At 37.0% G+C, this 72,089-nt stretch overlaps 1 protein-coding gene across 1 annotated transcript; it reads right to left on the bottom strand.

Annotated features, from left to right (window-relative positions):
• Positions 1–39,674: 39,674 nt before the first annotated feature.
• Positions 39,675–53,146, bottom strand: SPCS3 (signal peptidase complex subunit 3). The gene is made up of 6 exons (XM_037831050.1): positions 52,875–53,146; positions 51,208–51,281; positions 49,247–49,323; positions 44,949–45,064; positions 42,646–44,027; positions 39,675–41,627 (listed from the first exon to the last, which is right to left on the bottom strand). The coding sequence occupies exons 1-5, from the start codon at positions 53,015–53,017 to the stop codon at positions 43,895–43,897; spliced, it is 543 nt and encodes a 180-aa protein (XP_037686978.1). The 5' UTR covers positions 53,018–53,146; the 3' UTR covers positions 39,675–41,627; positions 42,646–43,894.
• Positions 53,147–72,089: the final 18,943 nt, after the last annotated feature.

Raw genomic sequence — 72,089 nt, 5'->3', positions numbered from 1 at the left:
GTTTCCAAATATTTTTTCCCATTGAGTAGGTTGTTTTATTTTCATGATAAAGTCCTTTGAGGCCAAAATGTTTAATTTTGAGAAGGTCCCATTTATCTATTTTGTTGCTGTCATTGCCTGTGCTTTGGGTGTAAAGTCTAAGAAACCATTACCTAACAAAAGGTCTTGAAAATGCTTCCCTATGTTTTCTTCTAGGAGTTTGATATTCTTGCTATTATATTCAGGTCTTTGATCCATGTTGAGTTGATTTTTGTCTAAGATCTGAGTTAGGGGTCTTCCTTTGGGTGGGCCATTATTTCCTGCTTCTTTGTTTGTCTTGTACTCTTTTATTGCACACTGTACATTTAAAATTTTAAAATGTAAAGTTTGGGATGTCCGTTTCTTGATTTTGTAACTAGCTGTTGATAAGAGATATGCGATTTTCTTGAGCTTCAGCCTTCCTATCAGGAAGGTCTGCCTAAAGCAAATGCAGTGTGCAGGGTTTTCCCTGTCTTTCTGGGCCTGTGTCTTGTCCAGGGCTTTTGCTTGTTAATTGTTTTGGAGTCCCTGTTTACAGTTTTGTTGTTCCATTTCCCATGAGACAGGTCTCTCTCTTCTGGGCATTTGAAGCTGGCCAGTCTTTACCCCAGATTGTCTGCCTCTATATTTCTTTCACTACTTTCATGGTCATGGTCTCAAGCTGCTTTTGCCTGGAGGGCAAATTCTGAGAAGAGGTGCACACTGGAAAGGACCTTCCCAAGTCAGTGTTAAAGTCAAAACACAGCCCAGCTACCCACAAAGGGGGCATGGACTGGCTCCAAAGTATCCTCGGAAGGGATAAGGAAGGGCTCCAAGATCTTCCATGGCTCCCCAAAGGTGATCTTTCTTGGCCTGCCCAGAAAATACAGTTCTTCAACTAACGTTCCCCTCGTGTCCTGAGGAAGTGTAGCACCTTTAAGCCTCTTCTGCCTCAGCCTTTGTCCAGGGTGGTTGAAACAATAGCCACCCTCAGAGCCTTCCCCACAGCGATCCAAAGTAGCTAATCAAAAGCTGCGATCAGTGACTGTTCTTGCCCTCCCTTGGTCTTGGGAAAGAGTATTTTTATATCCCTTTGTCATCAGTGAGCTAGCCAGGGACTGGATCCCATGGTTGCCTGGCACAAGTAGGGACTGGGCACCAGTTGCCACTGTGCAGAGAGAGCAATTTACTGTTTTTTATCATAACGTATCAGCCTCTTCCTTTCACTCTTCTCTGGGTGCTACAGACTGTTCTTCTGGCCTCTGAAGTTTCAAAATAGTTGTTTCAGACAGTTTCTGCCTGTTTAATAGTCTTTCTGGTGGGCTCACTGAGCCCTGGAGCTCCTTACTCTGCCATCTTCCCACAATCCTCTGAAGCACTGTTTTCAGTGTTAAAATATTGCAAAAAAAAAAAAAGATTTAGTTCATGTTGCTAATCCATATAATGGAATGTCATTAAAATTGATATAGAAAAATATTTAATAACATAATAAAATTTTCATGAGATAGTAAATGAAATAGAGGTTGAAAAATAGTAAACATAGAATATTTTTATTTTCATAAATATATTTATAATACATATTTATATAAAAGTTTATACTTATATTTTGTATAATGTAAACTATAATATGATATATATTATAAATGTATGTGCTTAAATATATGTATTCAAATGATAAAATCTTCCTACTCTTTGACAATCAATTTTGGGGGATAAGAGAGGATGCCTACTCAGGGTCAACCCCTTCACTACTGTTCTTCCAGGTTGCATGGGGGCTACCATTGTCTTTGTTTTTGGTCACAGCCTGGAACTCAGGAACTTTGGTTACTGTTGAAGCAATTATGCCACCTTCCCAAGAGCGTGAAAGAAGGTCTCATTTATCTTTAGAACCCAATCATACAATGCCTTGACAATACTGGATTAGAGTATCTATCAGTATGTGGGTACACTTACATGTACAATATTGGCCACAGTTTTAAATTTCAAACAATATAATCTACTCTGGTTTAAGCAGAAAAGGATTATAAAGGACTCCCCTGATAGCTTCCAGAATTGGCGGAAAAGCTGAAGAAACAGATTCTAGGCTTAGCTCACAAAAACAATTTGCTAAATGATACATAAACCTGGGCAGAGAATGAAGTTTCTGTCTCTACTATGATCAGGATGCACTGTTTTAGCAGTTACCTAGGCACAAGAAAGCAGAAATACATCTTAATATTCTGACATAATTTGTGTCATCAGAATGGGTCCCTCCACATTGCCTCTCTCCTTTTGTGATTCAGTTCTGAATCAGTCTCGGATATGTACATCTGACTGGTAGAACCTAAATCATGTGTGGAACACTAGTTGCAAGAGTCTGACAACTGTGATTTTATTTCTCCAGCCTCTACATAACAGAAAGCCTTTGTACAAAGAGTATTGACATAGTCAATCCATAGTTCTCTTGACAGTCCCTCACTTCAAGGCAACATCCATATACACCATTCTTCCAACATTTACATTTAGAAAAACATGTTTTTCCCTTACAGATTGAGACTAATTCCTCATTTTGACAAATATATGGTCACCCTGTCCCCAAAAAGAGACCCAAAGTCTCATCAGCTATTGCATTTATCATTCATCTTCCAATTTAGTTATATTCCCATTTTAATATTCTGAAAGTTATTACCTAAAAGAGTAAAATTAAACAAAAGCAACACAAGTAGTATAAAGGGAGAGAGGATAAAGGGAAGTTGGGTAAATATACACCTTACCATGAAAGGAGGAAAATATTAGTAGTGATTAAAGTCCTTAGGTCTCAGCTGGTCCTACCTGTGTGGATGGAGCTGCTATCTATACTCTTTTGTTATCATTTGACACCCAGTATAAAGCAGTACCAGGAGGAACCTCAAACAACTTCCTGATTTCCAGATGTATTCATTCCTGCTTCATTATGTATCCAAAACCATATTTCTCTTTGATGATTAAGAGAAAGAATATCCTCTTTATTGCTCATTTGTCCAGTAACAGAGGATTTCAAACAGCCAAGTTGCTATTTCAACTTCCCGTTCAAAGCAACCTTTTTTGTGTCTCTTAAGGGAAGCATTCCTCTCCTGGATGATAATAAGACCTGTAGACTAGCAGATCTCATGTCATAAGAACATAAAACAAAAACAAAAATGCCAGTGGATCATTAGTTACAAATATGAAAGATGATACTCCCTGTTCCACTCTTATTTCGTAGACTGCTAACTATGGCTATGAGAAAAAAGCATTGGTTGCTGGTTCTGAGTATAGACTGAATCCTTTAGAATAGCACTCCCAATTTGCATATCTTGATATTTCAGGTACCTCTGTAAATTAGTCTTCAAGAAGGCATTCCACCACTCTAAAAGGGCAGCTATTCTGGATGATGGGGAAAGACCAATTATGCCATAAAAATCAGCCTTTTTTGGTTTTTGTTTTTGTTTTTGTTTTTTTGCCATAAAACAATATCCGTGTTCAGAAACCATGTTGTATAGCATGAATTAGGAATTCAGAGAGTTCACAGTTGATATTGAAATACAAATCTATATTCAAAATTAAGGTCCAGTCCAGCGAGAACAAATCCTTGCTTTCTCCATATTAGAAGGGGTCCAATATAATCAGTCTATCAAAAGGTGACAGTATTACCCTTGCCCCACTCCCCCATCAGCATAGGACACTATGTTGGAGACCACCAGTTGGTCAACGCTGCTGGTAATTTGGATACTCAGCAGTGGCTGTGGTCACTTCTAATTTGGGAAGGGGGGAAATCTTTGTGCTTCAGCCCATGAAAAACTGCCATCTCTGATAAAAAGCCACATTGTCCATTAACCCATTGAAAAAGCACCAGAGTAGTTGAAGAAAGAAGCTAACATCCTTAGGGTAAATCATCTTTTTCACCTGGTTACTGAGATTCTCTTTTGTAATGGGAGTGCTCTGGTGAGCATGAGTCATGAATGTTCTCACATTCTGGGTCTATCCCTAGATATCCACTCATATACTCCATACCCAAACTTATTGTCTGCAATTCTCTGATTTTACTTCTTCCAAGTGACTGATCAACCTCCCAAACTAAAAGCATGTTCTTCAATTTAATGTTGGAAATCTGTAGTGATTTGAGGCTTAGAGGGTCAGACTAACTTATTTTATGAGGGGAAATATTAGGCTCTCTGTATGTTACTACAGTAAATTTTTTTTAAAAAATAGCCATAGGACTGTACATCATAAACATTGAGCCCTAATGTAAACTATGGACTATAGTTAATAGTACAATTATAATATCAGTCTTTTATCAATCGTAACAAATATACCACAATAATGCAAGATGTTGATTATGGCGGGTGGTAATATAGGAACTCTGTATTTTTTGCCCAGTTTTTCTGTAAACCTAAACTTCTCTAATAAAAAAATACATTAAAAAACTTATTTTATGATGGGTCTCAGTTTTCACGTTGCCTGGCATTTCAAAGCACAATATTAAGCCAATAACTATTTCTCAAAAGAATAGTTACTTCCTCAAGAGAGTAAGTCTTTTCTCCAAAACTCTAAGTGTATTCACTCTGATTCACCTCTCAGAGACACTTTAAACACTTCTGGGTCCACATAGCATACTAATCAGATAGAGAAACTTGAAACACCATTGGATCCACTAGAACTTTGGAGAATTGCTTGCACAGCAAATGCTGGACAAACTTCTCCTATTCAGGGTCACGTTCAGAGCTATCAGTCTATGGATTATTTAGTAAATGGGTTGGAGCAGTACATCAAAATATGGTACATGTTGCTTCCTAAATACAAGATACCCAAGAAGAAAGGTCACTTTCACAGTGGTAGTGGGCATAAGGGGCTGCCACTTGTCCTTCACATTAAACATGACATACTATCATGCTCTAGATTTCTGAACCTTCAGACACTTCACATTAATGACAGGTCCCTGATGTTTGTAGGAAAGAGTTTCTACCCTCTGATAAAAATGTTTATTTATAGACTATCCAGAATACTTCCTACTCACAAGATCCTTTAAGCATCATGTCACCAAAGCACTAGCTGTTTTACATCTTGTGAGATGGTGATATAATCATTTTCCCTGCTTATTATACTGTAGCAAAAAAATAAAACATTGATGTAGCCCTGAGGCAGGATAATAAGATTTAACTTCAGTGTAAAAGCAAACTTCTGGAATTCTCTGCTTATCAGGAGAGAGAAAATGCATTTAGCAGATCAGTATCTGCACCTAAGTTGCTAAGAGCTATGTGTTTGCTCTAGCAAATAGACGACATCTTGACTTCTGCATCTGACATCATACTAAACTGGATACTCTAAGAAGTCTTCCTGCTACAATACAGCCAGATAAAACATAACAAATGCAATTCCAGTACATTCCTAGCTCTTAAGAAAGTATAGAAAATATTCAAGGGAGGTGGGAAAGAATGTCAGTGACCTAAGACCCAAATGTGAGCAGTAACCAAAAAACAAAATCTAGGACTTTCCTGAAGGTAGAGATCCATATAGTGTCAGACTCAAGAGACTGAGCCTTGAATCACAGATAGGTGGGGAAGAGGGAGCCCATTTTAAGCCAAGGTCCTTGAAAAGACTTGAATAAGAAAGATCCCAAGTCAGTACAATAAACTGGGTCCAAACAGAAGGAATGCAAATCTTCTCTGAAGGAAAGTATCAGCAGTTTAAATCCTCAGCATTTATACAGGGTAAGACCAACCAGATATAGACTCACAATTTAAAAAAAAAACCACCAATACATAAAGAATAAATTACCATGAGTTGACAGTTAGAAGAAAGAAAAATGGCCTTCAGATATTTGGATTTTCAGACACAAAATGAAAAATGACAATCTATAAAATGTTTAAAAATGAAATATGGAATTAAATAAATAACCAAGAGACTTAAAAAAAAAAGGATGAGGAAAATTTTTAGAAGAACAAAGTGAATTTCAAGAAATACAAAAATAATAATTCCATGGGTGGGTTAAACAGCAGATTATACGCCACTAAAGAGAGAATAAGTCACCTGGAATACAGATCTGAAGGAAATGTTCAGAATGAACCCAGAGAGAACAAAAGAACAAAATACTAAAGAAATGTTGAGGATCATGAAAGATAAAGTGAGCTCTAATATACAGGTAATCAGAATCTTACAAGGAGAAAATAGAGAGAGTAGAAAAGAGACAGTCTTTGAAAAGATAGTGAGAATTTTCCATAATTCATAAAAGAATCCACAGATGTAGAAAATACAATTTATAACAAACAGGAAAGAAGAGAACTATGGTAGTTTGAAGCTATATGTATCCCAGAAAAAACTTGTTTTAATCCATACCCATGGGTGAGACCTTTTGATTAGGTTATTTCAGTTGAGGAGTGCCCCAAGGCGGGCCTTAACCTTCCTACCAGGGTCCTTTATAAGAGGATAAAAGACAGAAAAAAAGTTCAGAGAATCTCACAGTAAAAGATGGGGAAGCAGAAACTGAAGCAATGAAACCGGGGAGAGAAGGATGGGTCATGCCGCCATGTGCCTTCCCATGTGACAGAGGAGTCTGGATCGCCAGCAGCCTTTCTTCAGGGAGAAGGTCCTGTCCTGTTGATGCTTTAATTTGGACATTTTTTACAGCCTCGCAACTGTAAACTTGTAAGTTAATAAATCCACACTGTTAAAAGTCAGTCCATTTCTGGTATGGTGCATTTCATCAGCTTTAGCAAACAAAAACAAGAACTGAAAAGAAGTCAGAGAGAAAACAGAGATTAAGATAATGATTAGAGTAGATTATCAGAAGTAAAATATAAGCCAAAGATAGAGGAACAGTATCTTCAAAGTGTTGAGAGAAAATAACAGTCAACCTGATCATATACCCAGTAAAACTTTATCAACAGCACAGGCAAAATAACATATTTTTTATAAACAAAATGCAAGAGCATTACCACCACACTATCAGGTCTTCATCAAAGTCTGTCTAATAGATGGACTTCAGAAAGAAACAAAAAGCAAGAGATACTGGTGAGTCAAGAAAATGGTAAAATATATGTAAGTCTAAACAAACACTCATTGTAATAATGATGATTGTGTCAAATTTGTTATTAAATATAATAACTCAAATAATGTAGAACAATGTGTAAGTCATGAGGGGGTGATTAAAGTGTTCTAAGTCCCATGTATTACCTGGAACTCTTCTGGGTACTGGGAATACAGCAGTAAACATAAGACAAAAATCCCAGACTTTCGTAGAGCTTAAGTTTTTAATACTTTATATTCTTAAGCATTAATTTAAGAATTAGTAACTTAAGAATCTGTTACATATGCATGGTAACATTTCAAGGTTAACACCAAATTTATTTTAAAACCTAAAACGATGAGTTCAAAAAACGAAGAAAATTAAAACATACAAATACGCTCAAACAATTAAAAAAAAAAAAAAAGAGGAAAAAAGCTTAGAAATAGAAGGTAACACACAAAAAAAGAGGGTAGAAACAAATACAATTACACTGATAATGACTATAATTAAAAGATAGAGATCATCATATTGGATATTTAAAATCCAGCTATATGCTATTTAAAAGAGATAAAACTAAAACATACGGACATAGAAAGGTTGAAAGTAAAATGACGGAAAAATATACACCATAGGCCCATACCATCCACTACTGTCAACTAATCTGTAGTGATATTGCCCAGAAAAATACATCTTTTCTTATTGTTAGTGGTTTATTTTGATTTTAACCTGATTTTCATTGACCCTTTTAAATTTGTTTCAGTGAAAGAGGGTTTACTGGCAATGGACACCAAATGTGAGAAGCTTAATTTATTCCTGTTAGTTTCATTCTAAAGATTTTTTTTCCCCATGAAACTGGGTGTGCCAGTTTGAATGTATTATCTCCCCTGAAACGCCATTATCTTTGATGTAATCTTGTGTGGGCAGACCTATCAGTGTTAATTAGACTGTAATTCCTTGAGTGTTTCCATATAGATGCACCCCACCCAACTGTGGGTGATGACTCTGGTTGGATAATTTCCATGGAGGTGTTGGCCCACCCATTGGGTGGGTCTGAATTAAATTACTGGAGCACTATATAAGATCAGACAGAAGGAGCAAGCTGCTACAGCCAAGAGGGACATTTTGAAGAAAGCACAGGAGCTGCAGATGAAAGAGTTTGAAAATGACCGTTGAAAGCAGACTCTTGCTCTGGAGAAGCTAAGAGAGGACAAATATCCCAAGTGCAACTAAGAGGGACATTTTTGAGGTATTGTAGCCTAGAGAGGAACATCCTGGGAGAAAGCCATTTTGAAACCAGAACTTTGGAGCAGATGCCAGCCATGTGCCTTCCCAGCTAACAGAGGTTTTCCAGACACCATTTGCCATCCTCCAGTGAAGGCACCCAATTGCTGATGTGTTACCTTGGACACTTTATGGCCTTAAGACTGTAACTGTTTAACCAAATAAACCCCCTTTTATAAAAGCCAATCCATCTCTGGTATTTTGCATTCTGGCAGCATTAGCAAACTAGAACACTGGGTTTTGAGCTTAGTCTTGGCTTATGAGGTTAGATATTACTTTCTCTTACCTTAACTCTCTAAAAGCTTTTAGCAATTTTTAAGGAACTGAAAAATGCACAGTCTCATGGATAATTTTCCTTTACACTTTTTAGTGCTGTAAATTGTACACATTAGTTTCATAGCATGAAACTAGAGAACTATTATTTGTTTTCACCAGTTGTATCACCAGAGGGCACCAAAGCACCAGATACCAGTAAAAGATAAAATTTTGAGAAAACAAACAGCTTTTCACAACGTGGAATATGACTCCCAGGGAGGAATGTAGACCCGGCATCGTGGGATGGAGAACATCTTCTTGACCAAAAGGGGAATGTGAAAGGAAATGAAATAGCTTCAGTGGCAGAGAGATTCCAAAAGGAGCCGAGAGGTCACTCTGGTGGGCACTCTTACGCACAATATAGACAATCCTTTTTAGTTTCTAATGAATTGGAATAGCTAGCAGTAAATACCTGAAACTATCAAACTACAACCCAGAACCCATGAATCTTGAATACAATTGTATAAAAATGTAGCTTATGAGGGGTGACAACGTGATTGAGAAAGCCATGTGGACCACACTCCCCTTTGTCTAGTTTATGGATGGATGAGTAGAAAAATGGGGGAAGGAAACAAACAAAAAAGGCACCCAGTGTTCTTTTTCACTTTAATTGCTCTTTTTCACTTTAATTTTTATTCTTATTATTTTTGTGTGTGTGGTAATGAAAATGTCAAAAATTAATTTTGGTGATGAATGCACAACTATATAATGGTACTGTGAACAATTGAATGTACGCTTTGTTTTGTATGACTGCATGGTATGTGAAAATATCATGAAATACAAGATCATCAAGGAGTAGACCGTCTGCTCAGTGCCCTGCCAAAGGCTCTCTGTGAAATAGTTTGGCAATATAACTTTCTATTATAAAGAAATAGATTTTAAAATTAAGAAACTAGGAAAATTTTATTGCTAAAAATGACTTCCCTCTCTGGTGATTTTATGGATTATTTTCAATTAAAAATATTTCACCTACATAAAAAACCTTCTGTTATCTCAATAAATATTTCATTAATTGAAACAGTAATGAACCATGGAGAATGGATATATTTGCCTCTTCCTGTTATTAATCTTTGTAAAGCTTGAGTGTCCTTCTACTGACAAGTTCCTTCATTATGTGATTTCTAGCTAGGGCCACAGAGTCCTTTAGTTCACCAAGAAATGTGAACCATCAAACATTTAAAGGTTGAGACAGAATGGATAAAAACTCTTAACTCAGTGCATGACACATAGTAGGTAATCAATAATTAGTGCATGTTGTTGATTATTTGACTTGTAAGTCAGCTAGTTCTGTGTTTAAAAACATTGCCTGTAACTTGTCTGGGCTTGAGCTAAATTTTCTGAGCCTATTTTTTCTCATCTGTATCACACCTCCATCCTGTTCCTTAAGTGTTTTGAGAATTCTCTTGCCTCAGGGTCTTGCTCTTGCTAATTCCTATGCCTGTTTTCTCTTCTATCAGGTATCCACATGGCTCACTTCCTCATGTTTTTCAGGTATCACCTTATTAAAGAAGCCTTCCTTGACCACCTTATTTGAAATAGTACACCAATACTCCCTACCCCCTTCCCTGCTTACTTTTCTCCATAGCATTTCTAACACTCTGACACAAAATACATTTTATTTTCTCATGTATTTACTAGAAGTTCTCCCCACTAGCTTGTAAGTTCCCTGAGAGCAAACATTTCTTTTCTGCTCTGGTCACTGCTCTATCTCAAGCAACTAGAATAGTGCTTGGCAACTAGGGGCACAATAAACATTTGTTGAATGATGAATGAATTCCAAAAATGTTACAACCGATGATAATGTTTGCAAATCACCTAAGCACATAATAGGTACCCAGTAAAATGTAGCTGTTATTTTCATGAATTTTTGTTAGGCTTTTAATTTTCTTGATTCCTACTACTGTTTGAACTGACTTACCTTGAGTAGTGTTTCTTTTTCAAAACAAGAGTTCGTGAATTTGATTTTCTAGGTCATAACCACCAATTTTTTATGGAAGACAAGAAAAGTAAATGAGCATAGCCCTATCGTCCAGTTCAAATATTATTTTGTGAAACTCTAGTTGGAATTTTATGTGTTGTGTGTGTCAAAAAAGCATGAGACACTGATATAGATATGGTATCTTTTTTATATTCTGAAGATCTTTTAATTCCCACAAGATGTCTCCCTTGCTGGGAGGCAACTGACCAAAGAAGGAGGGCTTACGTTTGGAAGTCCTTCTAGCCTTGCTTAGCAATACCGACCAGGTAGTGCACCTCACCTGTTTCACTTCGCAAGAATTTTGCTTATGTCACCCAAGACTAGAAAACAATGCAGCTCAAACATGCTGCAGAGGAAATGTATAAGATCATCTGTTGGATAACATCATCTGTTAAAACTAGCAATGCTGCCAACAGCTGTATATTTTCCTTTGGAGTATGAGCAACTTACCAGGTGATGGGCCAGACAATGGTCAACACCATTCCACTAAAATCAGCTTCCCTAAACCTGAACACAGAACACAAGTTATTTAGGCAAGTAAAGTTCTTCATTGTTATCATCACTCGGGCAAGGATTCCTAGCCATTTAGAAATATAAACTTCCTAGCCCATTGCACCCATCAGAATACTGTATAGGTGGTTTAAAGTGACAAGTGACATGTTATACTCCCACTGAAAACCATTTTAATATATTTATTCTTTAATTAATAATCATTGCAATTACAATACTTTATTCCTGATTCTCTGTTACTGCACCCTACCCCAGGCTATATGCATGGTGTCTGGCCCATTAAAGATGTTGAACACTACATGCAAATGAGTAACAAAAACTGGTGAAATCTGGAAAAAGCCTATGGATTGTACCAGTGACAATGTTAAGGCTTTGATATTGAACTCAAGCTATGTGACTATGGCTATGTTACCACAGGGTAATTTTTGCAGCTATCAGTGAATCTACAATAATTTATTTTAAAGATTTTATTTTAAAGTACTTTACACAATATAGTCTTCCCATTCACCACCATTCTCAAATCTGAAATTGCTAAATCATGTACCAAAAAAAAAATGCTAATTAACATGGATGGGTAAACAAAGGAAAACATTCTAGAACCTGTCAGATCTTGTAGAAATATTTTATCAGAAAGAAATCAAGGATTGTTAAGTAGACAGATGACCAATGAAAAGAAATAATAATGTAATGCCCTGGTTTTAAAACAAAAATTTAGGACTTAATAAAAAAAGAGATGCTGAATAAATATTTGCTTATTGACTTTCTTGATTGCTGTGGTATAATTAAATGGAAAGAGCTACCAATCTTTAAGTTAAAAGTTATAAATCATTTGGCATAGAATTGCCTCGGGTGCCTCGCCTCTTTGGTGTGCTTAGTCTCCCAACCAGGTTTCTCACATATTACCCTGACCACTGTAATCCCCTGGATACCAACCCATGGCCTTGTTGTTATACTTGAGGAGCCTGCATTTTTCTTAGCTTCCTAATGGCAATGATAATGGTGAACTTTGAGTCCTGTGCTTCCAGAAAACAGTGATGGTTAAGAAACCCCCACACCCTTATGTTCCAAGATAGTTAACTTCAAGGGACTGCCCTCCCCTGGCATGTTCCATTAATTAAACCTCTGCCCTTCCTGATAATTCAGGTAAGACTATTTGCCCACCCTTCCTCATGACTCCCTTGTGTACTTGCCTCTATAAAAACCCTGTGTCCTTCCTTTTCTTTGGGATGTTTTGCAGAAATGAATGTTCTCTTCTACAACAGACAGAACAAATTGTCGGGTGCATTTTGTCTTTCACACCAACTTCCAGCCCTGTATCAATGCTTTTCTGTTTCTTGTCACACACAACCACCCCCCACCTTCCACCCCCCTGGCCCTTCTTATGTCAAATAGTTAAAATGAGGATAAACATTTTCCATATTTTTCACAATCATTAGTGAGTTAACCTATATGCTTAAGTTAAGAAAACTTTGATTGTGTTAAGAAATACAACTATTTCCATTCTTATCAGAAAAGCCAAGTATGCATGCTGTTGAGAGAATATCTTGTCTTCTAATTAATTTAAAGGCATTGGGGCAAGACTTGGTGTTCTGCATAAAGCAAAACAACTACACAATGTGTACTACAATTATTTGTAAAAGAAGTAGTCTAAGAGATTTTGAACTCTATCCTATTCAGTTCTTTTCCCTCAAATCCCTGCTTCATAAAAATAAAGGTTGTCATGTACCAGGAATACTAGAAAGTCCTTTTCACAAATTTCTCACAGCAATCCTGAAAGTTATGATCATTCCCATGTTTCTAAGGAAGCAGTACAGCCTGCATGGAGGAGTATTTAGGCTCTGGCACCAGATGCCAGGTTTTGAATGTTGGTTTTACCATTACCTACAAATCTGAGTGAGCATGGGGAAGTTACCCACCTGTCTTTATCTGTGTCCTCAACTGTAAAATGGGGATGATAATGGTACTTACTTCATAGAGTTATTGTGAGGATTTAAATGAGTTCAATAAATGCAAATCACAAAGAACAATCTCGGCACATATAGCTCATTTAATATCAGACATCAAGCTTAAGTTACTTTCTATTATGAAACAGACAATGTAACTTGGACAAATTTATATATCTAGAAAGTGGAATAACAAGCATCAAAACCTAGACATTTCTGATTTCAAAGCTGATAGTCTTTCTAGTACACAGTACAACAAAGCTGGGAAAACTAACCAATAACAGAAAAGACTGATATATTTGCTTATATTAAAAACGGATTTATCAAAAGACACATGAACAGAATGAAGGCGAGCTAAAGAGTATAATACATGTACTTAACAAAGAACGTGTATTCAGAATACATATAGAACTCCAACAAATCAATAAGACAGACAATAGAAAACGGGCAAGATTGGAACTCGCACTGTACAAAAGAAATCCAAATGGGCAATAAGCATATGGAAAGGAATCAAGGATTTTAGTCACCAAGGAAATGCAAATTAAAGCCAAAATAAGACACCACTAGACATCCACCAGCTTAGCAAAAATTAAAGCTGGCAAAAAACATGGAGGTCAGAGCCTGGAGCAAAGAGAACTCAAACATTACTGGTGGGTATGTAAACTGGAAAAAACTATTTTGGGACTCTGGCATTATGTAGTAAAGTTGGTGATATGCATTCTCCAACACTTAGAAATTTCCAATCAGGTATTTATGCTAGAGTTGTCATCTTCAGACAGTAGAACATGAAACTTTGTACACAGGAACAGACTGCTTTATGAAAATCAGCTCTCATATCTACTATCCTAAACTGATCTTGCTGGTAATATTCCCAGCTTTGAGTTTCTCTTTCACCTCCCATTTCATAGTCACCCTTTGCAAAAGAAAGGCATAGCTCATCCAGAATCTTACTATGGTGCTTTGACCCAAGGTATAAAACCTCTGGGCAAAAAACATTGACATTTCCTTTAATCAAAGCACCATAAATTATACCCCCCACATCACCAACTTCATAAGAGTTAAAATAATTCAGTGATTACTTACTGAATTTTCATATATATATATATATATATTTTTTTTTTTTTTTGATTAGTGGCATAATATTGACAATTATAGAAAAAAATACAGAATTACTCTTAAACACTTAGAATGTGGGGGTCACAGAAATTTTTAAAAAGATCGATTTCAATTTATGTAAATGATTTTATTGCAAAGAAATATGACAGTGTTATCAATAACTCTGAAAAGAGCTCCATTTGAACTATACCCATTAGGCTAAAATGTTACTGGGAAAGAGGAATGTGATTTTAAGGAGAAAAAAGTGATAAAATTTCTAACCATTAAAGAAGAATGTGTTCATGCATAGTCTTATGAAAATGAATGGTTGCATCAAATCACTGTAGTATTTATATTCCATTGGATACATTTTAAAAAGGAATATAATAGTTTGTACTTTAAAATGTTAATATTTACAGTATACCAGAATTTCACCCTTTATACTAAACAAGATGAAAAATTTAGATGTTAATTTAATAATGTGAAAGATATAATTTTTTTCCAAAAATTGTTTACGTGTATGCAAGCAAAAAAGGTTTGAAGATAACTTCTCTCTAGAGACTTTACTTAAACATATACACCAGGCTACATATTCAAGAATGTACATGTACAAGAATATTCACAGCAAATGTCCACCAATAGAATTCGAAAATAAATTGTGCTCTAGTCATACAATGGATTACTAATAATGATGAAAATGAACAAACTACAGCTACAAATAAAAACATAAAATAATCTCTTAAATGTAATGCTGAGTGAAAGCAGAAAGACACAAATACTTCTTGTGGTAAGATTGCATTTATTTAAGTTCATAACCAATCAAAACTGTATTTTTCAGGGATGTGTGATAAATTATATCATTGCTCCTAAGAATTCCCTTCCCTTCCCTTGTACAAAGATTATTACCCAGTTCCATGTGATTTGCACAGTCTTCCCATGAAATTTATATCCTCAACTATTTGATTTTCACCTTTGCCATGTGTGCCAGTTTGAAATTATTATGGGACCCAGAAGAGCCGTGATCTTTTAACCCAGTCTTGTTGGGAGGAATATTTTGTGTTTTCGTGGAGATATGACTCACCCAAATGTGGGTGACACCTTTGGGTTATTTCCATGGAGGTGTGGCTCCACCCATTCACAGTGGGTCTTGATTAGTTCATTGGAATATTTAAGAGAGAAGCTAAGAGCAGACACAGACCCAGATGTTTGCTGATGCCTGGAGATGCCTGGAGATGCAGACAGAAGGACATTTGGAGATGCTAAGCTAAGAGATGAAGCCTAGAGTTTCCCTGGAGAAGTTAAGAGAGGACCCCCAGAAGCTTAGAGAGAAACGTCCTGGAGAAAGAAGCAAGGGTGCAGAGGAGCTGAGAGAGAGAAGCTAAGACAGATACCCAGAAACATTTTGAAGAACACCATTTTGAAACACAAGCTGGGCAAAAAGGACCAGCAGACGCAGCCACGTGCCTTCCCAGCTGACAGAGGTGTTCTGAACACCATCAGCCATTCTTCAGCGAAGGCATCATCTTGCTGATGCCTTAATTTGGACACTTTTGTGGCCTTTGGACTGTAAATTTGTAACCAAATAAACCCCCTTTATAAAAGCCAGTCAATTTCTGGTATTTTGCATAATAGCATTAGCAAACCGGAACACCATGTGACATGCTTGGGCCAATTAACCCAGTAGACATGATGCTTGTCATATTCAATCAGATGCTATAAGAGGCATCAAGAGTTTAGTCAGCTCTACTGCTTTTGATGGCCCAAAAGGAGCTGCTCTTTCAACATGAATTCTGTAATAAAGAGAAAAGTGAAGTATATCCTAAGCTAACTATAAGCACTCACTGATGCAAGAAACACGTTTGTTTTTGTAAGCAGCTGCGAAGTTGCTATGGTTCATAATAGCAGCAATGCTAACTAATGGAATGTACATATCAGTGGTAAAACAAACAAGTAGCACAAAAGTGAGGACAGTGAAGAGGGAAGTGAGTGTGGTCCACAATATGGGAAGGAAGGCATTGTTATAATTGTTGATCTGACTAGTAATTACAAAAGTACATGATTTATAATTATTCATTAAACTGTATATGAACATCTTACACTTTTCTTTATGTATTTCATAATTCATAAGGAAGACATGGTTACCTTTTCATAACCCATGTGAAATATAAATAACTCCATACATCTATTCTTTTTATCATTTGAATATTAAACATTTTATCATCAAGAGATATTACCATGATGTAAACTTTCATGATTAATAACCAGTTAGTTGACCATTGGAAAATTTATCAGGAATGTTCTGAAATGCCATCTTATATCATATAAAACACCTGTGTAAATCAATATAAGTTAAATTTATTAATCACACTATTTTCTTGCTTTTCATTAATTCACTTAACCAACATGTATTAAATGCCCCATAGATAGCTATGAATAACAACAAACAAAATAAACAAAACTCTCATTACTGAGAAACTGAGTCAAAAAACATAATTAAGTATATCAAGAAGCAACAAGACTGTAAAAAATAACACTACAGAGTAAGAGGAAAAGGAATAACATGAGTGCAATTTCAAGAGAGTGGTCAGGAAATAAGGGAATGGGGGAGATCCTCATGCATATCTGAGAGAATAATGTTCCAGGAAAGGGAAACAACATGTGCTAAGACCCTACGGTGGGAATCTTCTTGGCAAGTTTGAGGAGTAGCAAGGAAGTCAATGGTGACTAATGTGTGTATGCATGTTATACAGTGGTGTGCTTTCACTGAGACAAATTTTGCTTATACTCATATCAAAGCTATAGGGTCCCGGAAGTTTGGCTGGGCCCTGAAATGTTCATAATGACATGAACATAACAGAGACCCTCTCTCATGTATATCTTCAAATCCAAATAGCATAGACAACTCAATGTTGGGCAGCTGAGTTAAGCAGCATTCACCAGAAGAGATCTTTTGCATATCTGAGTTGCAAGAAGTGATATAAATAGCAGCAACCAATAAAGAAACAAGATATAAACTAGGTGCCCCTCCATAGAAAGTTTAAAAACAAATATTAAAGTTCTGGATGGAGTACTAAGCTAGAAATGAAACATTTGACAAGTATCTCTCATGCCTCGACTGCTTCAAAACCTAACTCTTAAAATCTAATATGCTGCTCCTGATGACCAAGATGGTGGCATATGACAGGGTGCTGTTTCCCCCCAGAGATTTTGAACAACTAGCAAAATCTGACAGGCCATCTTCCACAAAACTCCAGAAAAGTGTTAAAGGGTTTCAGTTACTGGGCAACTTTTGAAAAAAGACAGTACAGCTTCAGAAATGTTAGGAGAGAACTTCTGGGAAAGACGGCAGAGTAGAGAGCTCCAGAACTCAGTCTGTCCTCCAGGGCAGCTTGTAAACAGCCAAAACTGTCTGAAACAACTATTCTGGGGCTTGAAAGGCTGAAAACTGTACAGCAACAAAGGAGGAGCAGGAGAAAAAGACCGATAAACTGCAGTGAAGAAATGTGAACAGCTCTTGCCATGCAGTCGCAGCCAGTGCCCATCCACCACTCTGATGGCAAAGCTGCCTCAGGATATGGTCCCTGGGAAGCTGCTCCTTTCAGGAAGGGACATAAAAGATAAAAGTATTCTTCATTGTGAATGGGGCAGGGTGGGGGTGGGGGAAGTGCAGCATGGCTGAAGACTGATCACCATTTTTCAATAGTGAATTCTGATCACTAGGTCCTAGCCCCGAGTAACGGTTTCAACCCACACCAAACAAAAGCAGCCAGCAGCCTGTTTCAACCCCGCACAACAGGTGTGGAATCAGGGGTGATTTAAAGACACAGTGTCTTCTAAGGGCTGTGGGGCTTGGTTTCCTGAAGGATGGCTCTTTTCCAACTTCCCCAAGAATGAGGGGGGGCAGGATTGAGGGGGAGGAACGCAACCAAGCACTTAACACACAGCTTTCAATTACCAAATTCAGATCCCTCGGTCCCAGTCCTGAGCAATGGTTTCAACCCTCCCCAAACAAAAGCAGCTGGCAGCTGATGTTTCAACCCTGCCCCCTATAGTGGTGGAGTCAGTGGAGACTTAAAGGCACAGAATCTCCTTTGAACTGCGGGAAACGGTTTGACGATGAGTGCCATCAGCTGGGCAGGCCACGAAAACACAGACTTGGGGACTCATCAAAGAGACATTTGGTGTCCTTCCTGATCTCCTCCCCTGGGTACTTGGGAACCAGTCTATGCCCCCTTTGTGGGTCTCTGGCCCTGTTTGACTGGGAATTAATGACTCAGGAAAGTCCTCTCCAGGGTGACTCTCTTAGAATTTGCCCTCCAGGCAAAAGCAGCTAGATACAACAAAAAGAGTGTTAAACTGTAGAGTTACAATAAAAAACAAACAGAACAGATCAACATTCTCGAAGAAGGATCAGAGGAAAGGAAGCTTTCTCTTGAGGTGAAACAACTGTACAAATCGTGTAATCTCAAAAATTGTACTGTATATCCAGGTCAAGAATCACCATGCAGAGGTGAAAAAATCTGATCAGTTAAACACGGGCTATTCTAAAGGTCTAGAATAAGTTGAAGCAAGTGTCAAAGACAAGCCTTAACACAAAGCCAGACAACAATAAAACAAGAGGCAACAGAGCAAAACAGACCTCCAGAGTAAACTCTATCAAGATAATGAGATGCCTAGACATCAGCAAAAAATTAGAAAACATACTAAGAAACAGGAAGATATGGTTCAGTCAAAGAACAAATCAAAACTTCAGAGGAGACACAGAAGTTGGAACAACAAATCAAAGATGCTCAAATCAATCTCCTAAGTCAATTCAAGGAGATGAAGGAAAATATGGCTAAAGAGATAAAGGATATTAAGAAGACACTGGGTGAGCATAAAGAAGAACTGAAAGTATAAAAAGAAACATAATAAAATGATATGAAAGCAAGACATAATAGGAGAGATTAAAAATTCACTAGAGGCATAAAACAGCAGATTTGAACAGGAAGAAGGAAGAATCAGTGAGCTAGAAGATGGGACAATAGAAATCTTACAGACAGAAGAAAAGATGGAGAACAGAATGAGAAGAATTGAGTAGGGTCTTGGGGAATTAAATGACAGCACAAAGCATACAAACACACATGCCATGGGTGTCCCAGAAGGAGAAGAGAAGGGAAAAGGGGCAGAAACAATATTTCAGGAAATAATGGCCAAAAATTACCCAATTCTTATGAAAGATATAAACATACAAGTTCAAGAAGTGCAACATACTCCAAACAGAATAAATCCTAATAGACTTACTCTAAGACACGTACTACTCAGAATGTCAAATGCAAAAGATAAGGAGGCAATACTGAAAGCAACCAGAGAAAAGCAATTGGTCTCACATAAAGGAAGCACAATAAGACTAGGTGCCAATTTCTCATCAGAAACCACGGAGGTGAGAAGGCAGTGGCATGATATATTTAAGGTACTCAAAGAGGAAAACAGGCAGCCAAGAATTCTTCATCCAGCAAAATTGTCCTTCAAAATGAAGGAGAGTTTAAAATATTTATGGATAAACATGATAAATGAACCAAACCTCAGAGACATACACAGAACAGTAAACCCCAAACAGGAGGATATACATTCTTCCCAAGTACGCATGGATCCTTCTCCAGAATAGACCACGTGTTGGGTCACAAAACAAGTTTCAATAAATTTAAAAAGACTGAAATTATACAAAGAACTTTCTCTGACCATAATGGAATGAACCTGGGAATCAGTAACTGGCAGAGAACTTGAAAATTCACCAATATATGGAAGTTAAACAATACACTCTTAAACAATCAGTGGGTCAAAGAAGAAATTGCAAGATAAATCAGCAAACATCTTAGAGATGATTGAAAATGAGAGCACATGTCAAAACATAGAATGCAGTGAAGCCAGTGTTGAGAGGGAAATTTATAGCCCTAACCGCCTACATTTAAAAAGAAGAAAGACCTAAAATCAAAGACCTACACACATGGAGGAACTAGAGAAAGAATAGCAAACTAATCCCAAAGCAAGATGAAGGAAAATAATGAAGATTAGAATAGAAATAAACGAAATTGAGAACAGAAAAACAACAGACAATTAACAAAACAAAAAGATGGTTCTTTGAGAAGATCAATAAAATTGACAAACCCTTAGCTTGACAAAGGAAAAAGAGAGAAGATACAAATAAAGGAAATTAGAAATGAGAGAAGGGGACATTACTAATGAGCCCTATTGAAACAAAAAGGATCATAAGAGGATATTATGAACAACTGTATTATAACAAATTTGACAACTTAGATGAAATGGACAAATTCCTAGAAACAAATGAACAGCCTACACTGACTCTAGAAGAAATAGAAAAACCCAACAAACCAACCACAAGTAAAAAGATTAAATCAGTCATCAAAAATCTCCCAACAAAAAAAAAGCCCAGGACCAGATGACTTGACAGGTAAATTTGACCAAGAATTCCAAGAAGAATTAATAAAATTCTACCCAAACTCTTCCATAAAATCAGAGGAGGGAACCCTACCTAATTCATTCTTTGATGCCAACATCACCCTAATACCAAAGCCAGCTAAAGATACGACAAGAAAAGAAAATTACAGACCAATTTCTCTAATACAGATGCAAAATTACAGACTAATTTCTCTAATATAGATGCAAAGATCCTTAATAAAATACCTGCAAATCAAATCCAACAGCAGATTAGAAGAATTATACATCGTGACCAATTAGATTTTATACCACCTATGCAAGGTGGTTCAATATAAGAAAATCAATGTAATACACCACATTAACAAACCAAAGGGCTATTGACACAAAAAAGGCATCTGACATAACCCAACATCCTTTGATAAAAACACTTCGAAAGATAGGAATAGAAGGAAACTTACTAAATATCATAAAGGGCATACATGAAAAACTCACAGCTAAGATTGTACTCAATGGTAAAAGACTGAAAGCTTTTCCACTAAGATCTGAAACAAGACAAGAATGCCCACTGTCACCACTATTATTCAACATTGTGCTGTAAGTTCTAGCGAAAGCAGTTAGGCAAGATAAAGAAATAAAAGGCATCCAAACTGGAAAGGCAGAAGATCAATTTTTACTATCTGCAGATGACATGATCCTATACATAGAAAGTCCCAAAAAACAACAAAAAAGCTATGAGCGCTTATAAGGAAGTTCAACAAAGGGTCGAGATACAAGATCAACACACAAAAATCAGCAGTGTTTCTATATGCTAGTAATGAGTAATCTGAAGAAGAAATCAAGAAAAAAATTACATTTACAATAGCAAATAAAGAATCAAATATCTTGGAATAAATTTAACCAAATTTAACAAAGGACTTGTACACAGAAACTACAAAACACTGCTAAAAGAAATCAAAGGGGATCTGTTCCAGTTTGACAATGCTGCTGTTATGCAAAATACCAGAAACGGATTGGCTTTTATAAAGGGGGTTTATTTGGTTACAAATTTACAGTCTGAAGGCTGTGAAAATGTCCAAATTGAGGCTTCAACACAAGCATACCTTCACCAAAAGAAGGCCAATGGTGTCTGGTAAACCTCTGTTAGCTGAGAAGTCACGTGGCTGGCATCTGCTGATCCCAAGTTGTGTTCCAGCTCCTCTCTCAGCCCCTGTGCATTCTTTAAAATGTTGCTCTTGGGACATTTGTCCTCTCTTAGCTTCTCCAGAGTGAAGTATCAGCAAAAGTCTGCTTTCAAAGGCCATCTCCAAAATTTCTCTCTAAGCTGCAGCAGTGAGCTCCTTCTGTCTGTAAGCTCTTTTATACGACTCTGGATATTAAATCAAGACCGATGCTGAATGAGTGGAGCCATATTTCCATGGAAACATTCAATCAAGGGTATTATCCACACTGGGTGGGTCAAATCTCCATGGAAAGAACATAATCCAAAGATTCCAACCTAATCAACACTAATACAACTGGCCCCACAAGACTGTATCAAAGAACATGGCATTTTGGGGGGCATAATACATCCAAACTCACATAGGATCTAAATAAATGGAAGGGCATTCCAAGTTCAGAGACTGGAAGACTAAATATCATTAAAATGTCAATTCTGCCCAAACTCATTTACAGATTCAATGTAATCCCAACCAAAATTCCAACAGCCTACTTTGCAGAAATGGAAAAGCCAATCATCAAATTTATTTGGAAGGTTAAGAGGCCCCAAGTAGCCAAAAACATCTTGGGAAAAAAAAAAAATGAAGCTAGAGGTCCCACACTTCCTGACTTCAAATCATATTACAAAGTTACTGTGATCAGAAGAGCATCATGCTGGCATAAGGATAGATGTACAGACCAATGGAATCAAACTGAGAATTCAGTAATAGACCCTTCATCTATGGTCAATTGATTTTTAAGACTGCCAAGTCCACTCAACTGGGAAAGAATCATGTCTTCAACAAATGGTGCTGGGAGAACTGGATATCCATATGCAAAAGAATGAAAGAGGATCCCTATCTCACACCATACAAAAAAATTAACTCAAAATAGATCAAAGACCTAAATATAAGAACCAGGGCTATAAGACTCCTAGAAGAAAATGTTGGGAAGCATCTTCAAGATTTTGTGGTAGGCAATGGTTTTATATACTTTATATCCAAAGCACAAGCAATGAAAGAAAAAATAAATGAATGGGACTTACTCAAAATTAAAAGCTTTTGTGCATCAAAGGATTTGGTCATGAAAGTGAAAAGGCAACCTATATATTGGGAGAAATTCTTTGTAAACCACATATCCAATAGCGTTTTCATATCCAGAATATATAAAGAAATCCTACAACTCAACAATAAAAGAACAAAAACTCAATTTAAAAATGGGAAAAAGACTTGAACAGACATTTCTCTTAAGAGGAAATACAAATGACTAAAGAGCACATGAAAAGATGCTCAACATCACTCGCTATTAGGGAAATGCAAATCAAACCACAATAAGGTATCATTTCACACCTATTAGAATGGCCACTATCAAAAATACAGAAACTACAAGTGTTGGAGAGGATGTGGAGAGAGAGGAACATTCATTCACTGTTGCTGGGAATGTAAAATGGTGCAGCTGTTGTGGAAGACAGTTTGGCAGTTTCTCAGGAAGCTAAGTATGTAATACCCCCAGGTTTCGGCAATCCCACTAAGTATATGGCCAGAAGAACTGAAAGCAAAGACTCTGACAGATATTTGAACACTGATGTTCAATTGCCAAAAGACGGAAGCAACCCAAGGGTCCACCTACCAGTGAATGAACAAAATGTGGCATATACACGTATTATTTAGTTAGTGCAAAAGGAATGAAGTCCTGATGCATGCAACAACATGGATGAATGTTGAGGACATTATGTTGAGTGAAACAAGACAGATACAAAAAGATAAATACTGCATGATTTCACTGTTATGAACCAATTATAACTGGCAAACTCATGGAGTTTATAGTCTAGAATATAGTTTACCAGGAGATACACTGGGGTTAGGGAATGGAAAGTTGATGCTTAACTTGTACAGATTTTCTATACAGGCTGATGGTAAAGGTTTGGAGATGGATGACTGTCATAATATTAGCATATTATTGTAAGTGTAGTCAAGAACACTGAACTGTATAGGTGAATGTAGTTAAAAGAGGAAACTTGAGGATGTATAGGTTACTACAGTAAGTGAAAGATCAGTGAACCCTATTATGGATGAAAGATTATAGTTAATAGTAACAGTATAAGAATGTTACAAATTATAACAAATACAGACACTAAAACAAGGTTTTAATAATTTGGAGATATATGGGAAAAATAAACCTAATGTAATCTATGGATGATAGTTAATACTATTTTAATAATCTTTCAACTGTAACAAATGTAACTACTATAAAAAATAGTACAATTATAAAAAATGCTATCAACAATTTAATAAATGTTCCACACCAATGCAAGGTGTTGGTGGTGAGATGGGGTATGGATATCCTGTATTTTATGCGTGACCATTCTGTAAACCACTTCTCTAATAAAAAAAAAAATGAAATAAAAAAGATAGGACAGCTTGTGGCACCTCTAACCACTCCATGGCATGATATGGAGCAAGCCTGTGCTCCTATTGTAGGTCCCTGGCCCTGCTCAGGAGGGAACAGAGAACTCTCTATGCACATACTGCAGTGTCAGTAAGTCAGTGCCAAAATACTGGGTGGCAGCCTGAAACTCTGAAGCAGGAAACTCCTCAAGTCTTACCCTAGAGGAAGAACCAGTTTGCAGACAACTGAAGCAATGTGAGAAAGAATTAAGTCAAAGCAGACTGAGCCTTTAAGAATCACAATAGAGCACCAGGGAGGGAGAGAAGAGTATATTTCATAGGGACTTCTTGAGGCATTTTAATTCCTGTGAATTAGGGGATTCTTAAGTCCACCAGCAAGCAAGAGCTCAGGAAAAGACACAATACAGAAAGGATCTTATGATTCATTTCTAGCTTGGGATGGTCTTCTTGATAGGAGGGCTAAACTCTGAAGAAGAATACTACCCTACCCAGAGTCAATTTGCAAAAACTGTGAAAGGTGTTTTTTGTGTTGGTTTGTTTGTTTAGGTAGATCCTGGTGCTCAAGGAAATCTCTGTCATATCATTAGATGGATATAAACTTAAGGAATCAATAGCTCAGGGACTAAATCCCAGAGATAACACTTAAAAATATTAACATATACAGCATACAACAAATGGCTATAAAACAAAGAAAAAAACAGGAAATGACAGCTGATCCAAAGGAACAAAATAAAAATCAAAATAATCAACAAAGAGGACAAGACTTTGGAACACTGGTCAAAGACTTTTAAAAAAATGATCCTAAATATGCTAAAGGAAAACATGGAAAAAGAACTAAAGGCTATCAGGAAAATGATGAACAAACAAGATGAAAATCTCAATAAAGGGACAGAAACTTTTAAAAGGAGCCAAAAGGAAATACTGGAGTTGAAAACCACAATAGCTAAATGGAAAATCCCCTAGATGGGATCAAAAGCAGATTATAGCTAGCAAAACAAAGAAACAGTGAACTCAAAGATAAGACAATTGAAACAATTCACACTGAGAATCAGAAAGAAAAAAGAATGAAAAAAAACTGAACAGAGGCTAAGAACCTATGGAACACCATCAAGCAGAGCAACACATGGGAGTCCCAGAAGGAGAAGAAAGACAGAGAAGAAATAATGGCAGAAAATATCCCAAATTTAACAAAAGACATGAATATGCAACACTCAGAAAGCCCAAGGAACACCAAACAGGATAAACTTGAAGACAACCACACCTAGACATAGCATCATCAAACTTTAGAATGCCAAAGAGAATGTTCTGAAAGCTGCAAGAGAAAAGTAACATGTTATGTACAAGGGAGTCCCAATAAGATTAAGTTCCAACTGGTACTTATGGTGTGAGTATTCACAATTTGCAACAGATGGAGGTAACCCAAAGGTACATCGACTGATGAACAGTGGGGTGAACTGTGGTGTATAGATATAATATTAGAATATGTTAGAATATAGAACAGCTGCAAGAAGGAATGAAGTTGTGAGGCATGCAACTAGTATAACTTGCGGACACTAGTTTTAAGAAATAAGCCAGAAAAGAAAAGGCAAATGTAACACCTCACTAATATGGACTAAACGTGCAAACTCTGAGAATTGAATTCAAGAGCATATGTTATCAGGGGAAGGCTTATTGTAAAGGTTACTAAATTGTAAGCTCTTACAGCAGTCACATCTATGTTTCAGAACATTCTCTTTGGCATTCTAAAGTTTGATGATGCTATGTCTAGGGGTGGTTGTCTTCAAGTTTATCCTGTTTGGTTATTTCTAAATTCTGAGATGCTGAGCTCTTTGTGTACAAACTAGTCATTCCCTGGAATTTCGGGTATCGGTGTGACACCTGAGACTCAGAGCTCAAGTCCTGCAACTATGAAAGCATCACCCCATACAGCAATTGTTTAAAAAGCTGAAAATGAGATCAGACTTCAATTAGATTTATGAATGAGGCTGATCTGGGTAGAAATAGCGTAAATCAGACTAAAGAGTAAAGGACAATATTGACTGTGTTTTAAAACCTCAATTCTGTGTGAGACCAAAGGAAGAGATGTTTATTTGTACAAAACTTATATTTTCTGTAGGCCACTATCTAATTGACCTTGTATGGTCAGTTGATTCAAACATCAAAATTACATGGAGCCTTGAATAGGGATTGAGATTTGTTGGTTTGTATAGATTAGTGTGATGTCCCAATACATCCCAGAGTAATCTGGGCAGAGAATTAAAAGGTATTTGCAAAGCCCCTTGAGAGACAGGGGGGAAATGTGGAAATAGCAAACTTCTCCACCTGGAGAATTCCTGCTATTCTCACAAGCACTGAAGACCACCAATTTATTAGGCCAAGCCCTTGATCTTGGGGCTTGCTCTTATGAACCTTATTCCTGCAAAGATGCTAAATCTACTTATAATTGTGCCTAAGAGTCACCCCCCAGAGAACCTCTTTTGTTGCTCAGATGTGGCCTCTCTCTCAAAGTCAGCTCTGCAGGTAAACTCAATGCCTTCCCCTCTATGTGGGACATGACTCACAGAGGTGTAAATCTCCCTGCCAATGTGGGACATGACTCGCACACATGAGCCTGGCCCTGGCATTGTGGGATTGAGAAAGCCATCTTGGACCAAAAGGGGGAAGAGAAATTAAACAAAATAAAGTTTCAGTGGCTGCAAGATTTCAAATAGAGTCGAGAGGACATTCTGGAGGTTATTCTTATGCATTATATAGATATCCCTTTTTAGTTTTTAGTGTATAGAATAGCTGGAAGGAAATACATTAAACTGTTGAACTGTAATCTAGTAGCCTTGATTCTTGATGATGATTGTGTAACTATATAGATCTTCCAGTGTGACTGTATAATTGTGAAAATCCCTTTATCCAGTGTATTGGCAGATGAGCAAGAAAATAAAGACCAAAAATAAATAAATAATGGGGGGAGGGGGCAGGGGTATGGGATGTTTTGGGTGTACTTTTTTATTTTCATTTTTATTCTTATTTTGGGGGGAGTAATGAAAATGTTTAAAAATTGATAGTGGTGAGAGGTGGGGCAAGATGGCGGACTGGTGAGCTGTATGTTTTAGTTACTCCTCCAGGAAACTAGGTAGAAAGCCAGAACTGCGTGGACTGGACACCACAGAGCAATCTGAATTTGGGCATACTTCATACAACACTCATGAAAACGTGGAACTGCTGAGATCAGCGAAATCTGTAAGTTTTTGTGGCCAGGGGACCCGCACCCTTCCCTGCCAGGCTCAGTCCCGTGGGAGGAGGGGCTGTCAGCTCCGGAAAGGAGAAGGGAGAACTGCAGTGGCAGCACTTATCGGAAACTCATTCTACTGATCCAAACTCCAACCATAGATAGACTGAGACCAGACACCAGAGAATCTGAGAGCAGCCAGCCCAGCAGAGAGGAGACAGGCATAGAAAAAACAACACGAAAAACTCCAAAATAAAAGCGGAGGATTTTTGGAATTCTGGTGAACATAGAAAGGGGAAGGGCAGAGCTCAGGCCCTGAGGCTCATATGCAAATCCCGAAGAAAAGCTGATCTCTCTGCCCTGTGGACCATTCCTTAATGGCCCTAATTGCTTTGTCTCTTAGCATTTCAATAGCCCATTAGATCTGTGAGGAGGGCCCTTTTTTTTTTTTTTTAATCCTTTTTTCTTTTTCTAAAACAATTACTCTAAGAAGCCCAATACAGAAAGCTTCAAAGACTTGCAATTTGGGCAGGTCAAGACAAGAGCAGAACTAAGAGAGCTCTGAGACAAAAGGCAATAATCCAGTGGCGGAGAAAATTCACTAAACACCACAACTTCCCAAGAAAAGGGGGGTGTCCGCTCACAGCCATCATCCTGGTGGACAGGAAACACTCCTGCCCATCGCCAGCCCCATAGCCCAGAGCTGCCCCAGACAACCCAGTGTGATGGAAGTGCTTCAAATAACAGGCACACACCACAAAACTGGGAGTGGACATTAGCCTTCCCTGCAACCTCAGCTGATTGTCCCAGAGTTGAGAAGGCGGAGCAGTGTAAATTAACAAAGCCCCATTCAGTCATCATTTCAGCAGACTGGGAGCCTCCCTACACAGTCTAGCAGCCCAGAACTGCCCTGAGGGGATGGCACTCACCTGTGACATAGTACAGTCATCCCTCAACAGAGGACCCGGGGTGCACAGCCTGGAAGAGGGGCCCACTTGCAAGTCTCAGGAGCCATATGCCAATACCAAGGACTTGTGGGTCAGTGGCAGAGACAAGCTGTGGCAGGACTGAACTGAAGAATTAGACTATTGCAGCAGCTTTAAAACTCTAGGATCACCAGGGAGATTTGATTGTTAGAGCCACCCCCCCTCCCTGACTGCCCAGAAACACGCCCCATATACAGGGCGGGCAACACCAACTACACACGCAAGCTTGGTACACCAATTGGAACCCACAAGACTCACTTCCCCACTCACCAAAAAGGCTAAGCAGGGGAGAACTGGCTTATCGAGAACAGGTGGCTCGTGGACGCCACCTGCTGGTTAGTTAGAGAAAGTGTACTCCACGAAGCTGTAGATCTGATAAATTAGAGATAAGGACTTCAATTGGTCTACAAATCCTAAAAGAACCCTATCAAGTTCAGCAAATGCCAAGAGGCCAAAAACAACAGAAAATTATAAAGCATATGAAAAAACCAGACGATATGGATAACCCAAGCCCAAGCACCCAAATCAAAAGATCAGAAGACACACAGCACCTAGAGCAGCTACTCAAAGAACTAAAGATGAACAATGAGACCATAGTACGGGATACAAAGGATATCAAGAAGACCCTAGAAGAGCATAAAGAAGACATTGCAAGACTAAATAAAAAAATGGATGATCTTATGGAAATTAAAGAAACTGTTGACCAAACTAAAAAGATTATGGACACTACTACAAGACTAGAGGAAGTTGAACAACGAATCAGTGACCTGGAAGATGACAGAATGGAAAATGAAAGCATAAAAGAAAGAATGGGGAAAAAAATTGAAAAAATCGAAATGGACCTCAGGGATATGATAGATAATATGAAACGTCTGAATATAAGACTCATTGGTGTTCCAGAAGGGGAAGAAAACGGTAAAGGTCTAGGAAGAGTATTAAAAGAAATTGTTGGGGAAAACTTCCCAAATCTTCTAAACAACATAAATACACAAATCATAAATGTTCAGCGAACTCCAAATAGAATAAATCCAAATAAACCCACTCCGAGACATATTCTGATCACACTGTCAAACACGGAAGAGAAGGAGCAAGTTCTGAAAGCAGCAAGAGAAAAGCAATTCACCACATACAAAGGAAACAGCATAAGACTAAGTAGTGACTACTCAGCAGCCACCATGGAGGCAAGAAGGCAGTGGCACGATATATTTAAAATTCTGAGTGAGAAAAATTTCCAGCCAAGAATACTTTATCCAGCAAAGCTCTCCTTCAAATTTGAGGGAGAGCTTAAATTTTTCACAGACAAACAAATGCTGAGAGAATTTGCTAACAAGAGACCTGCCCTACTGGAGATACTAAAGGGAGCCCTACAGACAGAGAAACAAAGAACGGACAGAGAGACTTGGAGAAAGGTTCAGTAGTAAAGAGATTCGGTATGGGTACAATAAAGGATATTAATAGACAGAGGGGAAAAATATGACAAACATAAAACAAAGGATAAGATGGCTGATTCAAGAAATGCCTTCACAGTTATAACATTGAATTTAAATGGATTAAACTCCCCAATTAAAAGATACAGATTCGCAAAATGGATCAAAAAAAATGAACCATCAATATGTTGCATACAAGAGACTCATCTTAGACATAGGGACACAAAGAAACTGAAAGTGAAAGGATGGAAAAAAATATTTCATGCAAGCTACAGCCAAAAGAAAGCAGGTGTAGTAATATTAATCTCAGATAAAATAGACTTTAAATGCAGGGATGTTTTGAGAGACAAAGAAGGCCACTACATACTAATAAAAGGGGCAATTCAACAAGAAGAAATAACAATCATAAATGTCTATGCACCCAATCAAGGTGCCACAAAATACATGAGAGAAACACTGGCAAAACTAAAGGAAGCAATTGATGTTTCCACAATAATTGTGGGAGACTTCAACACATCACTCTCTCCTACAGATAGTTCAACCAGACAGAAGACCAATAACGAAATTGAAAACCTAAACAATCTGATAAATGAATTAGGTTTAACAGACATATACAGGACATTACATCCCAAATCACCAGGATACACATACTTTTCTAGTGCTCATGGAACTTTCTCCAGAATAGATCATATGCTGGGACATAAAACAAGCCTCAATAAATTTAAAAAGACTGAAATTATTCAAAGCACATTCTCTGACCACAAAGGAATACAATTAGAAGTCAATAACCATCAGAGACTTAGAAAATTCACAAATACCTGGAGGTTAAACAACACACTCCTAAACAATCAGTGGGTTAAAGAAGAAATAGCAAGACAAATTGCTAAATAGATAGAGACGAATGAAAATGAGAACACAACATACCAAAACCTATGGGATGCAGCAAAAGCAGTGCTAAGGGGGAAATTTATAGCACTAAACGCATATATTAAAAAGGAAGAAAGAGCCAAAATCAAAGAACTAATGGATCAACTGAAGAAGCTAGAAAATGAACAGCAAACCAATCCTAAACCAAGTACAAGAAAAGAAATAACAAGGATTAAAGCAGAAATAAATGACATAGAGAACAAAAAAACAATAGAGAGCATAAATATCACCAAAAGTTGGTTCTTTGACAAGATCAACAAGATTGACAAGCCCCTAGCTAGACTGACAAAATCAAAAAGAGAGAAGACCCATATAAACAAAATAATGAATGAAAAAGATGACATAACTGCAGATCCTAAAGAAATTAAAAAAATTATAACAGGATATTATGAACAACTGTATGGCAACAAACTGGATAATGTAGAAGAAATGGACAATTTCCTGGAAACATATGAACAACCTAGACTGACCAGAGAGGAAATAGAAGACCTCAACCAACACATCACAAGCAAAGAGATCCAATCAGTCATCAAAAATCTTCCCACAAATAAATGCCCAGGGCCAGATGGCTTCACAGGGGAATTCTACCAAACTTTCCAGAAAGAACTGACACCAATCTTACTCAAACTCTTTCAAAACATTGAAGAAAATGGAACACTACCTAACTCATTTTATGAAGCTAACATCAATCTAATACCAAAACCAGGCAAAGATGCTACAAAAAGGAAAACTACCGGCCAATCTCCCTAATGAATATAGATGCAAAAATCCTCAACAAAATACTTGCAAATCGAATCCAAAGACACATTAAAAAAATCATACACCATGACCAAGTGGGGTTCATTCCAGGCATGCAAGGATGGTTCAACATAAGAAAATCAATCAATGTATTACAACACATTAACAAGTCAAAAGGGAAAAATCAATTGATCATCTCAATAGATGCTGAAAAAGCATTTGACAAAATCCAACATCTCTTTTTGATAAAAACACTTCAAAAGGTAGGAATTGAAGGAAACTTCCTCAACATGATAAAGAGCATATATGAAAAACCCACAGCCAGCATAGTACTCAATGGTGAGAGACTGAAAGCCTTCCCTCTAAGATCAGGAACAAGACAAGGATGCCCGCTGTCACCACTGTTATTCAACATTGTGCTGGAAGTGCTAGCCAGGGCAATCCGGCAAGACAAAGAAATAAAAGGCATCCAAATTGGAAAAGAAGAAGTAAAACTGTCATTGTTTGCAGATGATATGATCTTATATCTGGAAAACCCTGAGAAATCGACGATACAGCTGCTAGAGCTAACAAACAAATTTAGCAAAGTAGCGGGATACAAGATTATTGCACACAAGTCAGTAATGTTTCTATATGCTAGAAATGAACAAACTGAAGAGACACTCAAGAAAAAGATACCATTTTCAATAGCAACTAAAAAAATCAAGTACCTAGGAATAAACTTAACCAAAGATGTAAAAGACCTATACAAAGAAAACTACATAACTTTACTAAAAGAAATAGAAGGGGACCTTAAAAGATGGAAAAATATTCCATGTTCATGGATAGGAAGACTAAATGTCATTAAGATGTCAATTCTACCCAAACTCATCTACAGATTCAATGCAATCCCAAACAAAATTCCAACAACCTACTTTGCAGACTTGGAAAAGCTAGTTATCAAATTTATTTGGAAAGGGAAGATGCCTTGAATTGCTAAAGACACTCTAAAAAAGAAAAACGAAGTGGGAGGACTTACACTCCCTGACTTTGAAGCTTATTATAAAGCCACAGTTGCCAAAACAGCATGGTACTGGCACAAAGATAGACATATAGATCAATGGAATCGAATTGAGAATTCAGAGATAGACCCTCAGATCTATGGCCGACTGATCTTTGATAAGGCCCCCAAAGTCACTGAACTGAGTCATAATGGTCTTTTCAACAAATGGGGCTGGGAGAGTTGGATATCCATATCCAAAGAATGAAACAGGACCCCTATCTCACCCCCTACACAAAAATTAACTCGAAATGGACCAAAGATCTCAATATAAAAGAAAGTACCATAAAACTCCTAGAAGATAATGTAGGAAAACATCTTCAAGACCTTGTATTAGGCAGACACTTCCTAGACTTTACACCCAAAGCACAAGCAACAAAAGAAAAAATAGATAAATGGGAACTCCTCAAGCTTAGAAGTTTCTGCACCTCAAAGGAATTTCTCAAAAAGGTAAAGAGGCAGCCATCTCAATACGAAAAAATTTTTGGAAACCATGTATCTGACAAAAGACTGATATCTTGCATATATAAAGAAATCCTACAACTCAATGACAATAGTACAGACAGCCCAATTATAAAATGGGCAAAAGATATGAAAAGACAGTTCTCTGAAGAGGAAATACAAATGGCCAAGAAACACATGAAAAAATGTTCAGCTTCACTAGCTATTAGAGAGATGCAAATTAAGACCACAATGAGATACCATCTAACACCGGTTAGAATGGCTGCCATTAAACAAACAGGAAACTACAAATGCTGGAGGGGATGTGGAGAAATTGGAACTCTTACTCATTGTTGGTGGGACTGTATAATGGTTCAGCCACTCTGGAAGTCAGTCTGGCAGTTCCTTAGAAAACTAGATATAGAGTTACCATTCGATCCAGCAATTGCACTTCTCGGTATATACCCGGAACATCGGAAAGCAGTGACACGAACAGGTATCTGCAAGCCAATGTTCATAGCAGCATTATTCACAATTGCCAAGAGATGGAAACAACCCAAATGTCCTTCAACAGATGAGTGGATAAATAAAATGTGGTATATACACACGATGGAATACTACGCGGCAGTAAGAAGGAACGATCTCGTGAAACATATGACAACATGGATGAACCTTGAAGACATAATGCTGAGCGAAATAAGCCAGGCACAAAAAGAGAAATATTATATGCTACCACTAATGTGAACTTTGAAAAATGTAAAACAAATGGTTTATAATGTAGAATGTAGGGGAACTAGCAATAGAGAGCAATTAAGGAATGGGGAACAATAATCCAAGAAGAACAGATAAGCTATTTAACATTCTGGGGATGCCCAGGAATGACTATGGCCTGTTAATTTCTGATGGATATAGTAGGAACAAGCTCACAGAAATGTTGCTATATTAGGTAACTTTCTTGGGGTAAAGTAGGAACATGTTGGAAGTTAAGCAGTTATCTTAGGTTAGTTGTCTTTTTCTTACTCCCTTGTTATGGTCTCTTTGAAATGTTCTTTTATTGTATGTTTGTTTTCTTTTTAACTTTTTTTTCATACAGTTGATTTAAAAAAGAAGGGAAAGGTAAAAAAGAGAAGAAAAACAAGGAAAAAAAGATGTAGTGCCCCCTTGAGAAGCCTGTGGAGAATGCAGGGGTATTCGCCTACCCCACCTCCATGGTTGCTAACATGACCACAGACATAGGGGACTGGTGGTTTGATGGGTTAAGCCCTCTACCATAGGTTTTACCCTTGGGAAGACGGTTGCTGCAAAGGAGAGGCTAGGCCTCCCTATGGTTGTGCCTAAGAGCCTCCTCCCGAGTGCCTCTTTGTTGCTCAGATGTGGCCCTCTCTCTCTGGCTAAGCCAACTTGAAAGGTGAAATCACTGCCCTCCCCCCTACGTGGGACCAGACACCCAGGGGAGTGAATCTCCCTGGCAATGTGGAATATGACTCCCGGGGAGGAATGTAGACCTGGCATCGTGGGATGGAGAACATCTTCTTGACCAAAAGGGGGATGTGAAAGGAAATGAAATAAGCTTCAGTAGCAGAGAGATTCCAAAAGGAGCCGAGAGGTCACTATGGTGGGCACTCTTACGCACACTTTAGACAACCCTTTTTAGGTTCTGAAGAATTGGGGTAGCTAGTGGTGGATACCTGAAACTATCAAACTACAACCCAGAACCCATGAATCTCGAAGACAGTTGTATAAAAATGTAGCTTATGAGGGGTGACAATGGGATTGGGAAAGCCATAAGGACCACACTCCACTTTGTCTAGTTTATGGATGGATGAGTAGAAAAATAGGGGAAGGAAACAAACAGACAAAGGTACCCAGTGTTCTTTTTTACTTCAATTGCTTTTTTTCACTCTAATTATTATTCTTGTTATTTTTGTGTGTGTGCTAATGAAGGTGTCAGGGATTGATTTAGGTGATGAATGTACAACTATGTAATGGTACTGTGAACAATTGAAAGTACGATTTGTTTTGTATGACTGCGTGGTATGTGAATATATCTCAATAAAATGAAGATAAAAAAAAATGCTATCAAACAGCAGCACATGCTAAGGAGAAATCTTTCACGAAAGGGAAGAGTCAGTTGATGTGGCAAACTTCATTATTGCCTGATTTTAAGAAATTGCCAAAGGCACCCAACTTTCAGCAACTATCACCCTGATCAATCAGCAGCCATCAACAATGAGTCAAGGTTCAACAGCAAAAAGATTACAGCTTGCTGAAGGCTCAGATACAGATGATCACTGGCAACTTTTAGCAATAAAATACTTTGAAATTACAGTATGTACATTCTTTTTTTAGACATAATGCTGTTGCACACTTAATAGACTACAGTATAGTGTAAACATTACTTTTATATGCACTGGGAAACCAAAAAAAAATTGTGTGACATGTTTTGTTGTGATACTTGCTTTATTGTGGTGGTCTGGAACTGAACCCACAATATCTCCACAATGTGGCTGTAAGTGGATGATATTAAAGTTTACGTGCTTAAGTGGTTGATCATGACGTTAATAGTGAGGATTAATAAGTGCTGATAAAATGGTAAATTATAGCTATTTAAGAATATTACAGGCAAGTCACCAGAGAACCAGCAAACTATAAGGGAAAATTTTAGATTTTACATGAACTGTATATAAATAAAAGTACCTGAAGTCACTTATAGGTATTATTTATTATGTTTCTATTCTTTATTAAATACAATAATGAAATAGAAAAAAAAAAATTGATAGTGGTGATGAATGCATAACTATATGATGATACTGTGAACCACTGATTATACACTTTGGATGATTATCTGGTGTGTAGATATATCTCAATAAATTTGTATTAAAAAAACATTAAGTTCCGATTTCTCATCAGAAATCAGGGAGATAAGGCAGTGTGGGCAAAATATTTAAAGTACTGAAAGAGAGTGCTCAAACTCTTCCAAAAAATTGAAGAGGAGGAAACATTTCCAAACTCATTCTATAAGGCCAACATAACTCGAACAGCAAAGCCAGATAAAGATACCATAGGAAAAGGAAATTACAAATCAATAGCCCTTATAAAAACAAATGCAAAATTTTCAATAAAATACTAGCAAATTGAATCCAACAGCACATTAAAATGAATTATACACCAAGATCAGTAGGATTTATCCCAGGTATGCTAGGGTGGTACAACATAATAAAATCAATTAATGTAATATATAACACAAATAGAACAAAGAGAAAAAAAATCACACATCATCTCAATTAACAGAGAAAAGGTGTCCCACAAAATCCAGTACCCCTTCTTGAGAAAAACACTTAGAAAACTAGCAACAGCAGGAAACTTCATCAACGTAACAGATATATATGAAATACCAACAGCTTACATCATACTCAGTGGTGAAAGACTAAAAGTTTTCCCTCTAAAATCAGGAACAGAATAAGATATCCATTATCACCACTGTTAATCAACATTATACTAGATGTTCTAGTCAGGGCAATTAGGCAAGAAGAAGAAATAAAAGGCACCCATATTGAAAAAGAAGAGTAAAACTTTCCCTATTTGCAGGTGACATGATTCTACATATAAAAAATCCTGAAAACTCCACAACAGAGCTACCAGGGCTAACAAACAAATTTAGCTAAGTGGTGAGGTATAAGATGGACACTCATATATCAGCAGTGTTCCTACACACTAGTAAAGAACAATCTGAAGAGGAATTCAAGAAAAATTCCATTTATAATAGAGACTAAGAGAATCACATATATAGGAATAAATTTAACCAAGGATATCAAGAACTTAAACATGGCAAACTACAAAACCTTTCTGAAAGAATCAAAGAAGACCTAAATAATGGAAGGACAGTCCATGCTCATTGGATTGGAAGACTAAATACTGTTAAGAGGTCAATTCTACCCAATGCAATCTATATATTAAACACAATCCCAATCAAAATTCCAACATCCTTCTTTGCTGAAAAATTAAAAACTTTAGTACATCAAAGGAAAAAGACCACCTACAAAATGGGAGAAAATATTTAGAAACCACTTATCCAATAGAGTTTAATATCTAGAATGAAATCCTACAACTCAACAACAAAGACAACGCACTAAAAAATGGGCAGAAGGTTTAAACAGACATTTCTTCAAAGACATACAAATACCCACAAGCACATAAAAAGATACCCAACAGCATTAAACATCAGGGAAATGAAAATCAAAACCACAATGAGATACCACTTCACACCCATGGCTATACTAAAAAAAAAAAAGGAAAAAAAAAAAAGAAACAAGTGTTGGAGCGGATATGGAGTAAAAGACAGTGCAGCTGCTGTTGAATGAGTTTAGCAATGCCACAGAAAGTAAAGTAAAACCACCTGACCCAGAAATTCCACTTCTACTCACATACCAAAAAAACTGAAAGCAGGGTCTCAAACAGATATTTTCACTTCTATGTTCACAGAGGTATTAAACACAATTGCCAAGAGACTGGAGCAACCCAAGTGTTCATCAACTTATGAATGAATTGAAAAAACAAATATACATACAATGGAATATTATTCAGCTGTAAAAAGGAATGAAATTCTGACACCACGTGACAACAAGGATATAAACTTTGAAGACATCATGTTGGGTGAAATAATCCAGACACAAAAGGACAAATATTATGATCTCACTGATATGAAATAATTAGAATAAGCAAATTCACATTCAGAAAAAATACAATACAGGTTACCAGGGATTGGGGCAGAGGGAGGGAATAGGGAATTAAGTTTAACTGGTGCCGAGTTTTTGTTTGGGGTGATGGAAAAGTTTTGGTAACAGATGATGGTGATGATAGCACAGCACTGTGAATGCAATTAACTCCACCGTATTATATACTAGAATGTGATTAAAAGTGGAAATTTTAGGTTGTTTATATGTTACTGGAGTAAAATTTTACTGGATTAAAATTTAAAAAAAAACAAAACCATAGGACTGTACAACAAAAACAGTGAACCCAATGTAAACCGTGGACTACACTGGACTAATAATATCTTTATAATAATATTGTTCCATCAATTGTAACGAAGGTATCACACTAATGCAAAGTGTTAATAATAGGGAAAAATGCATGAGAGAGGGTATATGGGAACTCCGTATTTTCTGTGTAATTCTTCCATAAACCTACAACTTCTCTAGTAATTTTTTTAATCCATTATATTTACCCATAGAAAATCCTTAATACCTACATACTATATAATATATAGAAAAAATATATAAGAATGTTCACAATAATAGTCACATCCCGCTGGAATACACGAGGGCGCTTGGTCAGATAAAGATGGTGAGCATAAGCAAAGTGTCACAGATGGCTAGCTATGCAAGAAAAATCCATGCTCCCCACCCATAACATAGCTGTTGATGAGAAGTGACTGCCCAACTCAAGACTATATTTCCCAGATGCTCCTTGCATTTATGCGGTGCCACACAATTTGTTCTCAGTCTTAGAATATGAATTGGGGATGTGTGACATTTCTGGGCCAAGCTAATTAGGGAGGTGAGCCTTTTCCACTCTCCTCAGCTTGAAGTAGAGGAGTGTAGGATGGCACAGCTACCTGTGGGTGGCAGAGTAACAGAATGAAAGGCACCCAGGTCCTTCAGCCACATCATGTGGACAGGTGCCTGCATATCTACATTGGTTCCTCGCATAAGCAAGTAAAAAAAGAAACTTATTTTCTTAAGCTACTGAAATTCTGATGTTATCTATTGCAGCAATTTGTGTTATTTTGACTAATACAAAGAGTATTTAATTGGGCTCTCAAAGTTTGATCTGAGAGCAACAGTTGGGTAGCAATTAGACTGTCTTAATACAAAGGCATTTGCAAAGTTCTAACAAAATGTGAACAGAATTCACCCAATTTTGATTATTAGTAGTTCCTGGTTGTCTCTGCATGCCCACATTACAACAGTTAGTGGATTGTTAAAGCACCAGCAGAGACGGCAGCAGTAGACCAAGCCCCAGGCTTGGATAAATCTGGGAGATGCCCACACAACCTTTGGGAAGACATTTAACAGGATCCAATTTCTTCTATGTTCAAGATGATTTTATTTCAGATCCGTCAGAGCAAGTTAGAATCCTCCTCTTCCCCATTCACAGTCATTAGATTCTTTACCCCTTTGCACTCCTTCATTTACCAAGTTATAGCCATCTCAATCCCCTAACAAGCAAGGGGGTGGGGCTGAGGGGCAATGAAGTGGCAGTCTTTAGAAGAAAGGAGCAAAGGCTCCCTTTGTCTCAAATATATACTACTAATCAGATCATTTACTTTTTCAACTTGCACATGCCCATTTTCAAATATACTCAAGATATTCAAGTGGATTATGTATAAATTGAACACATGGAAGGGAAATTCCCCTTTGCTATTCTCAAGTGGGAAAGGCCCAGCTGAGAGCTACTTCTAGGCTGAGGTTTGCTGGGAAATACTGAAGTGGAATGTTTTCTTCCTGCAGGGATGACCCATTAATCAGGTAATGGTTTAATGAATTCAGAATTCTTGCTTTGACACTTTACTTGGAGACAGAGAAAAGGACAAAGGAATGCAAGGCAAAATATCTAAGGACTAAAGACAAAGTTCTGAAATAGCGGGTTTCCCAGTTTGGGAGAAAAAAATAAAAGCAAAATACAGTTGCCCCCTTATATCATCCCAGATAGAATAAATTTAGATTAAAAAAGCTTTACCCTTGAAACTTACTGTTTTTCTATTTTCTTTTTTTTTTTTTTTTTTTAGTTTTCTGTTGTTTCTGTAGTTTAAAGAATTCACAGGTAAGCACATCTTCTCAGGAAGTATATCTTTTTTGACATAAATGAGGAAAAGCAGAATTTCCATAACACAGTAAGTTCAGTGCTATCCAACAAGTCAAAAGTATAGTACCAGTAAGTCAAACCAGCTAACATGCCCAAGAGGCTGGTAGAGGCTCAGCAACACACCACTTTCAAGAGGAGTCACCTATTTATTTCTGACCCATTCCCAAATGAACAGATTAACAAGTATCTTGAAATCTATAATATTAGGTCTATTTTATGGTTGTAGTGTTTAGGGTGAAGGAATCTACATATCAGTCTTGTCAACTAGCCACCTATCACATGGATCTCTTATTTTCAAAAGCCTAGAGAACATAGATCCTAGACAAGTGGAATAAGAGCAGCATTTGCCATGACTGGGCAGACCCAATTCAGCTAGAAAGCAAAGAGGAAGAACATTCATCTGATGTTACCAGGAACTAAAGAGGCAGCACTTACTTAACAAAGGAGAAAAGTGTTAATTACAAACAGTCCCCATGGTTTGGTCACATTAGAAACACAACTTCATTCTTCAACATTTATTGGGTGCCTATTACATGCAAGTTCTATGCTAGGCACTGAGGAAGATGCAAAGATAAATCCAACAGACTGCCCTCAAACAGCTTACAGTCTAGTATAAGAGCATACAGTCTCTGGGGAAGCTATTTTAGGTGTAACTAACCTCCCTTCACCTACCCAACACCTCCCTCCACCCCCAAAAGAAAGAAGAAAAAATATTCTGAGGAAGTTTACTAGACTTAGTTTCTTCCATTTACTTTTAGTTCAGCAGCTCCACACAAAAAGCGTAAATCTCAGTCTTAAAATGCAAACTTTCACTCATAAACAAAATTTTCATTAGAAAAAATGCCGAATATTTATTGCAATTAAGAACATCAAACATATCTTCAATATTTTCATGAATTTTTCTTCATGATTCTGTATTTGTAAAGTAAACAATTTCCCAAATTGCATTAAAAACATGCAACAATTTTTTGAAATAGATCTCTTAACCACTGGCAGTCACATATAATGTACATATAGGATCTCTGCTAAAGTAAGAAAAGCTTTTGAAACAGATGGATGTTTGTTTACTACCAAAGCTCAGAGATTATGTTTTCCCCCATAAACCCATTTCATGTCAATGTCAAAAAAAATTCTGCCATTCAAAAATGTTAAATAAAATAACAGCTCTGTTAAACAATGTCAAAGTTCCAAAACTTTAGGTCTCTAAACTTTGACAGAAGACAACAGTGAAAAATGCTCATTAGAACCTTTAAGCCCACCTCAGTGCTACTAAGAAGCTGGCCATATCCACCAAAAATCTGTAATTACAGGAAAGCAAATTCTAAACAACTCACGTTCCTATCACTTTCTAGGAAATTTCTGAAGTTGACTGTTTTTTTCCTTAAGCATAAAGAAACCAAATTTAATCAACAGGGGAATAAAAAACACTGATATAGCTGCTTATCTATGTTAAACTGCTAGAGAAAAGGGTTATTTGAATACATTTAAAATTCATTCATTTTGAAGTGCAACTACTTTAGATTAGTGTCCTGCAATCCTTATTCTCTTTTTCCAGAATCATCTGTAGGTTCAGACAATTCTAATCATACTTAGGTGTTTACAACTCTGAAGCCTTGTTTCCTTGTGGAGACTTTATGAGACTTCTTTAAAACATTGCTATTAAGATAGATGATATGGTTACTAAACTAAACACAAGTCAATTTTTAAAAATGTATAATTATGGCAAACTAATAAAGCTATGCACACCCAAAATGAGTTCCTGAGATGCAGCTTTATTCCCATGTTGGAGCATTCTTATCCTGAGCAGTTTCTCTTAGCTAAATTTAAAAAAAAAAAAAAAAAAAAAAAGTGATTTCCCCACTGTGCTAGTTGGGCTTCTTTACTCTTCCTCATAAGAGTCCATAAGAATGTTTTTTTCAAATAAACAAGATAAATTGTAACTTAAGTAAATTTCAACACTCATATCTACCAAACTAACAGATCCACACATCATAGAGGTATAATGAACTATTAAGCCATTATCCAGGTCTGATTTACACTGCAGGCTTATTGTACATGCCTTTCTTACTGAGAACATAACCAATCTCTAAGCTTTGATGTCCACAGATTTTAAGTTTCCATATCTAATATCTGCACTAACTAAAGGTAAATTTTCTTGATGTATCATCTAACTGAAAGATCAGTATAAGTTATGTGTTAGTCTTTCAATCATCTTCCTATCTTCACATTAATAAGGTGCTTTTCTGTTCAATTTCTTTGCTGAACAGATACAACAAATTTTACAGAACTGTGTGATAACCATTTAAGTTATCTAGTCCAACTCAGTCATTTTACAGATAAAGAAACCCAAATGCGGAAAGGTTTAATGAAAAAGCTGGGAGGCAAACCCAGACTAACATTCATGATAATATACCACTGACTTTTCCACTGGCTTGAAAAGGTCATACACACAACACAATCTTTTACATGAACTACATGACTACATACAACTGCTGTTAAAATTAATGTTGTAATTAAATGTCGATGTATTTAAGATGAGGTAAATAAAACAAAATGTTAGCTATTAAACTGTTCTAACATAGTAGCCCTTTTTGGTTACTGCTGATTGTGTAACTACAGTGTTTGGTCTTGCATTTAAGGTTAACTGATTTGCAGTTGCTACCTTTGAGGATGCTTATCTGCCTACTGCAGAAAAAATTATGCTAACCAGGATCATATATTTAATCATGAATTATTATGTATTTAATCTCTAAATTATTTACTTTTAGATACATGTAGATTTTCTTACGCTTTCAATGTAAGTAAAATGAACTTATGCAGAGAATGAGATATTACCTCTATGTAAGTTGTTGGCAGCTTGACAATTAGTCACTTCCATACAGGATGAGAAACCTCTTCAAGGAGTGGCAGAAAAGTGTGTCCAGGGTAACAAAAAATAATAATGAAAATTATAAATGAAATCTGATTAGTCTATAATCTGAGGTATAGAAGAGAAGATAAGTTTAAAAAGTCAAAAGATATGAGTTCAAGTTTTATCTCCATTCCTGGCTAGCTCTACAACCTTGAGCAATTCACTAAACTTTTGGGTTTCAGCTTCTTCATCTGCAAATAGTGATAGTAACACTTGCACTACTTACCTCATTAGATTACTGAGGATCACATACAATAAAATAAATGAGAGTGCTTTGTAAATGGAAAAGCACAACACAAATACTGGTTACTATTAATACCCCAATAATTATTAAAATGTGAACCTACAGAAAGTTTTAAATAATTACCACTCCATGGCAACAGGCATGCTCACTAGAACAAACTTGACTCATGCGAACATTTTCAATTTTCAACGGCAATGTTAAAAAATTATACAGATATAACACAAAGGAATGTTTTAAGAGAAAGAACTGAAAGACAAACAATTGGTTGACTTAAGAGAATTAAAAATGAGTTTAAATGACTTACAGCACATAAAGAGGTATTCACTCTTTAAGTGAAGAATGTTGCTAGTATCAGTATGAAAAAGAATTATGGGCATTTCTAAGAGTAATGGAACAAAATTCTGTCACTTTTGGCTATTTTCAAAACAGGCTTTTAACAAATAACCTTAGTAATTTTTCCAGTAGTCAGATATACCCCAAAAGTGACAGAAGAGAATGTTTACTTTTAAATCACATCCAATCTAAACTTGCATGAATGGAAGGCATAAAATACAGAGTTCTTATGACTCTACAGGCACCTGAAAGTTTTAACTACCCTTCATGCTCACTTTATATTCTATAAAGAACAATGGAAATACAGGGAATACATCAAATATATATTTTTTACAAATCCTTATTATTATAAAGTTGTCTTATTCTATAATACTCCACTTTGGTGGCCTTCCTTTTTTGTTTTGTTTGTAAATTTAAGTTTAAATAGCTCATTAACCTTTCCCTTCAAATGCGCCTTTTGATGTAAGTTCTTATACCAAAAAAACTTCAAAAGCATAATAAAGTAACAACCAAAAGCAAATGAAAATGCAAGGGAAGAGATAAATGAGATACAATTCATTGAGTATAAAAATATGTTGCTTCAAATTCAGAATAATTTAATAGCTCTTCGTTATTTCATATGTATCTGGAAATGGGACAGATACATGTCCTGATCCTGTCACAAGAGGTAGAATTCCAGCATTTGGTACAACGTTCCAAGATAGAGTTAAGGTGACATTCCTGTTTCCCCTGTAAAAAGAGGTAATAAACAGAAGTCAGCAGAAACATTTGTAATTAAATAAAAACATTTTAATGCTAGCAATGAGATAGCGAATACTTTATAACCAGCTATTCCTAATAGGAATCTCATCTGCAAATGAAACTACTTTCTCATGTAATTAGAAATCTAAGAACAAGCAGATATCCCATAATGACCTACCTAAACTCACAATTATTAGAACTATTAGCAAAAAGCTTAAATGAGTAAAACACAGAAAATGTAAAAAGAGACTTGAGCTAAGAATCAAAAGACGAAAATGTGAAACTTAATCCTTTTGTTACCTAGATGGGCAAACTTGAACAAATCACAATCTCTCATTCTTTCAAATTTCTCTCAAATTGCAAAAACAGAGGTTTGATCAAGATGGCTCTCATGGGATGTAAGAGCTAAAAATGACCTGAGAGATAAATCATTCTAATTCTCTCATTTTGAATAAGAGGCAACCGAGGTTCAGAAAAGCTGAGCTAAGAAAACCAATATTAGAACCTCAGTATCAACTCCAAGGCCAATGAGCTACTTCCTCGTTATGGTTTCCCAGCCAAGTTCCTCCTAAATTCAGAAAAGAGCCCTTTATTTTGACAAGCACAGCCCTACTCCCATATGGGCAATCCTATGCTCCCCATACACTGAAGAGCAGAAGCTAAAGCTTTTATTAGTTTGACTACTACATTTCACATATTGCAAGAGACCTGAGCATTTATCTTAGATCCTACTTTGTGTAGCAGTCTTTCGAGCCAATCTTCCAGTTCAGATCTGTTATGAATCTTTTCTTCTCTCAAAATCTTCTTTTTATCCTCTAATAATTTTCTTTAAACTAAAAAATACATTGCATACTTTTCTCCCCCTCCACATCTCATTAAACGTAAAAAATGATGTAAAGAATCACTTACTTGAGACCATTTCCATCATCAAAGAAAAAATATTTTGTTTTCATATCTTTCAACAGCAGCTTCGGATTATCACCTCTCAGAACAATCTTGTCCCAAAGGACAACTTGGTTCAGAGCCTACAAAGAAATGAAAATTAATTAGATAACTCATCAGAAGTAGCATCTTATCACTTCAAATTAAAAGTCCTAGCAAGCATATAGTTGACTTCTTAGGGCTTCATAGCTTAACAAAAGCTTTTAGACCTATATGCTCTCGAAGTGAAGCCCTTGGAGAAACACAAGGATTAAAATCCCTGAGAGGTAAAGTATTCTTTTAATTCACTTTTCCCTGTAAAATTTCTGAGCCCTTCCAGCTCAGTGCTGACCCTAGAAAGTACCGGGAAAAAAAAGAGAACTAACTAATCCCTGTTCCATCACATTGTTAATATGCATCACTGTTGTCAGATTAGACCACGAAAATTCATGAATCTCTAAGGATTTAAAATTATAAAGGAATCACTAAGAAATGAATCCTTGTGAACATCTTTATCCCCTTTACATAAAATACAAAGGCACATCATTGTTTTAGTGTGGCAGAATTCTAGAGGTCTGACAATTCTTGTAAACCACTGTGCTGACATATTATATATGCGTTCCATTTATATTTTTTTAAAAAGACTACTCCTACTTATTTAATATTAAAGGAAAATTAGGGGCATGAAATGGAGAGAAAACACATTTTTAATCTATACTAAATTCCAAGAAATTTGTTCTTATTAGTTGGTGAGGCCAATTGCTCAGTGTACGGTTGACTGCATTAACTAAAAAGAAATATGGAACAGTTATTTCTAAAGGAGGGCTCAAGCCTATTCCTTAAAGCTTCTTTCTAACATTAAACAGAAACATCAAGATGGAAGAACACATAATCAAAGATAAGCCAAAACGAAATGACTTTTTATGAAGACTTTTATGTAGACCTATTCATTCACTAATGTGAAATTTCAGACTGCATTAACTTATTACTCATGCTGGAATAAACTAGAATTATGTATATAATTTAGATATGCCCACCACAAAGAAAGTGACAAATTTATCTGGATAATTTTTGAGACTTGTAGAATATATGTGTTACAGTTGTTACTTTTATCTTCAAGAATAGCCTTAGCTGCCTGTAAAGTTTTAACATTTTATTGATTCTCAAGGACAAAGATCAAAACTTATCATTACAGTACTACTAGTACCTAACAAAATACCTGATGCAAAATACATGCTCAAAATAAATGTATAATGAATTTAAGTGATAAAAATTCCAGCTAATGAATTAAACCATTAAATAGACAAAATTGATTAATTTGTTATCTCTTGAAAATGAATACAGTTCAAATAAAATGCAGAAAGTAGTCCCAACTTTAACTACAAACTACCTCCAGGCTACAGTAACGACAAACATAAAGGTGACTCAGGTAAAATCAACATTTAAGCACATTTTAATGCCATAGATTTTACTTTCATCTTTTGATTCACCGATGAGAACTATTCATATTATACTTTTAGTATCAATTAAGCATTTAGAATTTTAGTAATAAGGGTGTGGTATCACGTAAAGAGTAAAATACTATGTTTATGCTTCTTAAATATGTTTTAAAAAGTACTTTTATATTTGCCTCAAAGCCTTCCTAAGTTAGGCAAATTAGGTCACTTCATTTGTGTTAATTGTTTAATTTCTAGAGTATCTACATTCTAGAAAGTTATCTAAAATAAAATTATGATTTTCAGTATTTCCTATCCCAGTTCTAAGAAAGCAATTAATAACTCCATGGTGGAAAGCATCAATAAACACAAGACAATTAAATAATAAATAAAGAGGTAGGACCTAAAATTCCTATTTTAGTCATATTTGTATAAATAGCTCAACCACTACCCTATCTAAAACAAAAGCTCTAAATCAGACTGGACTAATAGCTTTTAATCATAAACTCAGAAGTTTTAATAGTGTTTTAATAGGTTTTTATCTAATATTTTAATAGTTTTTAATTACAAAACATAGTTCCAATCATAAAATATAACTTACAATTTTACAATACTGTAAATACTCAAATTGGCAAATCCCATACAACCTCATCACAAAGGAAAACATTTCTCAATAGACATTAATTAACTGTAGATATATGGCTTAATAGGACTACAAAAACCAGCTAACTCCATGTATTAAAATATACATAAATAGAAGTAGCATTGAGAAGGAATTTAAAAATATAAATAGTATTCAGAAAGAATTTAAAATAATCTCAAGAGATGATTCAAAACATAGTAACCTTTATAGGCTTTTGATTAAATATCTGGGTAATGAGTTCTAAACACAAGTCATATACTGCTCTAATCCTAGCTGTGGAGAAAGACTATTTTAGCATACAGTGTCCTATAGCTGAGCAGCAATACTACCCCCCATTTCCTAAGCAACTATGATGTTCAGCAACATCCTTTCTAATCTTACCATTGGAAGTGGTCTCTGAGGTTCGTCATTTTTTTTATCTTAATTTTTATTCTAGTAACATATACATGACCCAAAATTTCCTCTTTTAATATAATTCTGTACTGTTAATTACTCTCCCAATAATGTGTTACCGTCACCACCATCCAATTCCAGAACTTTACCATCAACTTAAATAGAAATTCTGAACAAATGAATCATCAGCTCCCCATTCTCTACCCCCATTCTATCCCTGGTTACCTGTATCCTAGATCCTAACTCTATGAGTTTGCATATAATAGAGATCATGCAATATTTGTCCCTTGGTGTCTGGCTTATTTCATTCAGCATGTCTTCAAGTTCATTCATGTTGTTGCATGTATCAGAATTTCATTCCTTTTTACAGCTGAATAATATTACATTGTATGTGTAGATCACATTTTGTTTATCAGTTAAACGGCTGATGGACATTTGGGTTGCTTCCTTCTTTTAGCAATTGTGAATAATGCCACTATGAACATCAGTGTGCAAATATCTTTTTCAGTCCCTCCTTTCAATTCGTGTGGGTATATGCTTAGTAGAGGGATTGCCAAGTCATATAATACTTCTATACTTAGCTTCCTGAGGAACTTCCAAACTGTCTTCCACAGCAGCTGCACCATTTTACATTGCCACCAGCAATGAATGAGTGTTCCTATTTCTCCACATTTTCTCCAACACTTGTAATTTTCCTGTTTTTTTTTTAATAGTAGCCATTCTAGTGGGTGTGAAATGGTATCTCCGTGTGACTCCGATTTACATTTCCCTAATAGCTAGTGATGTTGAACATCTTTTCATGTGTTTTTTGGCCATTTGTATATCCTCTTTGGGGAAAAGCCTGTTAAGTCTTTTGCCAATTTTTTAATTGAGTTGTTTGTCTTTTTACTGCTGAGGTTTCCGAGGATTTTTGAACATAAATTATTTTAAGAACAAGCTTCAAAATATTTGTCTTTATTTATAAATTACATAATGTTATATATTTATGTATCTAAGTATAATCATTAGTTAATATCATCAATGACAGTGAATATAAATTTGTATTTCAAATAGTCTTCTTGACTAATGTTGAATTTTCTCAGCCAACTTATTATATTTTTTTAGGTTGTCTTTTTGTTTTCCTAATCCTTTAATATGGCTGAACAGTTTGTAAGAGGAACAGAAGTGTCAGTTCTGCCATTTTCCTGTTGTGTGCACGTGCTTGAACTATTAGCTTTACCTTCAATCAGTAATTTCCTTGCAGGAATCTTCTGATGCCATCTCTCTGAAGAATAGCTTATTTAAAACTAGACCATATATTTCACTTAATACTGCAATACTTTGCAAAATGTTGCAAGTGAAGAAATGAATAAAGGTAAATAGATGATCAGTCTCTAGGCTTACAGAACTTCCCTTCTTCTCTAGAATATTTATATGTTGTAGGAGACATGTGAACATCTGTCATAGGGAATGAGCCCAAGCATTAATGTCAGTCTACAGAGCAAGTAATAATAAAGTTTAACTTTTTTCCCCTTTTATTTTAAACTGAAAAATCTATATACGAAAGTCTTAAGGTTTTTTCCTTATATGCCTATGGATTACCTTGCATGCACTCTATTCTGGAGGCCACAGTACTAGAGAACTACAGAACAGGTGGAAAAAAGAGAGAGACTACAAAAAGGAGATACTTTTCTTATTAGAGCAACTTCTCCATCGGCTGGTGATTTTCACCAGGCTTCTCAGACCCGATATTTTGAGTATAAAAAATTTACATTCTTTCATAAAGAATAAGGTTTTAAATAGCTACTAAAACACTTATAAACATGTATACTTACATTAGTTTTTGTTGAATATTCTGCTGATAAATAAAGAAACAACTGCTTAACATTCCAATCAAATATATCCTCTAGATGTAAACAAATTAAGGAACATATAAATCATAAAGCTGCAAACAACAACTTTAAACAGATCTTAGTTATCCTTGGGTTAGTTATCTATAGCAATACTAATACTAAAATAGAAAAAGGCGAGGCGGCCCCAAAACATACTAAGCTGCTTGTTGTATGTTAAGGGGAATAAACTAATTTAATAAAAATCTATAGAAGAAAATATATTGTAAGATACAAGCCATTCCAAATCCAAACAAGTATCAGCTTGAGATTATCAATATCCTCCTCTGCTCCTTCATGTGTTACTAGCTGAAATTCTTAGCATAAGAAAATGACAAAGAAAGCCAAAATTATATTTCCTGCAATATCAACTCTCTGAGTCTAAGAGAACTTAATATTTAAAACATGGGATTCCTCCTGGAGATTGATCATGACAATTTAAATTTACCAATATGCAAACCTAATCAAGACCTAAGTAATTAAACCAAGCATAATAAATTCTACATGCTGTTCTTGGTCACAAAAACATAGTTCAAAACGTTTCAATACATGAAGCGCTTTGCTAAGAACATTTAATTTCCCTGGGTGAAAAAAATCTCACCAGAATTAACTAGAAGAATGGTGCCAGTACTGGGAAATGAACTGAGTTAATGTTTGGCTTTTTAGCTTACATACAAATTGCTGTCATTTTATTATATGCATTTACTTACTGATAGCAACATTACAACCAACTTTTGGATAGCTGTAGGCACTAAGAATCACTGGTTTCAAATTTAGATGTGTAGACAGCTCTCTACAAGCATAGCTACAATTTCAAGTATAAGCAGTACCATTAAGATCTAAATAAACTATGAATGATGAGATTGAAAACATATATAAATACAGTAGACGAGATATCAGAAATTTCACAGTTCTCCAGGCATACAAAGTTACTATTTTCACACTAGATCCAAATTCCCTCTTACCTAGAGTAAGCTAAAAAAAAAAATGTTACATGACTTTTCTGATGGTACACTGTATTTCCTGAAAAACTGCTGATGGAACCAACTCCTAGTCTACTTCTAAATCCAGTAATTTATTTCTAAAAAATCAAGTTGAAGGTATCTCCATGGTAGCAGGGAGGTACATTGGGTAAACTCCTGGTACATGATCTGCTTCAAATGTTCAGACCTGATCCAGTCTCCTTAATGTATTTTGATACTGGGGTCTTAAAAAGGCAGGTGAGATCAGGCTAGAAGTAGAGATGGATACTGGCAAAACACTAATATAAGACCCTAACTGAAGATTAAAGTGGACAAAATGATCAGTTGTCAAAAGGCAGAAACTCATGATAAAGAAAAAATATTTAAATCATCCCTGTTTTGTAGTAATTATTTTAACTGCAAACATTTACCTGACCCATATTATACAAGTCCTTATAAAAAGAACTATAATAGCAAACTGCTACTATGGTTTGCCAATAATCATTTTGATAATGGCCTTCTGAAGCACAACAGAAGTAATTCACCTCTTTAACATATGTTTCTCTCTGCTACCATAAATAAGGATATGTTCATTGGAGGGTACATGAAATATTCTTTCTAGCAAGGCTGAACACTGGTACCAGTTTTCCATCTCTAATCCAAATGATCTAATTTTTTTTTTTCCTAAAACCCAAGTTCAAACTCTCGTAGTTCTGGACCTATTAATGTTTCTTCGAAAAGTGTAAATACTAACACATGAATCTATAAAGAAGGTATGAATGAAGAAACAGTAACATTATTTTACTGATAAAAACATAGGCACAGAAATATTCAAGGCTTGGTAGATTCAGTGGAATAGTCACACTCACTGTCCCCCAAATCACTAAACAACGGTCTCATTATAAAACTAGAGAAATGACAATGAAATATTTTCTTAAAGGATATCAACAGTTATATCAAATGTAATGAATCCCAGATCACTTCTTTCTCTAGGTCCAGTGAAGTCTTCTACATTTTTTCTAGAAGGAAAGATAAAAGTTTTACTACCTTTCAATTTAACAGAAAAATTTCACATCCCATAATTTCTTAAAGTGAAAGACAATATCTATTCGTGTGCACAAACAGCAATCCTATGAAGAAACACATAAAATCAAAGAAGCCTGTAAGAGTGAAAACAGGGTAAATATTCTAATCCAATATAAAAATAGGTGTTCAGCTATTTTCATACACTTTAAGAGAATCCCTTAAAAGAAAACCCGAGGGAGATAAAAACTGCTTTAAAAAAATAAAAATAAAAATAAAAATAAAAATAAAAATACTTGATGTAAAGCAATTTGGTTGGATGGGTATAAGAAAGTTCCATATGAAATCAAGGTGGTGTGGAAAACTAAAATAAAATGATTAACAACTGCTATATTTCAAGTACTTACTATGTGTCCGGCCCACTAAGAATTTTTCACAATTATCTCAAATAATCTTCATAACAAGCCTATGAGTTAGGTAGTACTTACATTTTAAACAAAATGAAATTAAGGACCAAAATGGTAAGAAACTTGCTCAAAATAACTATAGTTAACATTTGTTGAGTGTTCACTATGAGCCAAGCTCTTTTCTAAGTCCTCACAGAGCTGATGACAGTGTTGCTTTCCACCCTGGGAACAGCATCTAACGAACATCAATATAGGAAAAGAAGGGGAGGGTAGTTTTAAGATAATTGGCTTACTGATAATTCTGACAAAGAAATAAAGCAAGCCAAGGTTGAACGGGAGAGAACTTGTTAGAAGGTGAAACAGAAAAGAAGGAATGAGAAGCAGGAAAAAAAAAAAAAAAGCTATGTATCAAAGAAAAAAGCTGAAGAAAAAATTATCAAAAATTAAAAATAGGCAATAGCGAAATGACACTGTCATTACGAAATTCTGTTTTTTTGGCATTTTCACAAATTTATTCAAACCCTTGGGGGGGAAAAAACCCTCTATCGCTAAGATGTGTAATTCTCTCGGTGCATCTTAATAGCATCTCTTGCCAACTTCAAAGCAGCTCCGAGTATTTACAGCCTTTTGAAAGTAGAAAGACAAAAACTGTAATGGAAATGTCAAACAGGGCAAACTCTGGTTACTAATGACACAAAAGCAATTCCTTTCTTTAGCCTCAAACATTAAAACAGCTGCTGAGAAAACCCACCGCTGTCTAACGCAGACAGAGGGAGCAGCACCTACGCGGGCCTCGTGTGCGGACCCCCGACCAGCCCGGGCGCGGCGGCGGCAGCGCCGGCTTTGCTGTTGTGTTGCTCCCTCATTGGCTAGGCGTGGGCGGAGGGAAGTGAGGAACAAGAAGGAAGCGGAGGCAGTGACCTGAGTAACACTCTAAATTAACATTTAAGAGCAAGCCCGGGAATTTACGGTGAAGGAGTAAGCTCTCAGAGTTCCGAGGTCAAAAGCCGCGAGGTCCACCCCGGACGTCTGAGCTCCCGGCGGATGGCCGCTAAGGACGGAGGACACCGGGGCGGCGCGGACGCTCTGCCCCGCGGCCCCGGCACACCGGCCCGCCCTCGGCGCCCACCCCGGCCGGGTCAAGGTGCCCCTCCTCACTGGCCGGGCCTCGGCAGCACTCACAGCATGATCCGCGAGACGTGCAGCCGCACTGGGACGCTCCTATCTTTGAAGGCGGTGGTGATGAAGCAGCCGAAGGTGAGCGCCGCCATCACGCTCAACGAGAAAGCGAACAGTGAGTTCGCCCGTGACAGCACCGTGTTCATCGCGACCGTCTCCCGCGAGCCCTGTTTCAACTCGCACACCCCGGTTCCTGATCCGACTCGGACCCGGCTCCCGGCAATCCGTGCCCGCCGGCGGTGCGCGCGGTCCGAGAGCGCGCGCCGCCGCGGCCCCGCCTCCTTTTCGCTCCTCCGTCGTGAGCGCGCGCGCACCCGCCTCACGGGACACACCCACCTGGCGGGCGGGACAGCGTTAAAATGGAGAAACCAAGCTGCTGTCCCGCCTCTTCTTCCGCGGCCTCTCGCCACCGCCAATCAGCGATGAGCAACGGAGGGGCGGGGTCGGTCACGGAAGACCCGCCTCCTCCGGTCCTCGCTTACCCTCCACCCGCCCCTTGCCTCAGAGAAAAGAGTATTGGTCGCCCACGCCCTTGGTTGTCCTGTCAGGTGGTCTGAAATTGCGGCTTCCTGGTTATGTTCCATTAATCTCCAATTAAAACCGGCAGGAGAGCAAAGTAGTTTAGAGTCTGCCTCGATATGTTGTATGTGGAGGCATTACTTTACAAAACCGCATCTTTCCCTTTGTGAAACCTGGTTAAACTTACGACTTAATTTTTTGGGGGCATGGGGGTGTGGAGAGAGGGAGGAAAGGGGGACACTCAGGTCCCTATAAGCAATCGTGTGCACCAGCTTTAGGCCTTTAGTTTCCACCTCCAACGTTAGTCCCATTCCTTTAAACGCTTTGCCTCCAATGGGTAGCTAAAGCTGTTTTTTAAAATAAGGGCTGATGTTACCAATTCTAAATATTTGCATTTTTAACGGAGATTTCCGATTACCAGAAGAATAACCTCACTGGGTTCTTAAGATCAAGGGAGATAATGGCTATAGAATTCTGTACAGCACAGTGTATAAGAGAATATAAAGTCAACAACCCATCAATAAATAGTAGAATTAATTAGTAAATTCCCAATGCCCTGAGGGCTTTAGGATTCAGAGGGCACCAATCTGTGACTTTGAATATACCTCTGTCAACGTCTTTGTTCCTTTCACAGCTAGGAATTTTTTTAATTATAAAAATGGGATTCAGAGGGTCCAATAATCTGCTGAACTTATTTTGGTTAAATTTTGCATCCGGAAACCAAAAGAGGTTAAGAACACCTGGCCTAGAATATGATAGGTGCAAAACACAACATGATGATCACCCTGATGCTGACTTATGTTATCTATTGTTGAGCCCTTGCTTCTTTTCATCATCCATTATCATTCAGTTAATTTTCATACAGCCATATGGGTACGATTACAACTAAGTGCCTATGATGTGCCAGGTACAGTTCTAAACCTTGAGAATACAGCATTCATAAGGCCAAGTCCTTGTTGAAATGAGATAGAGCCAAGTAATGAAAAATGGGTAAACTACAAACCAAGGAGGGAATCTTCAGTTGAGTTTTAAACATGTTTTTATCTTCCAAGCAGCCACAGTTTATTCAGTTTATTCAATAAAACAAATATTTATTGGACATCTACTGTGCTGCAAGTGATACAGAGATGTGTTACTGATTACTTGCTATACTTATGAAGCTTGTAGTCTAGTAGAGTTCTTAAGATAAAAAACAAATCTGAAATGATAAATACCAAGGAAAGGTACAGAATGCCTTGGGCTTCAAAGGAACAGAGGCAATGCATGTAAAAGATTTAATGCAGTGTCTATACAACGCATATTAGCTATTATTCTTATAGGATAGCTTGGAAGAAGGGTGCTTGCTGTTACAGGTGGTGATATCCAGGAAGAGTATTGCAAAAGGCACTGAACTTCCAAGTACAGCTATGTCTAAGCAACACCCCGTAGTCTGGTCCAGCTAAAATGGTGTGCACTGGATTAGGCAAATAAGGCTGGAAAAGTAAGTCAGGGGCCTATTGTAGAAAACCAGACCAAGAAGTTAGGACTTTATATTACTGGATTTTACATATTAAACAAGAGTAGCATCACTAAACTGGCAGCCAAAGTTATATACGGAGGGCAGATGACCGCGGATAATGATGGGGATATGAAAAAGACTGATAGGAAGGACATTTCAGAGACACAGTCTAGACTTGGCAACTGCTTAGGTAGGGGTGGAATCTGCAAAATATAGCATGAAAGCAGATTCTTAAGGCACAAATGAAATTAATGTTATGGTTATAATACCATGGTTTAGAACTTGAGTGACTGGGAGTGACAAAAGCAAATGTAGATGTACAAAAAAGGCAGGTTAGAAATGGAATAGGGGTTTCTCTTATTCCACTGTACTTTTTTTTTTCCAATTGTTTATTTGGATTTTCCAGATATTTAATCATAACATCTACATTAGTGAAGCCTTTATCTTTTCCTTCCCAATTTCTTATACTTCTAATTATTTTGTCCAACACAATATTTAATATTAATGATGACAAATCGCATCCTTGTCTTGTTCCTGACTTTAGCGGGAAAGTTCCTTTCATTTCTCCATCAAGTAAGATGCTGGCTTTGGGATGGAGGGCTGTACATGTGTGTGTGTGTGTGCATGTGCATTTACATGTAGTTATATATCATTAGATAATATATATTTCAAACTGATATTTAGGAAATATCCTATTTTATTGAGAGTTTAAAAAAAAAATAAGTGTCTTGTTGAGTTATTTTCAAGTGCATTTTCTTTATCTTTGGAGGTGACCATATAATTTTTCTCCCTAGCTCTATTAATATGATGGAGTATGTGAATGAGTTTCCTAATCTCAAATCATTGTTCATTCCTGGAATAAACTTGACTTGGTCATGATGAATTATTTTTCAATAGGCTCTTTGAGTTCTCTTTTCTAATATTTTATTTAAGTCTTTGTCATCAAAATTCATAGTGAAATTGATCTGTGGTTTTTGTTTTTGGTGGTAATATTATACTCAAATTAGAGAATGAATTTGTTAAGTTTTCCTTATGTTTCTACGCACTGGAATATTTTAAGTAGCATTGGGATTATTGGATCTTTAAAAATTTGGTACTATTTTCCCTATTTTTATGTTTTGATGTTTATTATTTGTTAATTCTAATTATGTATATTTGTGCTTTTCCCTTTTTTCCTTTATTATTTTAATTAATGGTTTGTTTTTTATTGAAATTTTTTCAAAGAACTAGCTTTTGCATTTACTAATTCATTTTACTGTTTGTTTTCTAATTCATTTTTTTCTTTCAATATCATCAATTTTTGTCACTCCACTATTTTGATTTACTAGATTTTGAGATTGAATATTTGACATATTTTTATTTTCATTTCATTGATATGATAACTGCTTTAGCTGTATGCTGAAATTTCTGATAGATTGTGTTTAAATTTTGTATTTCTCCTTTGACTGAGGAGTTAATAGTAAATGTGTATGGGGCTGTGTGAGGGTGTTAATTTTCAGGGGGAAGGTGTTTTCTTTTTGATTGTTTAATATCTGGTTTTATTTCATGTAGGGAGAGATTGCTGTTTGTATTATTTCTATTCTTTGGATTATTGAGTTTTTTGTGGCCTAAAATATCACTTTTCATGAATATTCAATGTGCACCTGAATAAACAGGGAGTGGTCAATTGGGGAAGACATATATTGTTATGTTTCTGAAGGGTAGGAAGGACCCTAGGATTAGGAAGAAGTTTTGATCTTCTTATCTGAAAATAATTATGCTTCTGTAATATGCAAACCCAAAAAAGGAAAAGACTAGTAAACCATTTTATGAGGAAATACTTCAGCTAGCCCTGTGTGCATAGACAGTTGAGCTGCATAGAAAGGGAATAAACCTAAAGAGGCAGTCCCATCAAATATGTTGTTGCCAGAGATATCTAAAGTGTCCACGAAGCATGATGCTACCTAAGGAAGTTGCTACAATGGAGCATGTTATAGAAGTGGCACAATTTGAAAATATTTTTAAGAAAGCAACTATAAATGACACTGTCTATCGTGAAGGGTCAGGATCATGTCTTGTACATTTTCTGTCTCCTTTAGTGCCTAGAACAAAGCCTTGCATGTAGTAGATGCTCAGAAAATTCTTACTGAATTGAGATGCCCTGAATCCATAGACCATGATATTTTTGAAGAAATACATGTCATGCACAGATAACAAACATTTAAAGGGTAATAGAAGCAGTGGAGGTCTGTAACTGTGTGTACCCCAGAAAGTCATGTTCTTAAAGCTAATCTACTCCCGTGGGTGTAAACCTATTATAAATAGGACCTTTTGATAAGGTTACTTCAGTTAAGGCATGGCCCAGGGTGGCTTTTAATCCTCTTACTGGAGTCTTTATGAACAGGATAAATACAGAAGGAAAGAGAGAGAACCATCAAAGAAAATGGAAGCAACAAAACCCAGAAGAGAAGGAAGAGATCAATAGACAGTGCCTTGTGCCTTGCCATGTGGCAGAGTCGTCAAGGATCACTGCAGCCAGTCTTCAGGAAGAAAGCATTGCCCTGATGATGCCTTGATTTGGACATTTTTCTCAGCCTCAGAACTGTAAGCTAATAGATTCCCATTATTAAAAGCCAACTCATTTCATGATATCTGCTTTGAGCAGCCTAGCAAACTAAAACAGAAGCTAAATTGGATATGTAGGCCAAGGACAAATTGTAGAAGGCTTGAATGCCAGGCTAATAAGTTTGAACATCATTCAGAAGACAATAAGAAATCTTTGAGGATTTTAGATCAGTTGACTGTCATAACCACGTAGACTCTAAGTAGATAAATAAAATTTCTTAGCAAGGGATGAAACTGCCACCTGGGACAACGTGAGAGATCATTGCAGTAATTTAGATGTGGGATAATGAGTATGTGAATCAATGTCATAGCAGTGCAAATGAAGGTGAAGGAAAGGATAGATATATCTATGGGTTCACCATGATCTCATCCATATCCTCCTGTTCTTTCACTACACTGAGAGTATTTCTAAGAACTCATGTATTTTCCTGGTTTAACCAATCCATATCAAGTCATTAGCCTGGGGTCCAGTCCTGTCACTGGCTAATGGCATTTTATCTTTTCTGTTGTTATGACAAAAAAAATACTACAAAGAACATTCTTAGACACTTATCTTTAAGGATTTGTGCTAAAAATGTCTGTAGAATAGAGTTGGGGTGTGGGATGTGATTTTACCCTACTTGAAGCTAATACATTAGTCTGTTAATGTTTCATAGATGCAGGCAGACAATACGAAACTCCTCAGTAAGAGACAAAGGACTTCATTACTCATGGCACAGCAAGAAGCATAAACATTGTGTTTCCTTTGCATCCTAAGAACCACAGGGGTGAGGCAGAGAATCCAAATGAATACTGTGCACATAGTGAATTTGCTTTGCAGCTGAAGAAAGTGGAACTTGAAGATCCAACCATTCTTTTAGCAAGCTGTAAGCAAGACTGCTCTTTGTCCTGGAGGGAAATCTTACCTCATCCCACAAGGATACTCACTGCAAATACAACCCTAGGAAATAGGCTAGGTAAATAGCAGTCAGGGATTTGCATTCTTGGCATACCCAATAAGAAGCCTAATAGCACAAAAGGTCCAATGAGGACTGTCTATCCCAATGCATAGATTCCAGAAGTAGTGTGCATTTAAAATGGTGATAATCACCCCCACAAGGATTATACCTATTTATATTCCCAGGCAGTTGACAGTGAGGTGTTTTTTTGTTTTGTTTTGTTTTGTTTTCATTTATTCTGAACTGACTGCTAATTTACATTTCTAATCATAAGTGAGGCTGAGAATAAAATATGTTTATTGCCCACTTGTATATTCTGTGAATTGCCTATTGATATTCTTCAGTGCCATTTCTGTTATAAAATACTGTGTGCCACTTCCTTGCTTGATCTTTTAAGGCCTCAAATGCTCTAAATCCTCCCCACATACCCGAATTTGCTTCTCTAATACTTACTTTCTCCCCTAGCTAGCTTCATTGTCCCTTGGATCTGTCACATGCATTATGCCTTTATGCTTTCACTCAAGTTCCCTTCACTTAGAATGCCTTTCCCTTCCATTCTGCTTTCCTAATTCTTCCCAATTTTTATATTCAACTCAAACTCCCCACTCTTCCAAATAACCCTTAAAAAATTCTGCTTACTTGAATTTCACTCCTTTGAACTCTTACAGCAAAAATTTATTTTCATACTATAGAACCTTATTATTTAATTTTATATTATACTCCCTTGTATACATTGTCAGTGTCAGCCTTACCTTCCAGGATTCATTGACAGCAACTTGACAGCAAGAATTATGACTTATCCTTCTATATGCTATACAAAGCCTTGCAGAGTGAAAAAAAAAAAAAAAAAAAAAAAAAAAAAAAAAAAAAAAAACTTGCTTGGATAATTGAAAGATCTATAATTACTCAAGACTACTAAATAAACCATGCTGATGTTATAATTCCAGGAGTCCTGTTTTTGTAAATTCTTTTAAAGAGAGAAATCAGAAAAAATAGAGAAGGAAAGAAAGAACAGTTACTCAGAATAAAAAGCCCTTTCTGGACATTAGAGAGGCACAAAGTCTGTGTAGTTTAAAAACCTGGTATTTTCAGTTAATTTTATTTCTATATTGTAAGTTTTTTCCAAGCATGGTTCCTATGGCACATAAGGAAATTTAAAGATACATTCAAATTTTTGTTGTCAGTATATTTTCTTCATTTATTTTACTATTTATTTACATTAAAATTGTCTATTCAGCCCAGGGCCCTTTAAATGAAGCTAATTTATCCACTCAGTCATCCATGGGGAGCATATAAAAGCCCAATATCAGCCACAGGCATCTATCTAAAGTATTTCTCTTAGCAACTTCTGTTCCATACTTCTGTCCCCCCTTCACTGTCACACTTTTCAACATTCCCTTCTTAGGCCCTCCTTTATTGGACTTGCTTTTTGAACCTAGCCTTCAGCCACTGTCCTTGGTCCACTCACTCATATGCATTTGACTATTAGTTTGCCTGACAAGTTGGTTCATGCATTCACAGCTGCCTGCCCCACATACATATGTCAGACTAGTTTGTTGAGTATCATTGAGAGATGTATCAGAAATTATATCACATAACACTGGTTTCTGAGGATCCATACCTCACCCTCCCAGGGAAAATGGAAGACTAGAAGTCTTTCCATATTCTCAAGACAGTCAAGGACATCCAAAAATTGGGGGGGATTCTCTGGATAGTTTAGGCAGTTAACATCCAACTTCTTTGCTCAGATCATCTGGACAACTACCCTTTTCAGGAAACTGAGAGGATTTGTCTGACTCCTAGTGAAACTTCTGGCATTCTCTTCAGGAACTAATCAACTTTTCTCTCTTCCTGGCCTTCTCTGACTCACTTATCTCCTCACTGTTGGAACAGTATCTCTAATATGCAATGATGGATATTTGGCTACTGGAAAACCCAGGTTCTATTTTTATCACTGCACACACATTCCAAGGAAGCTAGTCCCAGCTGAGACAAGTGGGTCTATGATAGATCTATCAACATCAAGGCTGGCTACAGAGCCAGGCTACCTGGAGTTGAGCCAGCACTCTGTGATAAGGCACTCAGACCACCAAAGCACTAAAGCAGTTAATATCCAGAAATTCAGACTGGACCTGCTAAGGTGTATTATTCTTTTGCTCATTTAAATTCTGTATTGTAGAAAAAATATGGATACCCATTGATAAACCATGCCAACTTTGTATGGAAAGGAAATTAAAGGGGAAAATGGCTATGGGGACAGTGCAGAAAAGAGTTAACATAACAGAATTTAAAGGCCTACTTTCTGTCCTTAGAAATGCCTACTTCTTGGAGAACCTAAGATGGCAGCTAGGAGAGACAGGGCAAAAAAACACCTCCGTGAAAAATACTAGATAAAAGCCAGAAAGTGACCCAGAACACCAGTTCCAGTGATGCACCACCTGGACAAGGTCTGCTGAATCCACAGGGACCATGCATTTGATGAAACTGGGAGTCTGTGTTCTGAAATGAGTGAGTGAGCTGGGTGAAAGTCTGGCAGCCGTGCTGTGGTGTGGGGAAACCATGGATTGACATTTGGAGATGGACTAGTTCTTTTTTTTAAAAAAAAAAAAAACCTGGGAGCGGCTACAGACACGGCAGTGAGAACCACACAGTCAAGCGAGGCAGGAACAGGCCATGCCACCACCTCAATATCTGGTGTGGAAGATAGCCCTTCCCACACCTGCTGCTAATTGTCTCAGAGCCAGGAGGGCAGAGGGGAGCCAAAAGGAGAAAGAAACCGCACCCCTTGCAGCCATCTTCCCAGTGGTCTGGGGATGCTCCTGCCCAGGGCCAGAGACACAGCCCAGAGCCATGCCAAGGGTCCCAGTGTGATGGGGAGTGTTTCCTGCAGCACCATGCAGATGCCACAATATTGGCCGTGGACAGTGGCCTTTAGTGCACCCACAGCTAATTGTCCCAGAGCTGGGAAGGCAGAACTGTGTGAAAAGGGGGAAATTAACACGCCCCATTCAGCCATCTTTATAGCAGGCTGGGAATGCCCCTGCACGGCCCGGTGGCCCAGGACTTCCCTGGAGGGCTGGTGCGCAATTGTGATATGGCACAGCCTTCCCTCAGCAGAGGTCATGGAACAGCACAGCTGAGAAGGGGGACCCACTTGGAAATCTCTGGGACCCTATGCCAATACCAAGGACTTGTGGGTCAGCGACAGACACAATCTGTGGCAAGACTGAAATGAAGGCTTAGGCTCTTGCAAAAGCCTTAAATCTTCAGGAACATCTGGGAGGTTTGATTAATAAAGCTGCCGTGCCTCCCTAACCGCTCAGACACACATCCCTCATTCAGGGCAGACAGCACCAACGACATGCCCAAACTTGGTGCACCAATTGAACCCCACAAGAATCAGACCCCCACACACCACAAAGACAAAGTTGGGGAGAACTGACTTGAGGGGAATAGGTGACTCGAGGATTCCATCTATTGGTTAGTTAGAGAAAGTGTACGCCACCCAAGCTGTAGATCTGACAAATTAGAGATTGGTGTTTTTCATATTCTGAAAGAACCCTATCGAGTAAAGCAAATTCCAAGAGGCCAAAAACAACAGAAAATTTTAAAGCATATGATAAAACTAGATGATACGGAGAACCCAAACCCAAACACCCAAATCAAAAGATCAGAGGAGACAAAGTACTTGGAGCAATTAAAGAACTAAAGACAAACAACAAGAGCATGGCACAGGCTATGAAAGACATGAAGAAGACCCTAGAAGAGCATAAAGAAGAACTTGCAAGAGTAAATAAAAAAATAGATGATCTTATGGAAATAAAAGAAACTGTTGGCCAAATTAAAAAGAATCTGGATACTCATAGTACAAGACTAGAGGAAGCTGGACAATGAATCAGCATCCTTGAGGACCACAGAATGGAAAATGAAAGAATAAAAGGTGGAATGGGGAAAAAAAATTGAAGAAATAGAAATGGATCTCAGGGATACGATAGATAAAATAAAACATCCAAATATAAGACTCATTGGTGTCCCACAAGGGGAAGAGAAGGGTAAAGGTCTAGAAAGTGTATTCAAAGAAATTGTTGGGGAAAATTTCCCAAACCTTCTACACAATATAAATACACAAAGCATAAATGCCCAGCAAACTCCAAATAGAATAAATCCAAATAAACCCACTCCAAGACATATTCCGATCAGACTGTGAAATACTGAAGAGAAGGAGCAAGTTCTGAAAGCAGCAAGAGAAAAGCAATTCACCACATACAAAGGAAACAGCATAAGACTAAGTAGTGACTACTCAGTGGCCACCATGGAGGTGAGAAGGCAGTGGCATGACATATTTAAAATTCTGAGAGAGAAAAATTTCCAACAAAGAATACTTTATCTAGCAAAACTATCCTTGAGGGAGAGCTTAAATTTTTTACAGACAAACAAATGCTGAGAGATTTTGCTAATAAAATATCTGCCCTACTTCAGATACTAAAGGAAGCCCTACCAACAGAGAAACAAAGAAAGGAGAGAGAGATATAGAGAAACGTTCAATACTAAAGAGATTCAATATTGGTTCATTAAAGGACAATAAGAGAGAGAGAGAAAAATATATATCTGCAAATCTAAAGGAAGCAATGGATGGTTCCACGGTGATTGTGGGAGGCTTCAACACATCACTCTTTCCTATGGATGGATCAACCAGACAGAAGACCAATAAGGAAATTGAAAACCTAAACAATCTGAGAAAAGAATTGGATTTAACAGACATATATAGAATATTACATCCCAAATCACCAGCATACAGTCTTCTCTAGTGATCACAGAACTTTCTCCAGAATAGACCATATGCTGGGACATAAAACAAGCCTCAATAAATTTAAAAAAAAAAAATTGAAATTTTTCAAAGCATGTTCTCTGACCACAGTGGAATACAATTAGAAGTCAATAACCATCACAGACTTAGAAAATTCACAAACACCTGGAGGTTAAAAATGAGGGGTAGATGAAAACATTCCTGGATAATCAAAAGCTGAGGGACTTCATCACCAGTAGATCAGTCCTATAAGAAATGCTAAAGGGAATTGTGCAGGCTGAAAGGAAGGGACACTAAACAATTGACTGAAACCACATGAAGAAATAAAGATTTCCAGTAAAGATCACATGGTAAATATGAATACCACTACTACTGTATTTTTGATTTGTAACTCCACTATTTACTTCCTACAGGATCTAAAATACATAAACTGTAATGATAAATTAGTGGTTTTAGACTCAATGTCAAATATGTAATTTTTGACAAGAACTACCTAATGGTGGGGGAATGGAGGAATATAGGAACATAGTTTATGTGTCCTATTGAAGTTAAGTTGGTATCAAAGAAAACAAGATTTTATAGATTTAAGATGTTAAATTTAAGCCCCACAGTAAACACAAAGAAAGTATCAGAGAATATGACCATAGAGATGAAAAGTAGAGTATGGGTTACAAGAAATGGGGAAAGGGGCAATGGGGAGTTAAGAAATGAGTGTAGGGTTTCTGTCTGGGGTGAAGGGAAATTTCTAGTAATGGATGGTGGGAAGGTGATAGCATTGCAACATTCTAAATGTGATTAATCCCGCTAATGGAATGCTAGAGAGGGGTTGGAATGGGAAGGTTTAGGCTGTGTATATGTTTCCACAATTGAAAAAAAAAAAAGAGTCTAAATAGATGACAATTAAATGCCAAGGATGATCCTGGATGGGATCTGAGGATGGAGGAGAGGAGGCTCAAAGGGACACAGTTGGGGCATAAGAAAAAAAAAAGGAAATATAGAATGTGAGCTTTGTATCAATGTTGAATTTGTTGAACTTCTTAGCTGCGCTTAATGGGATTGCATAAAAGAATGTTCTTGTTCATGGGAAATGTATATGTGAATTATATTGTTTTTTCAAGGATGTGTGCAGCTTGCTCTCATATGTTCAGAAGACAGAGCAATAGATGATGGATGATAGGGAGGAACAGCGGGAGGGAGGGAAAGAAAGAAAGTAGTGTGACAGGATGTTAAAGGTGGTGGATCGGGGTATCGGGGGAGGGGGTCAGGGTATGCTGGAGTTCTGTGTATGGGATTTGTATTGTTTTTGCAACTGTTCCTGTAAGTTTGAATTTATTTCAAAATAAAATTAAAAAAAAAAAAAAAGAAAAAAGAAATGCCTACTTTCAGGGTTGACCCTTGGCTATCATCTGGGATCTTCACTGGTCAACAGCTCCCTGCACTGATATAAAACTTTCCCTAGATGATAAAGTGGCTCACTGTGCCTAAACTGTTTGTACAAACAATGTGGTTTATGCTGAACATCTGGTTTCTTTCTGGGAGTCTTGAATGTTGATACATGTCAGGCAGAGAATTCCTATATATTCACTGTAAGTGCTACAATAAATTCAAAAACTTCAAACACCTCCAACAGCAACTACAAATACTTCAGCCACCAGCTGCAATGCAATTTAATTCTGACTCTTACTACCTGGAGTTAGGCCAGACGCCACAGGTTAAGGGCAACACTCTTCAAGATTGCCCTTCAGGCACCAGTCACAAGTTTAGGGGCCCAGGCCACCTGTACTTCTGACCCACTGGCTACAGATTCGGGGTTTCCACTACCACCTTGGTTTCCATAATTCAATAAAACAGCTCACAGAACTCACTGAAAGTGCTATTATTATTGTTGCAGTTTTATTATAATAAAAAGATGCAAATAAGTAGAATCCAAAAGAAGAAACAGATGGAGGCATTCCATGTGGAATCAGGACACATCACCCTCCTGGATAGTGATGCACCTTCTCCAACATGGACGCTTGCCCAAGCTTTGAGTGTCCCGAGTTTAAGTGGGGTTTCATTACATAGGCATGCTTGATGAATCAGCATGGGGTTGAAGTCTATCTACAGCCCCCTCCCTTCCCAGAGGTGTGGGAGGTCAGTCTGACATGACTTGGCTCAAAGCCTCAACCCTCTAATCGCATGGTTGGTCTTTCTGATGTGGCCAGTACCCAGTCAAAAACTATAGATGCAGCTGGCCCGACCCTGTCATCTCACCTGCATGTGAAATACCAGGTGTGGTCCAGGGGCCACCATGAATAACAAAAACATTCCCATTATGGGGAAATGCCAAGGATGTGGAAGTTATGTTCACAGGAACTGGGGCAAAGACCAGCCAAGTTCTTATTAGGCTACATTCACCCTCCAATAAAAATCCTGGCCACTGAGTCTCTAATGAGTTTCTCTGGTAGGCAATACTTCACGTGTTTTTTCACAATCCACTGCTAAAGGGATTAAGCACTTCCTGTGTGACTCCACTGAGGGAGGACTCTTGGCAGCTTATGTCTGGTTTCTTCCAGACTCATCCCATGCACCTTTTCCCTTTACTGAGTTTCCTTTGTATCCTTTCACTGTAATAAATTTTCATTGTATGACTGTATGCTGAGTTTTGTGAATCCTTCTAGTGAATCACTGAAACTGAAGGTGTTCTTGGAGACCCCCAACACAAGGACAATTTCTCATATGGAAAATTTTCATATTCAGAATGTCTTCTGTCAGAGCCTAGGGAAACTTAGCCCCATTCTGTGCTGTAAGGGGAAGGGTGTGTGTGTGTGTGTGTGTGTGTGTGTGTGTGTGTGTGTGTGTGTGTGTGTGTGTGTTTTATCCTAAGTCCTATTAATGAACTCAATCTTTTGTTCAGTGTGCTGTACTGTTCACACATTTCACCTGTTATAGCTTGCTTTAATTCTGCTTGGCCCTTCAATTCCTTGCCTACTTCCCTTTAGTTCCCTTTGCCAGTGTCAGGCCCTACTTGTCACATTAATCCCTTTGGCTTCATTTCTCTAGATTCTTGCCCTGGAGTTACCCACTTGACCTTGATTTTAAGTCTTCTGCTTCTACGCATATTCATAGCACTGGATGGGAGATGTGTTCACTGCTGGTTCTTTACCATTGAGCCACTCAGTGGCTTTGTCAGCATCTGATCTCCCTACAAGGGGAATGAATCAGGCAAAACCCATTTTGATAATCAAGTATATTTTTTGTGTGAACCTACTACCATGTCTGTGCTCCTTATTTATGTATATAAAGCTGAAAAGAATCTAAAATCAATATGTAACAGAGAATGTTAGAACAGCCTATATATACTTTTTTATTACTGAGAATACCTAAAAAGAAAAAATCTATATGCAACTCTATTATTCCTCCTTGGTAACATAAAAAATGAATAAGGAAATACATGAATTTTTCATATCCTTATTTTGCAAGATCTATTCTGAAAAAAATTATTGCAAAGAATTTATTAGATTTTAGCTTCAGGATGCTGGAAAATGTACAAATTTTTTGTACTATTACATTTCCGTGAACCCTTATATTGGAAGGAAATAAAAAGTATAATTTAAGAGTTGTGAATACTACTAAAACTGAAATTGTTGAAGCACAAATTCTGCTTCTGTGGTTTAATCATATGTCATATTATATGAGTAAGTCCATAAAGCATATGATATTCGAGGAGCAGGTGGGGAAGAGAAGGATTGTGGCCTAACATAAGATTGTCATTGTCAATCGATGCTGAGAAACTGACTGTGCCATGCACACTGATTTTACAACATAGATAGGTAATACCCAGTGACCCAAGAGTTTTGCAAAGATAGTTGTGATTCAGGCAACAATCAGCAATAGGTCTGAGTTATACAAGAACTCTTCAGGCGTCCATCTACATTTATGTCACTCATTTGTATAAGACACACTTCACATTAAGGTATCACATTTATCAGATAGTAATTTTTGTGACAAATCTGCTGGGTGACATCCCAAGTGAACCGTGACACCAACTTATTACACAAAAATTCCTAGAAGAAAACAGTCAATAGATAATTTCTTCCTTATTTTTTCAAACAAAGATAAGGAAGTGGCAAACCTTTAGTCAGTCCACAAACTGTATTTCTTCATTTTGTATTCTTATTGAGCCTTTGGATATAGATGTGATGTTGATAGAGAGAGACATACATGACCCTTACACTTCCCTTTGGTTCAACAGCTTAAGGTGAACTTACATTTTTTATTTAACCAAGCCTAGAATCAATCTTTTAAGGTAAGAATTATTTCTTATGTGTGTAATGTAAGTTAAAAGTCATTTAAAGACATGGGAGAGTGTTGCTAGAGTAAACCATATAGATGATGAATATCTGAGGATATTTTTAACCATTTATATTAATTCTTACAGAAATAATTCTTGGAAAAAACTTTTCTGAAAAGTCCATTTCCTAGGAACATAGCCTTAACATATTTCATATACTTACTGAGATTGCTTTTCCAATTATAAGAGAAGAACCCACTATTGGAGAACTTCAGATACAGGCTGTATTCAGGCATTGGCAAGTGAAGGGTAATAAAGCAAGGTGTGTCCATGCAGGCTAAAGGATATGAGCGAGTATCAAGGGCAAGACTCCCTGGATTCTAATTTGTATAATCAGGCTGAACTTAGAGGTGGGAACCATGGTAGACTCTCAATCCTATTCAAGATGAGGGAAAGGTATGGCAAGAGCATGGAAAAGGAAAATTGCAATTTGATGCTGTTACAGAATTCAGCCTATAGGTAATAGGGAAGAGGAAGAGTCAAGGAGCTTAAACATGAAAACTCGGGAAACAGGAACAGAGGGAAAAGAAATGAGGGAGGAGTGGTAGGAGGCCTGGCATTAAATGCCTACATTTATTTCCATTTTAAAACAAAATATTCATGATTATGTGAGATGAGTAAATGAAATCTCAAAAGTAGTTTTATTTATAGAAGGATATTTGCAAATCTAAAAATTACTCATTTACAAATAAAAGAAATGAGTAGTTTCTAACTCTTCCAATTATTCTGTGGACTCTATCAAAATTTTTAATTCTGTTTTCAATCTATTTTCATGCATGATATTTAAGTTACTCTATAATCATTTGATGAGTACTATCTGAATGCAAGTGCTAATTCAGAAAAATTTCAAATAATTACCACTTTTAATTGTTAAAATTCTTTAACAATTTCTTATAATTGAACCGTTCCAACTAATCATTCTGTACAACATAGAGCAGCCTATAGTATAGATCATTGCTCAATGATTAAATGCATTTTGCTGCTTGCATTATGTAAATTACATATAATAACACTTAGAAGACAGTAGGCACTCAATAACTGGTACCTATAAGTATCATCATGACCAAAAGTCAAACAATTTTACCTAAACAAGTGTTTTGAAAAGAAATATCTATAAATGTTATTAATGTCATGGTTACACTTTTTTTCCCAAGCATCTCGTACAGTAATTAATCACATTTATATAGAACAGAGCATTGAGATAAATATTAATCAAAAATTAATACCATAGGTAATATGAAGAAATAATAAATATATGAAACAGAAAGAAGATTATAGAGGACATTTCAGAGTGGAAAAGACCTAAGAGATTTCCTGTAGATATGTTTTAAGTTAATTATTTAAATTATTTTCTATTACCTAAAGTAAAAGAATGTCAGACAGATTTGGGGTGGGGCGGGTAGAAAAAAGAAAAACATCCAAAAACACACACCTACAGAAAAAAACTTTATCTATAGTTATCTAAAAGCTAAATGTGAATAGGATTGCCATTGGCAGGTCAGAAGACAAAAATCTCTGGTGTTTGAGAAGGCATTGCTTCCACATGGTACTCTGACAGAAGAAACTGCTACAACTACCCTCAACCCCATTTAAGCACCAATGCAGATTGAATCATGTACCCCACAAAAGACATGTTCAAGTCTTAATCTGCATTTCTGTGGTTGTGAACCCATTCCTAACTAGTATCTTTGAATATGTTTAGGTGAGACAGGGTATGGACTTATTTGTGAATAGGAACTTCAAAGATCCTATTTAGGTGTGGCCAAACTGATTCAGGGTGGACCTTAATCCCTATGACTGGAGGCCTTATAAAAAGAGAGAATTTGGATGCAGTCAATGGAAGCCAGAATTTGAAGAAGCCAGAGAGGAGAGAGATCATCATCTGACAGAGGATTGCCTTTACCACAACACTACCAACCAAGAACAAAACATGGCCTTCTGACATCTTGTTTTTGAACAAGTGCAAACTAACATACACACTCGCCACTCCTGTGATACACATGAGAAAACAACAGCACAATCACTGAAGCCACTGCTGTGACTGTTGTCTGTGCTCTCAGCTCTGAAGTCCCTCCTTTTCAAACCAAGCTATAGCTGTAACTAGCACAATATTCAAATTTGAGGTCACACCAAAGATATATAACAGATGTCTGATATAGTTGAAATAATAAAAAGTATATGACAAAAACCTGAGGAATAAACAAGAGAATGACTCTCCTAATTGCTCTCCCCTATTACTCCATGTGGCTCAAACTCTACCTTAAGGAGAAGTGATCTGTTTGAATGAATAAGGCTTATTAATCATCATGTTTATAATAGCTAGAATTTTTTTACTTAAAAGCTTATTGTGTATCAGGCATTGTACTAGGTATTCCATTACATTCATTGGACATACAATAATGAATAAAGCCGATCTAGTCCCAAATCTCATGATTTATGGACTAGAGGAGAAGATAGACTTTAAACACTCAAAATTGTAGTAAATACTGTAAAGGGAAAAAAAAAGATTACTAGGAGAGATTCTAACAAAGACGACCAACTTCAGAATGAGTGTTAAGGGAGGCCTATTAGAAATTCACATGATGCTTTCAGCTACAAAAAAAACATATACTCTGAATGAAAATGGCTTAAACAATAAGGGATTCTCTTCTCTCGCATAATAGGTAGTCTAGAGGTAGAGCAGGCTTCAGAATTGGTGGATTCAGTGGCTCAATTGGTCATCAGGAACTGGGATTTTTTAGTTTGCTCTGCTGTCCACAGCATCAGTTTCCTTTTAAGTCTGAATTTTTTTGGTTATAAGATATTTCAAATAAAATATAAGTTTATTTCTCTTTCACTTAATGAAAGATAATTACAACTAGAATTGCTTGCATTCTTGTTCACAGCCAGCAGGGGATAAGTGCTTCCCTTCAGTCTAATTGGGGCACTGTGACAGCAAGACTGCTACATGTCCACTATTTTCATTTCCTAGCTGCTAAAATGAATACCATACTGTGTGTTGGCTTAACAACGGTAATTTATTGGCTCCTGGTTTTGAGGCTAGAAATGTCCAAAATCCAGGCATTAGCAAGGCAATACTTTTCTCCCTGAAGCCTGTGGCAATCCTTGGGTCCTTGGCCTTTCCCTCACATGGCAAAACACATGGCAGCATCTTCTCTTTTCTCTTTCAGGTTCTGTTGACTTCCAGCTTCTTTGTCTGTGGCTTTTTCCCTGTGGCCTCCTCTATAAGGCCTCTAGTAATAGGATTAAGACCCAGCCTGATTCAGTTGGCCACACTTTCACTAAAAATAACACCTTCATAAGGTCCTATTGACAAGGGTTCACACCCAGAGAATTGGATTAAGATTAAGAACATGTTTTTCAGGGGTAGATAACATTGAGGATATATCTTATCCTCAATTTTAGCTAGCCATAGGGAATGAGCTTGTTCAGTCTTGTGACTAAGGTTTAGCAATGGGATGTAAGTAGAAGCAATTTCTATACTTTCTGAGATATATCCTTAAAGGGATGAGTATGTCTTTTTTGTTCCTTTTGCTTTCCTGCTGCTGGAGTGCAAACATGATGGATAAAGCTCTGCAGCAACATACCAGAGATGAAAAAGCAACACGGATCACAGTGCCTGAGACCTGTAACACCATACCAGCCCTTGACCATCTCCCTCTTATTTTAAATGAGAAAGAAATAAATTTATATTTTGTTCAAACCACTAGTTGGGGGTATTTTCTGCCAAATGCAGTGCCTAACTAATAGTCTCTCTTTAAGGCATTGCCCAGACACAGAAATGCTACGTATTGATTGATTGATTCCAGTCAGTGTTCTTCCCTGGACTAAGAACATGGTCAGATTCCTCAAGCTGCACAAGTTGTGTGAGGGACGGCTGGAAAAATCAAGGTATAAGTAGGAAGTTCTGAAGAAGAGGGGAAAGGATGCTGAGAAAAAGGACCAGGAGTGACCACTACAGATTATCAGTTAGCTAGGCAAAGACAAAGAGCAGAATAAGCCAGAATGAAGGTATATGTTGAGTTTCTAAACAAGGATAAGCTTGGAGGTGGGCATGTCCAAAGAACTGAAAAAGGTCAGTATGATAAATAACAGAAAAGAATGACATAAAACACAGGTCAGATTACACAGAACTTTATTGCAAAGGCAACCATACATCCACGTTTCCCCAGAACTGTTCTAGCTTAACCATGCTGTTCTGGAAAACTCATAATAATACCACCTTTCACTGTCAGAACTGTCCTGCTGTGGATGATAGTCTATGGTTATCCTACAAATAGGAATTTGGACTTTATTTTGAATGTAATAGGAAAGTTTTTCTCTTATTTTTGTCTTAATACAGGCATGAGGCTTTTACAGTTGTCTTGAACATTATCTTCTAGATACTCCCTTGTTTCTTTTCATAGACAAATCTAGAAAATTCTTCCTGAAATGACTCCCAAAGTTATTTAGCCTCAGAGGAATGGAAAAAAAGCCTAGCTCTACTTCTTCTGAGCCAACTGATTTTCTCTACAAGATT

This window comes from Choloepus didactylus, chromosome 3, assembly GCF_015220235.1.
Source record: "Choloepus didactylus isolate mChoDid1 chromosome 3, mChoDid1.pri, whole genome shotgun sequence".
NCBI lineage: Eukaryota > Metazoa > Chordata > Mammalia > Pilosa > Megalonychidae > Choloepus > Choloepus didactylus.
Note: the sequence above shows the minus strand (reverse complement) of the source record. Positions and strands in the feature narration are given on the sequence as shown.

What these genes read in the sequence shown, in the direction of transcription:
- SPCS3 (XM_037831050.1), bottom strand. Translation starts at nt 53,017, where the DNA reads ATGAACACGGTGCTGTCACGGGCGAACTCACTGTTCGCTTTCTCGTTG. An exon ending in AATATTCAACAAAAACTAAT is followed by an intron (nt 45,065 to 49,246) that starts GTAAGTATACAT and finishes ATTTCTTTGTAG; the next exon opens with GCTCTGAACCAAGTTGTCCT. An exon ending in GATGATGGAAATGGTCTCAA is followed by an intron (nt 44,028 to 44,948) that starts GTAAGTGATTCT and finishes CTCTTTTTACAG; the next exon opens with GGGAAACAGGAATGTCACCT.